Raw genomic sequence first — 72089 nt, forward strand, 5'->3', positions numbered from 1 at the left:
TAAGAGCAAATGGCAAGAATTTACCTCCAATAAGGACTCATGAGATCCTGTAATGTCAACTGGCCCTGTTTTGTCTGTGAGTTGGAAGACATCTTCTCCATTCAAAATAAATGTATACAACAACATCTAATATGTTAAGACTACAAAGTGCCATCTAGCTGGTCTGATAGAAACTGTTCCATAGAATGGCCTCCATAGCACTGGTTTAAAGTACATTCTGAAGAATATGTTTACCTAGAAATCTAGTAAAAATGAATGTTGTTGTGTCTTTATGTTTATTTTCAACCTAAGCTATGTCTATCACAGAGTGTTATTGGCAATATTTGTTCAGAAGGGGTTTGTTGTTGCCTTTCTTCTTGGTTGAGCGGGGATTTGCACTTTGGTCTCCATAGTTGATGTCCAGTGCAGAAGCCATTACATCAAGCTGGCTCTACATCCTGATTAAATGGATGGAAACTGCAAGTTCATTCTTGTTGAATTAGGGAACTCACTGGACCTGATTTGATGAAACACTTTGTCTTCCCCAAATGACTCAATGTTCTTGTACCACATCTTCTCTTCTGTCCAAAGTTTTTTTGGGCTGTATCTGCACTGTAGAATTAATGCAGTTTGCTGTCACTTGAACTGCCATGGCTCAATGCTATGGAATTCTGGAGATCGTAGTTTGATGTGGCACTCTTTGGCAGAGAAGTCTAAAGACCTTGCAAAACTAAAACTCCCATGATTCCATAGCATTTAGGCATGGGAGTTAATGTGGTGTCAAGCTACATTAATTCTACAATGTCAGGCATGGGCAAACTTCAGCTCTCCAGGTGTTTTGGACTTCAGCTCCCACAATTCCTAACAGTCTGTTCAAAACACCTGGAGGGCCGAAGTTTGCCCATGCCTGGTAGATGCACCCCTGGAAGTGGTAGCAGTGGTCATAGGTGAGAGGCCTGTGTATGTGTTCTCCATTCCCAAATAATTGGAATGCTGGAGGAACACTAGTCTTTTAGGGTTATCAGGAAGCATAGGAAGCAATCTGCACTAGCTTTTTAAGCAGAATTGAGCAACTGCATAGGGCTTATTGGTGGCCTGCTGGCAGCAATATAACTTGTGGCTGATTTTCAGTTGAAAATCAAAGGCTATCTGGTGTTTATTGTGGGGACGGGAGAAATCAAACTAGATGAATTCTGACATGTGAGAAGTTAACTTCATATTAATTCACAGACTGTATTCTGAATGTTTGTTTTCTAGCACACCAGAATTTTCTAGTGCTGGATAGAAAGTCTTCAAAAAGAGTAGCGGACTTATTCATAGGCCTGCCATCAATTTCAGAGGTTCTTCATATCAGCCTCTCTTAATTTGTTCTTGGAATTCTGAACCATAGCCCATTAGTTAAAATAATAATAATAATTGTGACATCTCAGGGTTTGAAAACCACAAGGATGCCATGGGTTTTGGCTTGCAGTGATTAGAAATGAGTCACATTCTGACTGAACAGCAGATGCAGCTTAGCTTTTTTATAAAGTCATTTGCTCATGAATCACCTGGGTGTCTTTTTTGCACAATGCATTCTTTGCTTTACTAAGCACACCTGGCTCACTCCTCCTGCTTTCTTTATTAATGATCCACAATTATGAACTAATTTGACGGAGAAGTTAGCTCTATGCACAATTTTCTACTGCATGATTCTCATATATATTTCAGCCCACTCATTTATGTTCTATGATTCTTTGGTAGATTTGTTAGGCATGCGGGTCTTCAGATGAGATGGGACTACAAATGGTAAGAGCTCTACCCAGCATAATCCCTTGATGGATTGTCACCTTGTCGTGGTGAGGGGGCTTGTATGTTCCAATGAGCTTGTGAGTGAAACTGTCACAATCATGTACTCCCAGAAGGATCTCCCAAAGTGGCAAGGTAACAGGGGAGGAACTAAACCAAACACAATCCAAAGACTTCAGTGACAGAGCAGGTGGATGATAACATGGTACATGTTATAACAGCTGTGAAAGCGGAAGAAAGCTGCAACAGATAAGAGGTCACCAGTTGTTGGGTTAACCATGCCATTGGATCAAAACCCTTTTCTGTGAAGACTGGGTGTTGGTCGCTGTGCACCACCTCCACACATAAAATAAATCCATGCACAGGCATTTTCCAAGAAAATGAAAACCAAAAAAGTCCTGTGTAGATTGTCGAGTGGTGATGGGGGCAGGACTGTGAAATCTGGAAGCTCCTAGCTATATACCGGCACATGGGTGGTGGATATGGATTCGGTTAACCTAACTCAAGGACCGAGGCAGTTGAATAATTCAGCAGCTGTATCCATAACTGAGCGGCCCTATTTAGAATCCATCCCATATGGGGAGAGGGCTAGAAAGGTGCCCTATACATAGTCTGCCTCTCTTATATGTATGTCATCACTGCAAAAGACTGTGGATCCAGAATGGAACTCTGCATAGTCATTTATGGACCCACCACCAAGACTCTATACTTGGAAGACAATCTTGCTCGGCCATGAGTGATAACCTGTGATGGTGATGATTCAGCATAACTAATAAAGAGGAATCATAGAATCATAGAATAGTAGAGTTGGAAGAGACCTCATGGGCCATCCAGTCCAATCCAGTTTCCCAAGGAAAGCTGGGAAATGAAATCCAACAACATTTGGAGTGTTCTCCAACACTGGCCCAACTACATGTGATGGAGTCCAGAGTGCTGAAAAAAATCTATTTGGGGCTGCAGCTTCCAGAAACAGGTAAGTGGAATTGTAGCAGTGCTATCCATTTGCAATAAGTGTCAAAATTACAAAATTTCACATACAGTATAAGAAAAACAAATTTAAAAATGACTATCACAGGGCAGACATGCATGGGTAGTAGCACCATAAAGCTATTGGAGATAAGCTGTGAAAGTAATTGCTTCAATACTGTTTTGCTTCCATTTGCTTAAAAAGTGTGGTTGCTGCAAAACAATAGGCTAGTGTGAAAAAGCCTTACAATGGGATATTCATTAACAATTTGGTTTAGTCCATGAATACCTAGACATGTAATGTCTTTCAGTGATTTCCCTGTGGCTATTGCTATATTTTAATAGTTCTTGGGCCACTGCTTATCACAATGTGCCAATTAGTGTGTTTTATTGGAGCAGCAAGCTGAACATGACCAAGGTGTTTCAGAATGTCCCACGTCAAATCTGCTGAAAAACAAAGCAACTTCAATATATTTTCACCCCTAGTCTTCTATGATCATTTCTGTTCTGTTTATAGATTCCATTCCATGCAGTGAGGACTTCAGCAACTGAGCTCATTGGCTTCGATTCTGACAGACAGTTCCTCTCAGAGCCCCAGGCATTCAGCCCATCAGGGTTTGTTAGTCTTTATAGGTCATTATTACAGTTTCCCATATAGCTGTTCAAGAATACGTTAATAGAACCTTTCTCTTCTCTCACACATTCACCTCTTCGCCCTAAATGTAATGCTTTTGTCATTTGAGCATGATCACAACTTGACCTATGTTATGTCCAAGCAATCTGCTTTTCAGTGCAAATACCTCTTTCAGTTCACCAACAAAAACCCTTAGTCTCAGAGAAGAGGTTCACAGAAATCCTTCTTGCGATATATCCTCTTCTGTCATTGTGTTAAGATTTCAACTGTACCAAAGAACTGACAGAGATTTTGAAATCTCTTCTTTTTCTTCGTTCCTTCAACAAGATTGTAAAAAATGAAGATAATATTTCTATTGGAACCCCGGTGGCGAAGTGCGTTAAAGCACTGAGCTGCAGACCAAAAGGTCCCAGGTTCAAGCCCCGGGAGCGGCGTGAGCAGCCACTGTTAGCTCCAGCTCCTGCCAACCTAGCAGTTTGAAAACATGCCAATGTAAGTAGATCAATAGGTACCGCTCCAGCGGGAAGGTAACGGCACTCCATGCAGTCATGCCGGCCACATGACCTTGGAGGTGTTTACGGACAACGCCGGCTCTTCGGCTTAGAAATGGAGATGAGCACCACACCCCAGAGTCAGACATGACTGGACTTAACGTCAGGGGAAATCTTTACCTTTACCTAATATTTCTATTAGCTATTTAGGATGTTAGCGCTCCATGCATATTTAAATGTAAAAGCTTTAGAAAACATTTTAGCTTAGTATTTTTTTTCTAAGTTTGTAACCTGAAACTGCCTGCTTTGATTGTTTTTGAGGCAATTTTAGTTCAGGGTCTTCAGTGGTGCATCAGATTAAACCACTGAGCTGCTGAATTTGCTGACCAAAAGGTTGGTGGTTCAAATTCGGAGTGCGGGATGAGCTCCTGCTGTTAGCCCCAGCTTCTGCCAACCTAGCAGTTTTAAAACCACTCTGGTGGGAAGGTAATGGCGCTCCATGCAGTCATGCTGTCCACATGACCTTGGAAGTGTCTACAGACAACGCCAGCTCTTCGGCTTAGAAATGGAGATGAGCACCATCCCCCAGAGTCAGACATGACTAGACTTAATGTCAGGGGAGAACCTTTACCTTAGTTCAGGAAATCCATGTAAGATTGAGACACATTTGTCTGCTAAATGAAAACTAATTTCTAAAAGTTTTAGCTTTCATATTTTTTCCCAAGAAAGCTAACACCTTGGAAAACTCTAATTCCTAACATTCATTACCTGCATCTGATTTATTTTTTTATCTAGAAAAAACTGCGTTGTTAAGAAAAGAAGTTGTTTCCCCATAGATCGTAATGGAAACTTACAAAATGGTAGAAATATTGGTTCTTTTCTCTATGAGTGATTTAAACTGATCTCTTCAATATCTGTATGGTAGTTCAAGATGTGTTTTTAAAAAAACAACAATGCCTTGCTTTTCTAAATTAACCAATAGATATCAGCTACTAGGTTAAACGTTCAGGATAAAAGGCATTGGGGTGACTTTAATTCATGTGCTATATATGTAGTTTCCCTGCTAAACTACAAACAGCATCTATAGTACAAAATGTAGTCCCTCCTGTGTGCATGAAGCTTCTCTCAATTCATGGCCAGTAATTGAGCAATTCACACAATCTATTTAAAGCTGAGCATTTTACAGTGTTATTGATGTCAGTGGAAAAGAGGTAAAGCATATGCTTAACTTCCCCATTAAAATCAACATGATGTTAGCTATTGTATATTTCTTTATCCCAGCAATCCTTGAGGTAGCATGGTAATTGCATAAAATCTAGTATAGCTGAATGCGATCAAATTGGCTGTCTTCTATCAGAGCCAGAAAAGGCTAATTTATGGCTCACAAATCTTAGATTACCCATGTAACAGCTAAGGTGTCACTTGGATTGGCAAAAGAGGCAATGATGAGAAGAAAGGAACTAGATAAAGCAAAGCCAGGACAGTTGTGAATAAAATGTTCCAGGGGAGCAGGTGGAAAAGGGACAGAATGACCTGGGGTACATCTGCACTGTAGAATTAATACAGTTTGACTGCCGGGAGCCCCCAGTGGCGCAATGGGTTAAACCCTTGTGCTGGAAAGGACTGCTGAGAGAAAGGTTGACAGTTAAAATCCGGGGAGCGAGTGAGCTCCCGTCTGTCAGCTCCAACTTCCCATGTGGGGACATGAGAGAATCCTCCCACAGTATGGTAACATAGCTGGGCGTCCCTTGGGCAACGTCCTTAGAGACAGCCAATTCTCTCACACCAGAAGCGACTTGCAGTTTCTCAAGTCGCTCCTGACATGAAAAAAAAGTTTGACTTCCATGGCTCAATGCTTTGGAATCCTGGGAGTTGTAGTTTTAAATGACTTTAGCCTTCTCTGCCAAACTAAAAAACCCAGGATTCCATAGCATTGAATCATGTCAGTTAAAGTGCTGTAAAACTGTATAATTCTTCAATGCAGATGCATCTCTGGTGTGGTGGGAATTCTATATTTGTACTCCCTTCATGAGGTGGGAATCATTATTTGTGGATATCATAGGTTTTTTAGGTTAGGCAATGCTGGGGGTGGGGGTGGGGTGGGCAGAACAACATAATGAAGGGATTAAGTGAAAACAAGAGGGCACGGAGTTTGGAAAAAGAGCATAAAATGACCAAGGAAATATGGGATGACAGGGAAAGTATGTTGGTGCAGGGGAAAAAAGGGCATCCAGGTCTGCAGAGGTGAGAGAGTGACATGGTTGGAATGAATTGTGGTGGTGGAGAATATCTTTTCCATGATTTCTTCAGGTGTTGCAGAATCATTCACAGAAGTATTGTACGAAATCTCTCCATGAAATGTGTGGGATTTAAAACTGCTGAAAGTTGCCAGGATGCAGAGCCTGTCTCTATTTCACAGAACATGACCAAAAAGCAGCTCTTTCATGGTTCAACAAAACGTTTGCAACCTTGCAAAGCAATCAAACCCATTGATTTCCATGTGATGGATGAGGAAGTGACTGTGTAGCACTGCATTAATAATACCAAAGTGTTGATTAAGCAAATGCCATGGAAATCTGTGCTAATGTTTGGAAACCCATGCCTAAGATCTTCCAGTCTATGTATCTAAAAGTGAATGAGACAATGCAGCAGTGGCATAACCTTTTTTGCTACCTGCAGTTTGAAGTGCAACAATTATGGACAAATGGAGTGGTTTAAGACAGGAGCTGGTATATCTATAAGGGAATCTATTCACATGCTGCGTCCCAGCCTGCTTACTGAAATGACAAAGTGGTTCACCTCAAAGTATAGGAAACAACATCCTTAACAGTATCTGGGCATTGTGAACAACACTGCAGGGATGCTGGCTCTTCTTTAATGAAATTCTAGCTGCGTAGAACTATAAATCCATATGAATCTGAGATACATTCAGAGCTTGCAAACATGGATTGTTGCGCTACAACTCCAAAAATTATAGTCATGCTGGCTAAGGAATTCCAGGAGTCCAAAATTTAATATCACCAAAATCTAAAAAGCAGCTGACACATGTATATAGAAGTTATTATCATCACTAGTAATTTTGACATTCATCAACCTAATGTCTTTCTGTGGACTACAATTTATTTCATCCACTAGCTGACATGTTGAATAATCAATGGTCTGTGTCAGTAGTTATACTCCAGCACATCTGTAGGGCACTTGGTTGAGGAAGACTGTATTTTATGGCAAATGCTAAAAGACACATACCATTGTTAAAGAGACAGCCATAGGAATCAGGCTCACTGCCACACAATGTTTCTGTTCATTTTATTACATTTATATCTCATCACCCTTCTGTCAACAAAATCAAGAAAGCATCCCCAGGAGCTTTCATTTCCCAACAGTGATGCCGAGGTAGAGAACGGGCAGCTAATCACCTCCCAACAAAGGATTCCCCCAGGCAGGAAGCAGCCAAGCTTTGAAGCTGCAAGGCTATTCAATGCTAATCAAGGTGATCAGTTGCAACATTCACACTTGCCTCAGGCAGACAAGAGTTCTTTCTCACACCATGGCCATTCCAAAGATATATAAACCCAACTTGCCTAGTTTCCAACAAACCTTACAACTTCTGAGGATGCCAGCCATAGATATGGGTGAAACATCAGAAAAGAATGTTTCTGGAACATGGCTATACAGCCTGAAAAACTCACAGCAACCCAATGATTCCAGCCATGAAAGCTTTCCACAGCACATCCCTAGGATGTTTAATTCCTCATCAAGGCACTGACCATCCTGATTAGCTTCAGACCTATCCTTGAAGCTTATGTTCTTGTTTCTAGGCAATGCAGAGGTAGCCAAAACAACCACTGGTATGATGGGTTAGGAAGGGGAGAAAGATATTGTAGTCCAAAGCACAGGAAGACATTAGGCTGAGGAATGCCAAAACCACAAGTGATGATAATAGCTTCTATATACATACCATACATACAGGTGCTTTTTAGATTTTGGTGATATTAATTTTTGGACTCCTGGAATTTTTTAGCCAGCATGACTATGGTTTTCAGAGTTGTGGCCTAGTGTATCCCAGATTCCTATGGATTTACAGTTCTTGGCAGTTAGAATGATAAAAGTGCTGCCACATAGACAAAACTTTATCCTTTAATGTGCCTGATAAAAATTGTCAATTTACCCTTTTTTTAAAAGCTAGTGCTCCCTACTACTTTGAGTTATTATTTCAGGAAAGCTTCCCAACAGTGATGCCAAACTAGAGAATGGGATTAGCTCACTTAACCATGTGGCTTGCAAGTGTTGCTCGTGGCTATACCTGATACCTTCAGATCATTCCTCTTGGAAGCCTCTCAAGGACAGCTAAACCTTCCTTTCCACTGCCTCCTCTCTCTTTTTTTATATACTAGCTTGGGTACCCAGCTTTGTCTGGGTTATTTGAAAAAGTCATTTTTAAAAATTGTACAAAATGTAGAAGGTTGTGGATTAACTACAACTGACATCATGCCAAGTTAACTCTGAGAAACTCCATCAGTACTTAAAGTTTGTTATGTTAGGCTAGTTTTCTCTGGATGCATCATAGGTGGGTTCAGCATACTCTCTGACTAAAGAAAACTACCACTCCCACTATGGTGAGTCAGTGCCCTCAAACCCCTCCAGTAGGTTGAGTCCATGGGGGTCCTGTGTGCCAAGTTTGGACCAAGTCCATCATCAGTGGAGGTCACAGTTTCCCTGGTTGTGGGTGAACTACAACTCCCAGAAAAGAGGGTCAGTTCCCCTCCAAACCCCTTCAGTAATGTCAGCATATCAGGTATGTTTGCCAAGTTTAGTCTACATTCATTGGTGTTTGGGTTCACAGTACTCTCTAGATGTAGGTGAACTACAACTCCCCCAAATCAAGGTAAATTTTCCCCAAAGACCTCCAATATTTTTTGCTGGTCATGTGGGCTCTGTGTACCAAGATTGGTCCAATTCCATTTTTGGTGGAGTTCAGAGTGCTTATTGATTGCAGGTGAACTATAAATCCCAGTACCTATAATTCCAAAATATCCAGATCAATTCCACTCAAAACTCACAGGTATTCAAATTTAGGCATATTGCATATGCATGTCAAGTCAGGTCCAGATCCATCATTTTTTGGTTTCATAGTGCACTCTGGCTGTAGGTGAACTACATAAATCCCTCCAAAGATCTCCAGCATTTCTTGTTGGTCATGCGGGTTCTGTGTTAATTCCAGGTCCATTGTGGGTGGAATTCAAAGTGCTCTTAGATTGCAGGTGAACTATACATCCCAGTACCTACAACTCCTATTAATAATGGTGAATTCTCCCCAACCTCTCTAGTGTGTTCAGTTGCTGATCAATTCCTCTGTTGGCTGTGTGCCATAGAGAAGAATAGGAAAGGGTTAAGGGAGAGGCAGTGGGCGGGGTTATGCAAATCCTACACCAATGGAGAGAGTAAGAAACACTGGGATGTCTGTGGTGGAGGAAAAACAGAAAATCTAGGATGAAATTATCCCTGTATGAAAGCCTTCACTTGAATGGTGGGCAGTATGGTGTTTGTGGAGGACATTGGCAAGGCTCTTGGACATGTTTAAGGTGCTCTCTATAACCTGCAATGTCATTGAAGGGAGGGCCATTGGTGTCTCTGAGTGCTGGGAATTATAGCTGTTTGTGGAGGTGGGACCCTGTTTGTATAAGTGGACACCCCAGCCACATAAACATACATTTTCACTACTATTTTGTGTATAGATGTGTATGGATAAGAATATTTTTTTCCCTTTTTGTTTCATAGATGTATAAATACAGGGGGTCAGAACCCCCAGGTGCCATCTCAATCCCTAAAGGGGGAGGGAAGGGGAATCTCATCCTTTCCAACGTGCATGTTGGTTTGTTATGGTAAACACGTAAACCGGAAGAGGAGTATTTATATAACTTGCTTCCAGTATTTTGTAAAAACAGACAGAGAGAGCGGTCGGTGCTGGAATTCTTGCACCCCGCTGGCTTCCTGCTGCTTTCCATCTTCCATCACAGAGGGGATCTGGGGCCATAAACAGACGGAGGCGCTTTGAGGCATTGTATAGAAGGACTTATACAATATATTCAACGTGGGCTGTGCGTGGTGAACTTTGTGGGGTCCAGATCCTTGCTTGCCTCTCACTGGGCTCCCCCTCCCTCCAGCCAACTCTTGGCGAGGTCATTCCAATGAGAAGGAAGGAGGCCAGAAGGCAAGGTCGACCTCTCTCTCTCTCTCTTTCTTTATCTCTCTGTGTTTCAAGCCTTGTCTTTCTCGCTAGAGAAGGCTCCGAAGGAGTCTGTGGGGCTGATTTGAACCCGCCTTCGCCAGCGTCGAGAAAAAAAAGGAAGGGAGGAAAAAAAGACTTGCTGTGGGCAGCAAAGAAGATGCACGCAAGCGCATCCCAAATGCGCTCGGCTGGGTTTATTGGGCGGCTGAGAGCGATGCCACCTCCGGAGAGAACGGCGTGATTTGGGAAGTGTCTGGAGAGAAGGAGGAAGGAGGCGAGAGAGACACACACAGAGAGAGAAAAGGGAAGCGGCAAGGAGGAGGATTCAGCACCTTGGAGAGCGACGTGTCTCACACACAGACGGAGACAGAAGAGAAGCGGCAAATAGGAGGATTCAGCACCTTGGAGAGCGGCGTCTCTCTCATACAGAGAGACGGGGACAGAAGGGAAGCGGGGAGGATTCAGTACCTTGGAGAGCGGCGTCTGGTTTCGCCAAGCAAAGAGAAGACCCAAAGTGCTTCCTTGTTCCCCAGAGAAGCCAAGCTGGGTCTGGAAGCCACGGAGCTCAAGTGAAGAAGAAGGAGGGACGAAATTTTGCCGCCTCTGAAGAGGAAGGAGTCGTATCCCCCCCACCCCCCAAATCCTTCCTCCGGCGAAGGCGTCGCTTGCCTCCCTGACCTGGTGTCAGGAACGATGACCGAGCGAGGATGTGCACCAGCAGCCAGATCATCGGGAGCCTCCTGGTGCTCTCCGTGCTGGAGATAGGGCTGGGGGTCTCCAGCGTGGCCGTGGGCGCCGTCAGTTTCAGCCTGGTGCTGGCCAACGCCGAGCGGGCCACGCAGCTGGGAGACTCTTCTCCGGTATGGAGCGGGGTGTGTGTACGTTAAGCCATTTCACTCTCTCTCTCTCTCTCTCTCAATCGCTCTCTTGACGATAAAGCGCTGTTTGACGGTGACCGCCTGTGTGTAGCCCAGGCATAGGCAAACTTGGGCCCTGCAGATGTTTTGGACTTCAACTCCCACAATTCCTAACAGCCTACCGGCTGTTAGGAATTGTGGGAGTCGAAGTCCAAAACACCTGCAGGGCCCAAGTTTGCCCATGCCTGGTGTAGCCCCTTCCTTGGCTTCGTCCCCCTTGGGTCACTCTCTCCTGCAAGATTGCATGCTTCCTGCTTTGCTGGTCTGCATGATCCAGTGGTGCTAGACCCCTCCCTCGCCACCCCTGGAGAAACCACAGGGCCAGAGGACCTGAACTTTGTGTTGTCCAAGGCTTTCATGACCAGAACCACTGGGTTGCTGTGAGTTTTCCAAAAGAAGCATTTTCTCCAGACGTTTCGCCTGCATTTCTGTTGGAAGCTAGGCAAGTGGGGTTTATATATCTGTGGAATGTTCAAAGTGGGAGAAAGAACTCTTGTCTGAGACAGGTGTGAGTGTTGCAGTTGATTAGCATTGAACAAGCATGTGGACAATTTCAACAGAAAGGAGGAAACCATGAAAATGAACACAATCTGGCTCTCAGTGTTTAAAAAAAACCCTCTAAAATCAGGACAGTAAATAAAGAACAACACTCAGAAGACAGGGGGAATTCCAGACAAGAAACAATCTGGGCCAGTTAACACATTCCAATGAAGGATTCCCCCAAGCAGGAAGCAGCCAGGCTTTGAAGCTGCAAGGCTATTCAATGCTAATCAAGCTGGCAAATTGCAAGATTCACACTTTCCTCAAACAGATAGGGGTTATTTCTCCCATCCTAAACATTACACAGATATATAAATCCCACTTGCCTAGTTTCCAACAGACCTCACAACCTTTGAGCATGACTGCCACAGATGCAGATGAAATGTCAGGAGAAAGTGCTTCTGGAACATGGCCATACATCCCGGAAAACTCACAGCAACCCAGATCTGAACTTTATCTGAACTCCCAGAGGTGAAAATGATCCTCTCCCTCCCTTTCTTTGAGGATTTATCCCTCTGAGTATTGGGCCCTGAATTTAGCAATAGTCAGTTCTCTTGGAAGGTGGAGGAATGTGGGTTTCCAACTCAGTCCAAACCAGATTGTGGTCCAAAGGGTTAGCTTTAAACCATTTCAAAGACAGGTTTCAAATGTTGGAGGGTATTGGACCTAGGAAAGAGTAGCTTGGAGCTCTTGAAGCATGACATCATTTTTTGTTGAGAAGGACTCAGCATCAAGGCAGGGGGACATTTTTGATCCAACTTCTTAGGATGCTGGATGTGTTTTATTAGAGGCTCACAATTCATATTTGCTCACTTTGTGGGCTGGCATATCTCAGCCCATTTGGATCAATTATTTTCACTGTGGAGTTGGACCCACACTCCACAGTTTCGAGATCAAGACAGAGGGAGATTTTTAGATCCCATCATACCCTGAATGATTGCTGTGTTTGTCTATAATATCAGTATGCAAAGGGATACCTCTGAGACTAATAAGTCTGTAGCAAAACTTTCATGCCAATTCACCTGATGAAGTAGACCCAGTCTTCAAAAGTTTGTGCTACAAAAAAAATCTTTCTTTGTCTGAAACATGACACAAATTCCCTTTGTATATATTTAAATCAAGTATAATTATTTCTTTATTGAAGGTGACTGTCTACTGTGTGTGGATGGAATACATAAATGTTACAAGCAGTGTGCGTTGAGCAAAGTTAGGCATTCTAGTCCAAAGCACCTTCTTTGGGACAAAGTCATCTTAATGGAACTTCTTTCCATGGAAAAAGTGTGGAAAGATAAAGCTAACCATGTTTAATTCTTACTCAATGAAAATTTAACAGCACCCTTACATCTCATTGAATGGGATAGGAATTAATTATGCTTAACATTGTGTCCAGTTTGATTAAAATGATAATATTAATTAATATACCAGTTTGATATATAAGTCTTCAGATCACTTATTTGGGACATCCAGATGAACTTGCAATTATAATGAGTGGGATAAGCTGTTGGCTGTATTCCAATTTGCATCTACCATATATAACATATTTTCTTTGCTAGCTTTTAATTATATATTTTAAAATTACACTAATTTTAATTTTAAATGAAAGAAAATCAAAATTGTCCTGTCCTAGGACTCATAATCTGAACAGAAGGAACACTTCATAACAGCTGAAAGAGAAGTACATTCATCGATCAAACATGATGCTTTTCGACAGCTGGGATGGAATGGAAAGAAATTATAAAATGTTTCTGCATGCATAATTTCCTCATGTTTTAGACTGAATAGCACAAGAATCTTTCTTTATCTTGATTCAATGTCTACTTGGCATAATTGCCATATATTTAATCTTACTCATGAACATGGAAAACAACAGTGCACAGATTAATGTTGCTTAAGCAAAAGAAGCTTCCATAGAAGGAGGCAAAAATCATACTGGAACTCTCTTAGGTGCCCCAAGGATTTGTGGAACAGGGGCCTGTGTGAACAGCATGACTTCTGTCAAAGGATTTTGGATAGATAGCAGAGAAAGGTGTGGGTAAAAGTCTTGATTTTTTGTGTAGTATCAGTAGACAGGATCTTTTAATACTGTTCAGTTGGTTTTGCAGCCCTTATTAGCTCTCGTGTTGTTATGTCAAAGTAAGATTCTTGCTCTTTGATTTAACCCCAAGTCTCCCTAATGGTATTTTATGTACCTGCCCTTATAAGGGCCAAATTGTGTCTATTGTATATGGGCAATCTGAACTAGATGATTAAAGACAATGGATTTATGACATTTTATTAATGTTCACTGCAAAGGGCCTTTATAAAGTCACCTTGAATAGTACTTCCAAGCAGATTCTGTACAGTTAACAAAATTAAAAATAACAAGATTGACAGATGGCATGCACATGATAGGGATTTGAAAACCTGAGCACTAACTGACTCCTCAGCAAAATGTGACTTGCACCATATTGTGGAAGGAAGTCTCGTGGTTCAAACCCAAGGCAGAGTGAGGCATGTTTAAGCTTCCTGAAACCAATGGTCCTAAATGAGCCTAACTCTGCATTGGATTTAGGCTTATGGGAATCACCTCTAGAATATTTGGTTTCAAACTTATTTTGGTTTCTTTTTATGATTTAAAACATTTCTAGATAATTTTTCACTTTTAAAAGTTTCAAGGTGGGACTTTTATAAAGCTATAAAATACAAACAGGTCAGGTAGCAAAACTATAAAACTGTTAAAACAGTGGAATGTTTCAGGAAAATAGCTGAAATTACTAGCACTCAGGACAACAATCTGCTAGTAACATATGCAACAATATCCTGATAGCAACATACATAAGTCCAAAATATATCTACATTAGGGGTGGGCAATTTTTTCATTAGTCCCTGTAAGTGGGATCAAATTTGTTAACTTTATACTTATCAGGCAATATCTGACACATGGGCATGCCAAATACTTAAAAATCAAAACTTACCCAGTACTTTTTTTGTTTTGTTTAAATTTTGAAAATCTCGGAAGCCTCTCAAAGGCAGTTTCATTTTCAGCACAAGGAAGAAAAGAAAAGCCAAAAAGGCTGCCTTTCTTCTTTTAATCAATGATCTCTTGCTATTAGGAGAGGGAAAGGAGCCTCCGGTGGCCTAGGGGATAAAAGCCTTGTGACTTGAAGGTTGGGTTGCTGACCTGAAGGCTACCAGGTTCGAATCCCACCCGGGGAGAGCACAGATGAGCTCCCTCTATCAGCTCCAGCTCCATGCGGGGACATGAGAGAAGCCTCCCACAAGGATGGTAAAACAAAAAAACATCCAGGCGTCCCCTGGGCAACATCCTTGCAGACGGCCAATTCTCTCCAGAAGCAACTCCGGTTGCTCCTGACATGAAAAAAAAGGAGAGGGAAAATAAAGAGCAGAGTTCACTGGGAAAGAGACTGAGAAAGCACAGAACTCTGGGAAATGTAATTTGGGAAGGCGAGGAGCCCTATGCCAGAGAATTCAAAAGGCCCTACATTTCCCACAGCCAGACACATTACCAACTGAGACCTCCAGAAGTCCCTGACAGATTTTGAAAAGTGATAGCTTTGTTCTGTGCCTAGCTATGGAGACATAGACTTCTCCAGTTTTTCTTGCTCTCCACCAGTCACTGAATGATTATGGTGGGAAGTGTTGTCAAAGTGAAGTAATGTGTAGAAGGACCCATAGGGTTCTCCTATTTGCAGAAGTTCAATGGTGATAGAGGATCTTGGCCTCAGTTAACAAACAGGAAAATGTTGAAGCAAACAGATAAGTTTTCAGTCAGGAATAGGAATATCCTCAATTGGTCACTCAACAACTGCTAAACTGTCATTGTCTCCCCTCAAAGAATTCTAGAGACTGTAGATCTGTGCAACTGGATTAAGTTTCTGTAGTCCTGACTCTCCTACTAGGCAGAGTGACACAACCACCTTAAATGATACATAATGTGAGGAGCCATGGCAGTTTCGTAGCTGTTTTTCATGGGTCTTTTAGTTTGTTTGAAGCATAGAGCTAGGTGTGTGACACATAGCTTGTTTTGCACCCCCTTAATTTATCTTGCTGTCCTCTGGTATCTCAGGAGACCTTTCTAGTCCAGTTGGCATGTAATGGGGTGTGCATTTTTTGCCTCAGGTTGAATTGCAGAGATAATGTAGCAGTACAGTTCTCACTGCTACTCAAGAAAAGGAAATGTGAGTTTCCTCATAGTTAAAAGTCCCTAATCATTGGCTTTTGGGAGAGCCATAAGCAGTAGCACTTCCATGCAATAATGATCCAGGCCATCATCCACCATGTTCCTAGTGAACAATGCACAGAGACTATTGTGATTATAGATTTGCTCTTAATTCCCTTACATATTTTCAGGCTAACAGCCCAGTCTAAATTATATATAGTCACTGAAGAAGCACTAGATAGTCCAATGAGATTTATGCAGGAATAAGTGGAATTAGGGTATATTAGGCTGGAAAACCAATTGCTTTGGTATCATCTCTAGTGATTTCAAAAACCATAGTTAGCATGAATCAGAAAAGGGGAAAGATGAATTACTTTGAACTTCTGAAGAGTAGAACCATTAGCAAAAAACCAGATTTATATGCACGCTTCCTAAAAATAACATAACACAGAAATGTAATTAACACCCTTTGACCCACTTCTCTCTTCAAATAGCTGCAACTACATAGAAGCCCGGTTTCACACATAAGCAGCTGAAGGCAAGGTTACTATGGAAACCTTAACTCTAAATATCCCATTTTGCTTGGACTGAAATCACATACATCTCTATTACACATTTCGAGTCACTAATACACCCAATTAGGCTGCCAAATGAAATATTTTCTTATTAATTTATATCTAGGTAGGTACCTTTGCCCTCCATTTCTTTTTTAAGGCAAAGTGCTCTAAGTAACTAATACTATCTACCCTGTAATATAACGCAGCCACCAACAAAATATACTAAACGTATAAAGTAAAGAAAAACTATTTAGCATAATATGTGATCACAGCAATACAATGGTTAAAAGATTGCTGCAGCTCAGTTCACATAAATCCAAAATAATCAAAAGGTGTATCAGAAGCCAAATGGAATCAATTTGTTTTTACACATATTGGTAAAAGGTGAGTATTACTGTGAACAGAATAGGAGTGGGTTGTTAAGTGAATGGTATGAGTGCGAGTGAGTGAGCCAGGGTGAATGTGATGCCCTTCTGCAAAAAACCTGGACAAAATTGATCCTCCAAGGTTTCCATATAGTTGAGTTCCTTCAGGATTTATCCTTCAGAGGTTTATCAAAGGAACACTCATAATATTAAGAAAGTTACTGTACCTGGGACAGAACATGTTGCCAAGCCCTCCTAAGTGTGCAATAAGATTTTATCATTCCTCCAGGCTTGGTCAGATTTATTTATTTGTTTACACTCAGGTTTGTAACATTTTATTTGTTATTTTGTCATTGTTTTCATGGTAGTCAATTCTGATCTGTTGCAGTTGTTGGTGGTTATTTTTAATGTAATGCATTCTATATATAGCTTTATGGTTTTGCTAAAAGAAAACCTATAAGTAGGCAAAATTAATTAATGGCCTGACTGTCAATATTGTCATGCCCCCTTTCCAATGTTAAAAACAAGTCAAGAGTACTAGATGGTGTCAGGCAGAGTTGCTTAGGAAAGAAAGGTGTTCTGTAACATTGGAGTACCTCAAACTTGTTTCTGTACTTACAGTGGCCGTTGTCTGCCTTCAAGTCATTTCCAACTTATCACCACCCAAATGTTAACCTATTATGTTTTATTTTGTGGCAAGATTTATTTAGCGGGCGTTTGCCATTGTCCTCCTCTAAAGCTGGGAGAATGTGATGTAGCCAAGCTCATCCATTGGGTTTTCACGGTCATATGGGGATTTAAACCCTGGTGTCCCCAAGTTCCAATCTAACATTCAAAATACTATACCACACTGGCTCTCAGGTTCCTATATTACCATGTTTGTATGTATGGATCTTCAAGCCAACTGTTGACTTGTGATGATGCCATGAATTTCATAGGATTTTCTTTGGCAAGGGTTACACAGAAGTTGTTTTCCCCATCCCTTCCTCTAAAATAGTGGTTCTTAACCTTCCAAATGCTACGACTCCTTAATACAGTTTCCCATGTTGTAGTGACCCCCAACCATAAAATTATTTTTGTTGCTACTTCATAACTGTCATTTTGCTATGGTTATGAATTATAATGTAAATATCTGATATGCAGGATGTATTTTAATTCACTGGACCAAATTTGGCATGAAAACATGATACAACCAAATTTGAATACTCGTGGGGTTGGGGGAGGGGATAATTTCATCATTTGGGAGTTGTAATTGCTGGGATTTATAGTTCATCTACAATAAAAGAGCATCCAGAACTTCACTAATGATGGAATTGAACCAAATTTTAAGCAGAGGCTGGATGGCCATCTGTCGGGGGTGCTTTGAATGCGATTTTCTGCTTCTTGGCAGGGGGTTGGACTGGATGGCCCATGAGGTCACTTCTAACTCTACTATTCTATGATTCTATGATTCATGATCAACAGGAAATGCTGGAAGGGTTTGGTGGTCATTGACCTTGAGCTTGGGAGTTGTCGTTTGCCTACACCTAGAGAGCTCTGTGGACTTAAACAATGATGGATTTGGACCAAACGTGGCACAAATATTCAATATGCTCAAATATTAACACTGGTGGAGTTTGGGGAAAATAGACTTTGACATTTGGGAGCTGTTGCTGGGATTTATAGTTCACTTACAATCAAAGAGCCCCTTGAACCACGCCAATGATCAAATTGGGCCAAACTTCCCACACAGAACCCCCATGACCAACAGAAAATACTGGTCTTTGGCGACCCTTCTGAACCCGCCTCGCGACCCCCCCCCCCCCCCGGGGTCCCGACTCTCAGTTTGAGAAACGCTGGTCTAAAATATAGCCTGCAACACCTGGTGATCTCCACCCAAGTACTAATCAGAGCTGACCCTGCTTAGCTTTGAAGGTCAGAAGAGATTTGCTATTTTTAGGATATTTAGGTTTAAAATAGCATTTGTTTCTTTCAGTGCCATACAGAATTAATATTGACAGTAATAGTATAGCATAACCATAGTATAGACTAACTACAATATAAAGTAATTTAATTCCTTGTGTTATTTTTGTTCATGCAAAAGCCATATCCAAGATAAAAGCCATTTGAGACAACTTCCATGTAACACAATGAGACTTATTTCTGAGTATGGCTTGTTAATGCAGAATTGCAATTCATTTAGGTTTCTCAGAGTATGCTGCTTATACTCATTACAAATGCAAATGCATAGGAATTTTTCAGGTCTAGACTAGAGAGCTTAATGTATTGGAGAAGAGCGAATGAGATAACAGGGTCCATATTAAAAAGCTGGGGAGAGAGATAGCTTTTCTTCTTCTACAGTCTAAATTCTGGTGGTTCCCACTGTATTTGTGCAAAGATAAAACATTGAAACATGAGTCTTACCATACAGGATCTGAGATCAATCAGTTTTAATGTATTTAATTTAAGGTATATGAACAGCTTTTTCCTCTTATTTTTATACAGATGTAAATATGTGGAGTTTGGATGAGATAAGAAAAGGTCAATGAATTCAGTTGTTGAATTCTGCGTGCTTTCATACTTGTGTTGCTTTTCATAGTCATACAGCTTTAATTGTAATTAGTCCCTTGAGGTGAATAGCAATATTTTTTTTGAAATCCACCACTCAGAAGAAATGAGCTGGTTCTCCATAGAAACAGCACAACCAATCGGAAGAGTATGCCGAGCTCACAGGCAGACACTGTTCAGAAGATGAACGGCATACATACAAATACACACACAGACACTATAGAGACTCACACACAGACAGAGAGGGAAAGAGAGAGGGAGAAATGAAAAATGATCTTTTAAAATACATGCCTGAATTCGGTACATGGCACTCGCAGTTCACGTATATTACGTTGCTAGTTTTAAGATTTTAAAGTTGATCTCTCTGTAGTATAATTTCAGAAATAAGTGGCATGAAAGTTAAAGGCTGTCTTCCATACAGACAGCCTAATTTCAAAATCCTACAGGAGATTTGTGTTTGTGATCATTCAGTGCCGTTTAGTAGTCATTTTATATTTTCTATATACGTAGTTGCCTTTCAAGATGAGGATGGATCACTATTTCCAATATGATCATTTTCATGCAATGTAGCTATTAATCTAATGGTTATGGTGGCGATAGATGATGGAAGTAGTGTGCTGTTAAATGACATAAGATGACATAAAATCAAAGAATTATAAAGTCAGAAGAGACCACAATGGACATCCAGTCCAATGCCCTACAATGCAGGAACACAATCAAAGCACTCCCAAGAGATGGCCACACAGCCTCTGCTTAAAAGCCTCCAGAGAAGGAGACTCCATCACTTTCTGAGTCAGCATATTCCACTGTCAAATAGTTCTTACCATCAGGAAGTTCTTGCAAAAGTTTAGGTGGAATCTCTTTTCATGCAATTTGAACCCATTGCTTCATGTCCTAGTCTTTAGAGCAGTAGAAAACAAGCTGACCCCCTCCTCAATGTGACATCCTTTCAAATATTTAAACATGGCTAGCATGCCTTTTTTTTCCCTTCAAGCTAAACATACCCAGTTCCCTAAGCTGTTCCTCACAGGACTTGGCTTCCAAACCTTTGATCATTTTGATCTCCTTTTTCTGGACACATTCCAGGTTGTCAATATATTTCCTGAATTGTAGTGCTTTGAACTGGACACAGTATTCCACGTTATTTATTTATCATGTCAGAAGCAAACTGAGAATACAGTTATAACATATAAAAAACCACAAAGTTAAAAACTTGGCATTATGCTAATTTTTTTCAAAGGAGTATTACACGTGAGAACTGATCAAAGCAGCATAGAATGGGACAATGACTTAATCTAGACGCTATAGTCCTATTGATTCAGCCCTGAATTGCATTGGCTTTTAAAATAACAACAACAACAACAACAAAAACAATAATACACAATAAGAGGATTTAAAGATTGAACTGCAAAGACACTGGCACAAGTCAGTAAAGGTGGTCCCAGTGGTGATTGGCACACTGGGTGCAGTGCCAAAAGACCTTGGCTAGCACTTAAAAACAATTAGCACTAACAAAATCTCCATCTGTCAGCTGCAAAAGGCCAACCTACTCAGATCTTCATGCATTATTTGCCGATACATCACATAGTCCTAGACGCTTAGGAAGTGTCCAACGTGTGATTCAATACAAAAGCCAGCATAGTGATCTTGTTTGCTGTGTACTAATCTTGTTGTGTATCTAATAATGATAATAATAATAATAATAATAATAATAAGAAGAAGAAGAAGAAGAAGAAGAAGAAGATGATGATGATGATGATGTTATTTCGTACCCACTTCTCCCCGTGGCTTGAGGCAGGTTACAGAATAACATTGTAAAAATACCACAAATACATTTTAGTGATTGCATTACATGGTTGACTCATTTTCATCTTACAATCTGCTGAGGTTCCTAGATCCGTATCACATGTACTCTTTTCAAACCAGGTGTCATCTATCGTATAGCTGTGCATTTCATTCTCATTGCCTCAGTAGAGAACCATACATTTCTCCCTGTTGAAATTCATTTTGTTCATTCTGGCCCATGTCTCTAATCTGTTAAGGTCATTTTGGATTCTGATCCTTCCTCTGGGACGTTAGCTATCCCACCCAATTTGGCGTCATTTGCAATTCCATTATCTAAGTCATTGATATAATAATATAATGACATACAATATAAGATGAATGTGTCTTATTGCAAAATATATTTATATGCCAGCATGGTGAAGTGCTTTGGGGCTATAGAAACTATGATTATGGAAACGAGAATTCGATTCCCCGTCTATCCATGGAAACCCACTGGAGGGACCTTGGGAAAGTCACAAATAAACCAATATAGGTTTGTTTTAGGATCACCATAAGTTGCAGAGTGTGCAAATGGGTGGAAATGAGCAGAGAGAATGAGACAGGAAAATATGGTTTGGAATGTGTCGGAATGAATAAAGATGAAAGAGGGAGCTAGGAGTAGAAATCTTAAAAAATACCATTTAGAAAAAGATGGCTGAGAGGCACTGTATTAAGAGTTAAAAGGAAAACATCTAAGTGTTCTGGATTCAAGAATGAAGGGCCAGATACTTGATATGTTAAATACCATCAGTTAGCATATAGATTTCAAGTCAAATATTGTTGATCTTGGAATCTAAGTAGGGTCAACCTTGGTTACTATTTGGATGGAAGACTACCAATGAATAACAGGTGCTGTGGGCTATATCTCAGAGAAATGAACTAACAAAACCATCTTTGAGGATTTACCTAAGGAAACTTCATGAAATTCATTGGGTTGCCATAGGCTGACAAGCAAGTTGAAGGCACATATACACAGAGAGAATATTGTTGCACTAGTAGTATTTATCTACTGGAGAAAGTGGTGGGGAATCAGATATATTTTTGCTGTTGTTGTTGTCATCATTGTCATCATCATCATCATCATCATCATCATCATCATCATCATTATCATCACAACTAGCTTCTTCTCTCCGAAAGGAGGTTCAAATTGGTTAACACTACAAAATGGTAAACAAATAGTAAAGTAACATTTTTTTCTTTTGCACCATCCCTTCATAAACCACATCCACTGTTTTGTCAGTATTGTTGGGAACATGTAGATTCATAGACATTATACCACAACACATGTGTTGATACTGAATTATAATACTGAAGTTAAGGACTGGATCTCTATAAAGATCCTAGTAGCAACATAAAATTAGAAGAGAATGAGAAAGCATTTGTTCAAGGTAGCCGACTGAAATCTAGAAGCCAATTCTGAAAAAAAAGGTGAATGACACATGATCTACCCCATCTGGAAGGCACCAGATTGTAGAAGACCACTCTTTATATTTAGAGATACCTTTCTTCATGTCCTCTAAATCAGGACAGAAACTTTGTATTCAAAAGGCACTCTGGACCTAGCTCCTAAAATGGGTCTGACTCGCATGAACATTTGCTTCTTCCTTTGTAGTCCAATTCATTTCCTTCCCTTGGCTCCCAGTTCAGCATGCTGCATGCTTATTTATGTATGCACTTATTGCCAATCTATTTTATGTAATTCATTCAAATTATAACCCCCCCCCCCTTCTGAAGCATCTGCATTACTCAGAGCACCTAATGGCAGCTAAAACAGCACAATCCATAATAATGGTATAAAAGTCAAACAGCAGAAGACGAGCTCAACAGGATCCACTATATAAAATCACATCCTATCCAGCATACCAAAAGCTTGGCAGAACATTCTCACCCACTGAAAATGGAAAGCACAAAGAATAGTCACAAACATACATCATAGGGCAAGAATTTGACCATAAATAACCCCAAATCCCTTTTTGTGACCTTGAGATATGCTGTCTTGGCCAACATATGTCCTTGCTTGCTTGTTCCTTTCCTTCTTTGCAAAGAATACCTTAAACTGACCTCCAAATGCTATGAAAACATTGCTTGCCTTTTAATCTTCTCCCTGATCATCCCCTGTTTAACAGGAAAACTTGGTCATATCCCTGGGAGTGCAAGAGTGCATCTGCACTGTAGAATTGATGCAGTTTGTGACTACTTTACCTGCCATGGCTAAAAGCTATGAGATCCTGGTTTTTGTAGTTTGGTAGACAAGGCTAAAGACCTTGTTACATCACAAGAGGTCAGACCGAGGTTTCAGGTTCTGGCCCTAAAATCTCAGAACCTTCCATAGTCTTAACCTCACAACCCTGCAGCATCAAAGTTTGGAAATCTAGGCAGAATGGGGACTGGTGAGCCAGACAGAGATATCTTAGAGGTGCTACCTGGCTCGTGGGTTGGAGATTTCTCATTACAGCTTTATTTAATTGCAAGGACAAAAGCATGCTGTAATTTTTTAATTTTTTAATTATTGCCACATTAGCATTAATATCACTCCTACAGAAAATCCTAATGACTCATTGCTAACGTGAATAAAAAGAATGGACTAATTTCACTTTGAACTACTTGCCGCCTGGTTGACTCACTTGCAGTCTGCCTGTGATACAAATATGGTAGATGAATCAAATCCCATTGAAATCTACTGTTAGGCATTTTTCCATGACATGATCCCATGTGATTAGCCTAACAGTTGCATTTATGTCATTCACCCTCAGGGCTATTCCATGAATTGCCTCATGGAAAAGCAGCTTGGACATGCCTGAGGCAGTTCTATCTTTGAGTTTCTTTAGTTGCAAGTGTGATGTAATTCCTATTGATTTCAGGAGGACTTAGAAACAACTTCCTCTAGAATGAAGCCATAATATTTAAGTGGAGTATTATGTGGGTTAATGGAGTTAGAACATCTACACCAGGTGTGTCTTTAACATCTATGACTTGTATCCTGATGTTTGATCCCAGTAAGTTTGTGTGAGATTCCAGTCTCGGAACACGATTCTATAAAGTTGCTCAAAGGTGATTCCAGTTCTGAATTTATGTTCATAAAATTTCAGTATATTCTATTTGAGACTTTTTTTAACCTTTTATTTATGGGTTTTTGAGATACATAAAAAAGGAAAGAAAAGAGAGGAAAGAAAACACACAACAACAACAACGATAAAACAATTATAAACTACACAAATATACATATCATACTCCCTCGACACCCTAATTTCCCTTCCAGAACTTTTGCATGACAATATATTTTTCCTTTAATTTAAAGTTCCTTTCTGCGGCACCCCTGGGTACGTTTGAGTCCCAGGGTAATTTCTTACCATGTTTTATTTTTATTTCATAATTTCTTTGTTCATATACTCCTTCAGTTTAGACCAATTTGTTTCTTGTCTTGGAGCATTGTCCTGTTTTAAAATTTGAGTCAATAAATCCATATTTTTAATATCCAAAAGTCTCAGAAGCCAGTTTTCTCTCGAGGGAATCTCTTGTGTCTTCCACAGTTTTGCCAGATATATCCTAGCTGCCGTCACCATGTATGTAAAAAGTTTTTCCGTGTTGTGATCCATCTGGAAGTCTGTCATTCCTAATAGGAAATATTCCGGTTTTGTTTCAAATTTCTTTTGAATTATTTTTTCAATTTCTTTATGGATTATCTGCCAGAAATTTTTAACCTTCCTGCATCTCCACCACATAGGCATAAAGTCACCTATATGCTTCCCACATTTCCAGCATTTCCCATCACCTTTACTTTTGCTAAATTTTGTGAGTTTTTCCGGGGTGAGGTACCACCTGTAGAAGATCTTATACCAATTCTCTTTTAGTTCTACCGCATACGTAAATTTAAGATTCTTCCTCCAAATCTTTTACCACTCTGACATGTTTATCGTATGGCCTACCTCCCTTGCCCATTTTGTCATCACTTCTTTAACTTGGACTTTTTCTGTATCCCAGACCAATAGTTGCTGATATAGTATTTTTATTACTTATAGACAATTGTTGAAGGCAGGATATCAAGGAATTAGTCTTAAAAATATGAAAAAATAAAACAATTAGAACCAACAATGACATGGTTAAACTATTGGCAAATAAAAGAAAGTTTTAAAGAAGACCAAAAGATTGGATTTGAAAACAAAGATACATGCTGGGACAGAATATTAAAATCAGACAAGAAAGTATTCTATTTGAGACTTTGATCTATTAATGGATTCATTGGGAAGTTAAATATCATTACTTTTTTTTTGCTTCTGTTCAGATTTCCCTGATAGTCTCTAGATGTTTTGGAAAGAACTATAACTCCTATAATCAATTGTCCATTATGGCTAGAGATAGAAAGTATCGTACCACACATGTGGAAACAGCCAAGTTAGAAAAGACTGCTCTCTGTGAAAAACTAGAGAGGAAGGTCAGTAGGCAAGAGAAAGAGACCTGGAATATGTATGCATTATGCACCTGGCACATGGTGTTTAGCATGAGATAAGTGATTAATGAAAACTGTTGTATACATATGAGAAATACCACTCATACCCATTCTTGATTTCATTTATAGTCTCAACAGCTTGCACAATTTCTGTGTTTAATTATCTCTTCCCTCTTGAACAGAGCTTGGAGGATGCAACTAAATTAGTTTGCCTGTTTTATTGGGACTTGACAAATTAAACTTAGAAGAACTAAGAAATGCCATCCTTTGTTAGCATCAGAAAACATAAGACGCATATCTGTTTGAAACTCATTCTGTTGAATGGCTTAAACTCTTGAATCATATCAAGAATTTGCATATTTATGCCAGGGGTGAATAACCCTGGGCTCTCCAGATGTCACAGGACTGCAAATCTCATTAATGCTTACTATTAATTGTGGTGGAAATTCATGATAGTGGTCTGCCATGTGTTCCATTGGCCAATTGTGCTTTATATAAGTATTTTGCTTACAAGCCACAATGTCAAATACATTTGCACAAAAGCCGATCTTACCACCTTCCTGTCCACTTCCCCTCAGTCCCTTTACATAGGAAAATGGTGTATGAATGTGTTCTTAACTGAGAAACTTTCATGATTGTGATGTCAAAATTATCCCTTATCATGTACTATATATACTCATGTATACGTTTAGAAATTTTAATCAAAAATCAACGACCAAAACCTGGGCTGATTTATCCATGTGTCAATGTATGTACTGTACCTTACCTCTTATAAAGAAAGGTACCACATCTGAGTGGTGGAAGGCAAGACCTTGGTCTGTCCCAGCAGAACCCAAAAGAAGCACTATCCAGTATACTTTCTCCATTATGGTGCCAATTCTGACCTATTTTGAGCAGTTGCATGGGGAAATTGCAGCAGTTGTGGCTAGAGGCAACTGGTAACCTAAAGCAGTGCTGGCACTTTCTGTGGAATGACCATCAACTTATACATAAATCATATCAAAATTCATTTGGCCTCAAATTATACTTGACCTCAATTTATACATGAGGTAGACTTATCTACAAGTGTATGGAGTAGATAAGAGAAGCACTACATTGCCTGCCATTAATACATACTTTTATCTTATGTCCCAATGCTCCATTACAGAGTTATCTACCACATTACACTCATCAGGGTTGCTGTAATTGAGAGGTTGTTCGTATTCGAGGACTATGGCCATTGTCCATGCATGCAGTGGAGCCTACTGGTTTTGATAATTGGAGTGGTGAATCTGTTCTGAGGTTTAGTCTGATGTATAAGATGCCATCTAACAGTGCAGCTACATTGTACAATGAATGCAGCTTGAAACCGAGTTAACTGCAGTGACTCAATTCAATAGCTTTGGGCTGTGACAGTTGATGTGGTGTCAAACTGCATTAATTCTACAGTCAAATGCACTTTGAGAATCTGAGTTATTTGGAGATAAGGTTCAGCTTTAAAGTTTTGACTAAAATCCATAGTCAATTAACCATTGACACTGATATCATGACACTCTGAATAAAGTGAAAGTATGCAATATTGATCAAGATAAATAACCTCATCTGATACAGTTTTATGATTAAGGTAGACAAACACAACAAACTGCAATGCACTGGTCTTAATTTTTCAGTAATGATTGTTTATGAGGAAGACCAGTGACAGTATTGTAGTTTATTGAAAAATTGTACCATTCGGATTGAAGATGATGAATTTTGCCAGTTTGAAATAATATTTTTTAATTTGAATCTGAATCTCCTTCAGTAAACAGGCTATCTAATGATAAACTGAGATGAGGGGGTAAGGTAAATTTGGATTTGTTTGACTTATCTTGTCAAAAATGAGACCATACCTGCAATGCAATGTATGTATACTTACTTGCAGTGGGTTATTTCATGGTTCTTATATCCAGGGAAATGTATCAAAAATTGCAGTTTTCATGTTGAAAACTTTTCAGTTTTAGCTTTAGTTTTTTTAATGGAGTGCTTTGGCTTTTGAAAATGTTCCCCTATAGTTGATGTTTGGCATTTTATTCATTTTATTGCAATTATTATGTTTATACTCATGGTTATTATTGCCACTGGGTGCCTTTTCCAAATCTGAATTTAGAAGGAAAAATAGCAAGAACATAAAAAGATTGTGACATGTTGTGCGCATGAAAAATATTTAACAGTAATAAAACATTTGTTAATAAAATTCTAATTCTTGCTTCTGGTCAAGGGTAAATATGACCTGATTAAAGAACAAGATGAAATTGCAACTTGGAAATGAGATTAGAAATACATTTTCATGTATTTATAGCTACACAGATATTTGGCTGAGCTGATTCTTCAAATATTAATTATGTAATTCAAACACAGGCGCAAGTGTAACAATAACTATTCTATGACTTGCTTACACTACTTACATCACAGCAGGATTTAAACTACTGTTATAGACCATCAACTACGTTCTTCTCATTACAGTTTCTGCTTTGTGGAGCATGTGGAATACTGTGTGCCAAAAAGAAATCAGGACTTATTGTAAGTTGTTGCATGATTTAATCATACATACCAATAGATGAATTTTAAGCTACTAGATCATCATTTTCTATCTACAAAAGTGAGGAAGCATCTTTGGAAAAGATAGGCAAGAACAAAAATTACTAGGAAAATAATACAGCTGCAGTGACCCCATACAAACTGGTAGGGAAAGAAAATAAATATATTATGGTTTGTGAGATTCAGAAAATGCTAGAACCAGACTAGTGCTTCATATCTAATTCTGATGGAGCCATCGATTTGGGCCAGAATGAAAATCATTGTTGAGAGAAAATGAATTTACAGGAAGCAAGCATTCCCAAGTGAGTCAATAAAATTCTTATGCTACATCATCAGGTCCTACATAGATTAGCTGAAATATAAAGCAACATAGACGAATGAGGGAAAAAACAATTATATATTAATGGAGGAAAAAGCAAACCAGAAACAAGGAGGAGAATTCTCCTTCCCCATCTAAGCCCTATTTTTTATTATTATTATTATTATTATTATTATTATTATTATTATTATTATTATTATTATTATTGATAATAATAATTGTATTTCTTGCCTGTTTTCCTTCACGGCTTGAGGCAGGTTACAGTATTACTAAAATATAAACACATAATCATTTCAAAAACTCCATAAAATTCATATATTAAAACATATTTCCACAAGGCAAGAATTAGGCATAGTGTTAAAATTCATCATTAAACTGTTTGGGTAGGCCTGAGAAGTGAAGATACAAGGTCTTCACTTGTGTCTTAAATTGAGGCAGCTGTCGGAGCAATACAGTTCCACAGTCATGGAGCAGCAGATGAAAAGGTCCTCTGGGTGGTGGCTACCATTAGAGTTTTGGCTATTTTGCAGTAATCATTCTGCAAGTCTTCACAGATAGGTCCACAAGGAGTAGGTCCTTTAATAAGAAATGTGTTAGTTATTTCAGTGATTATTATGACCAATGTTTAAAGGATCACATTCAAGATGTTTTGGCAAGTCTCACTCTGAACTTTATGTTAGCAAGTTCAGTGAGGACTGACAAGGAATAAAAACATGAAAAATTGCAGTGGGTGGAAGAGAAAGAAACATATAGTTATAACCTTCCCCCATCCTTGCTCCTACTCTGCTCGTTCTTTTCCTCCAACTATGAAAGTTGTGAGTGAAAGATGTATCCCAAATGGTTGCCTGTAATCTCGGAAGCTAAGTAGGATCAACTTTCATTAGTTACTTGGAGGGAGAGCTCCAGTAAATACATGGTGCTATAGGCTATATTTCAGAGGAAGGAAGTGGCCAAACTACTTGAATATTCCTTGTCTAAGAAAACCGTGTGAAATTCATGGGGTCACCATAAGTGAATTGGTGACCTGAAGGTGAACACACACACATACACGTTTTCTAGTTGACTGTTCTAGTGTTAGCATAACTAGAGGAAATTGGTTGGAAGACAGGCAATCCTATCTAACATTTGTCCAAGACTTAATAGATCATTCAACTGTACAGTTCCCGAAGTGTGAGGTATGTTAGACTGAAAGTTCCATCATATCAATATCATGAGCCTGTAGCCAAAATTTCAAAAAATACAAATTATAAATGCTGGAAATGTGAGAAGAATGGTGGAACTGTGAGAAAGTCAGAACATTTTGGAAAAAAATACACGAATCAATTCAGAAAATTCTAAAGTACAAAATACCCTTAAATCCGGAACACTTCCTGCTTGGAATGACTAATTTTGAATGGTCATTAAACACAGATAAACTTTTTATATACCTTACTAGTGCGGCAAGAATTGTTTATGCTAAATCATGGAGGACGAATTATATTCCGGAAAAAGAAGAATGGATAGGCAAAGTAGTAGATATTATGAATATGGATAAATTGACAGGGATACTCTCAAGATCTCAAGGAAGGGTTATAAAGGAGACAGACTGGTCCCCCTTCATCGAATGGCTAAAAATCAATAAAGTAAAATGGACAAGATTGAAACAGGAGAAGACTAAATAATTAAAATGGACAATGTAAATAGACTATCACCACTCCGAGATATAAAAATTTAGAAGATTAAGGAATAAACAGAAGAAGAAAGAAAGGAAAAGGGACCCCCCCTTTTCTTTATGTACACAACAAAGAACAATGGAAGATCTTACTACCCCTCTGTATTTTTTATTATTATTTTATTTTATATATATACACTTCCTCTCTCTCTCTCTCTCTCTCTCTCTCTCTCTCTCTCTCTCTCTCTCTCTCTCTCTCTCTCTCTCTCTTTTTCTTTTTTTTCTTCTCTTAAAGAAGTTTCTATATTTCCCACTTTTCTGTTTATTTAGACTGTTCCCCCACTTTTTATGTAAAAGAAATCTATCTTTATTTTAATAAAAATTATTTTTTAAAAATCATGAGCCTGTGAAAAACTTGCACTTTTGTTGTATGTGAAGCTGCTCTCAAAGAAACAATCTCTTTGAGTACATGAGAATTCAGAAAGAATAAGGGATCAATGGAGAAGACTATACCATAGCCCAGACTGCACAGGTTAGTTGTATAGGTTTGTGTATGGGGAAAAAGTGCAGGTGTTGGTTAAAGTTCTTAGACTGTTCATAAGATTTTCATTGACATGCTAAATATAGATGGGATACAAAGCTACATTTGCTATTTATTTGAATGAGTTTGCATTGCAATTGACTTCTGCACCAGATAATGTTTTTTTTTAATCTTGCCTCTTATCAGATGATACTTTTCTCGGCCTGCTGTATCTGTGGACTGATTGGAGGAATATTAAATTTTCAGTTCCTTCGAGCACTGACAAAGAAAACCTCTTATCTCTACCCATTACATCTGACCTCCATGTCCCTTGCATGCATTGGAATTGGTGGTTGCACTCTTTCTTCATGGCTCACTTGCCGGCTAGCCAGCTACGAGCAAAGAAGAATGTTTTCGGAAAGAGAGCATTCATTGCATCATTCCCACGAAATGGCTGAGAAAGTAAGTTGAGTATATGTCATGATTTGTTGTGTTTCTTCCAGAATCACTCTGTCTTCAGAAAATATTCATTTTCCAGTAGGGGAGAATTCAATTTTCAGCTGTATAAGTCACTAGGAAATGATTTGATGTAAACTTCATTCTATCATAGCAGGTTATTTTTAGAAACTCTACCCTTTGCAGTGCACCCGTTTCAAGCAAATGCATCCATTGTCTACATTGCTCCATCGTATAATTTCTCGAAATGCTTTGGCACTAAATTGAGCACTAACTAAATAATTGAATAGCTGCTTAATCAATAAGTCTGTGCACCTCATTGCATGAAAAGATTCAATTATTTCCTGTTCCTTGTTAAGTACTTTGTAAAACAGGGACATCATCTTTTACATTGCAGAATGCTATGTAAGAGATTAAGCTACATAATCGTCAGCTCCATGTAATGAACTGATTGTTGGATTGTATCACTTCGGCCAGCAGCAAAGAGCAATGAGTCCACTTTGGTTTTTAGCCAACCCCATTGTCAGATATATTAGTTTATAATGTGCAAGGTGTCCTTCTCAAATGAAAACTTTCAATAATTTGGCCTTTCCCCTGACTCTGATGTGGTACGATCCACCAACAGAGACTTAGTTCTTTGTCTTTAAGCATTGAGTGAAGAATCTACATTTGTACAGCAAGTGCTGTTTTGTATATTTGACACTGATGTACAGTATTCTATGTGTGTTATATGTGTGCTTTATTTATAATTATTATATTTACATTAGAGATTGAGGGGTATTGAAATAACCGACCTGCCCAGCTGCCCGGTGGTTCCCCCGACACCAGAGTTACCTCCAAGGTATGCTGTATTCTAGGGAGCAACAATATTTTTGTTCATTGTAGGACATTTCTATGAGAAATTCACAAGACATCTTGTTGGATGGTTTGGGATCACTACCCAATGTCAATAATTATGAGTAGATAAAATCTACACTGTATGGTGTTACAGTTGAAAGTATATCCTTCACGTAAGATATCAAACTTTGTTATCGGCATCCAAATAATCCATGTTAGAATAACTCAACATCCATCTTTTCTTATACAGTAGAGTCTCACTTATCCAACACTCGCTTATCCAACATTTTGGATTATCCAACGCTTTTTTGTAGTCAATGTTTTCAATACATCGTGATATTTTGGTGACAAGTTCGTAAATACAGTAATTTCTACATAGCATTACTGTGTATTGAACTACTTTTTCTGTCAAATTTGTGGTATAACAAATTCAACACTTCAACAGTTTTGGTGCTTAATTTGTAAAAGCATAACCTAATTTGATGTTTAATAGGCTTTTCCTTAATCCCTCCTTATTATCCAACATATTTGCTTATCCAACATTCTGTTGGCCTATTTATGTTGGATAAGTGAGACTCTACTGTACTTACTTTCTTGCTTCAGATTCACAATATTCCCAAACTCAGATATGAGTACAGAGTCATAATCTGTTGAAGGACAGGATGTCAGTATCAATAATAATAATAATAATAATTATCACATAGTCCTAGACACTTGGGAAATAATAATAATAATAATAATAATAATAATAATAATAATAATAATAATAATAATAATAATATTGCCTGCCTCTCCCTGCAGTGTGAGGCAGGATAAAACAAAATTAAAACAAAAGATGACACACTCTTCAAAGACACACAACAAAATAGAGTCTAAATACAAGTTAAAATCTGCTGATAAAATGCAGCTTAAAATTCACAACTTAAAATTGAATGGATAGGCCTACCAGAAGAGATGGGTTTTCAATTGTATCTTAAACTCCAGTGTTATTCAAATAAATTTATCTCAGTTGTTAATATGAAAGAATTGAGAAATGACTCATTGACTCCCTCACCGAAAGTTTAGAAATCACTGCTAAAGTTTAGATTGTACCTCATATGCCAATATGGCCTTAAAATGCTTAATTCATCCAGTCCCATAACTCCCTTTTGATATGTGTTATGAGGAGCTTGCTTAATCTTTTGTCATAAGAACAGAAAAAGGAACAATTCTGGACCAGACCATCTAGTCCAGTATTCTATGGCTAACCATTTGGCTACAGCCAGCCTGCCAGGACAGAAATGCATTAGTGGTATCCTGCTTCAGTTATCTCATTTCAAGTTTTTTCTTGATTATAAAATGAAAAGCTGTACCTGAAACATAGAGTATGGGGAAATGCCTACATGAATAACCAGGAAACGTCTTCTCTTCATGGATCATTTTTAGCATGTCTTTCTTCACAGTTCAAAGCAAGAACACTATTCTCAGAAGTGACCCAAAAGGGAGCCTTAGGGCGATAAACTGAAATTCCCTTGTGCCTAGTCTTAGCAATGGAAATTAATTCAAGGAGAAAGCATTGTTCCTTTTACAACAGCCTCACTTTATTAGTCATGGATATACTCTCCATTTTATTTGCTCAAGTAAATAAGCTCTGTGATTTCATTTAACAACTATGGACACTTAAGCTGAGATAGTAATTTAAGTATCTCTTGAGCTTTTGATTTAATTTACTGGATGATACTGTCTTTCATTAACAACATCCATTGGCTGTTCAATGGCTAATGGGATGTGAGTTTACTCATCTCTCTGTTTCCCAGCAGACAGGTGTCTACATCACCACACCCCCCCTTCAACCGACATTATTTGGCACCCTTTCTGGAAATCCCAGCAGAGACCAAGGTATAAGTGATTGTGGTGGACATTCAACTGCCATCTTTTCATAAATAAAACGTGTGCCATATCTATCTTAGGCTGTGTCTCTACAGGCCAAATAAAGCAGACGTTCCTTTCAATTGCTGTGGAAAGTCCACATGGTGAATGGCTAGATTTGCCACAGAAGCATTGCATCCAACTCTTAATCTGGCACAGGGCAAAACAGGATTTACTCCAGAGCTTCCCAGAAAATCCAGAGTGATCCTGTATTTTGTTGTGGCTGGTTGGAACAGGCTGGACCTGCTCAATCCAATGCCCACATGCCCATTGCTTCCGCTGAGATCAGCAAAAGCAATGTCACCAGCAAGCCTCTATGCAAGAGCTACGTGAGAGCCAGTAACACAATGAGGGAACTGTGAGGGAACAGATGACATAGAGGTGGTGATGGCAGCCCTAATACATCCTTAGATTGGCCAGCCATCTGTATGGCAAACGGACTGCAGGGTTACTGCAGGATTGAATTGGGACAGCCCTAGAGCAGTTTACCCTGGACTGTATGAGTACCTTAGGCCACCATAATAGCAGGAACGTGTTTACAGCAGGGTAGGAAAACATTGGCTTTTGAGATGTTTTGAACTACAACTCCCAGAACTCTTCTCATTGGTCATGGTAACTGAGCTTTCTGGGGGTTTATGTCATAAATGTACCCCATCATGATGCAATCCTGTTTAGTTCTTCTTCTGACATCCAACATGTTTTAATTCCCCACATCAGTGGTTCTCATCCTCTGGGTCTCCAGATGTTTTGGCTTTCAACTCCCAGAAATCCTAACAGCTGGTAATCTGGCTGGGATTTCTGGGAGTTGTAGGCCAAAATACCGGGGGACCCACAGGTTGAGAACAACTACCCTAGATTGTCTCTATTATCCACTATATAGAAACATCAATGGGGGGAGAAAGGAAAGGGGTGCCACTACTATAATGAATGATGCATGATGCAGCAGGGGAAAAGATCTCAACTGAAAATGAGGGACCAAGGAATCATTAGACTCAAAGCTAGGCATTTAATAGAAGGGCGGAAACAATAATCCATGAGAAGCCCAGGATCCCAAAGGGTTTCCATGAAGAAAAAATGGAAATAAAAGCTCCAAGAAAAGGTAGCCATTTGACACAGGTTCATAGGGGAAAGACCTAAAGACAAAAAATCTTATAGGAATGGCTTACAAAGTACAGCTATGACATTTAGTTTCATAATACGTTGTAGGGCTATAAAGGATGACTTTGTTTTAATAATTGGCCTATATGCTGGAATGGCTAAGGTCTGTGTTGCTGGACCAGCTTCTGCTGCTTTTGTGCATAACATACTTTTGTTTATGTGGGTCATGAATGTCTGTCTCCTAAACTCTTGTGCAGTCACATCTCATTGCATCACATCATCTTATGGGTGTATATGCAGATTTTCCTTTAAAGATCAGGCGAGTTAAGCCATCCAATGCCCACGGCCTGAGAAGTTCCAAGGCTTTCCACCTCAGATGACTGAGCCCCATACACTAATGTGTAGCATCTCAAACATGGGCCAATGATTTTGAAGGAAAACCATTAATTAAGAGGAAAACTAATATGGACCAGATGTGAACTACAGATGTTATATTGCTTAAGTCTATAGCAGATACGTGTAAAGCTGAAAATAATCACGTTTTAATTGTATCAATTGTATTTTGATTCTTACAGGAAATGACAGACAACATGTGTAATGGAGGACCACATCTAATTTATAATGGAAGAGCATACTGAAATATTTACAGATGCTTAAGGAACAAATGTTTTCAGGGTTTTCTTTATGGGGAAATGATAGGTGCCGATAACTTGGACTGAAGGCACTGAAAATATTATGGCTTTTATTTGCAATAATTTCATAACTAAAAAAGCGAGCAGCACAGTTGCATCTTTTTTCAGAGATTTGCTTTGATTTTCCTTCCTGTTATTTGAAGATATTTTACTGTATATTTTGAAAAGACACGGTAATGATCATGTCTCTAATATCTCCTTCTTCTTTTTTGTCTGAATTTTTTTCCTGCTAATATTTGAAACTGACTTTTTAGACTGCTGAAATTCTACTTCAGAGGACTTTTTGAAATTAAAAACAAAGCAGAACACAACAACCCACAGACATGAAAGTATAAAACAAAGGATTTTGCAATGGTAGTAATGGAAATTAGACTTGAAAGGTTTGCCTTTCCTATATGCAGTCTAATGAATGAATTATGAGCATGCTGAAACAACAACAATGTCTTTGTTTTGAAAGACAGAATGCTTTAGAGGATGCCATAAGTCAAAACCTGAACAATGCCTTGCTGTAAAGAAACTGTAAATATTTCCAATTTGTGAAGTATATTTCATAATTTGTTCATAAAAAGATGTCAAATAAAAGAAATCTAAAATGTAATTATTTCTGTTATTTTTTGAGAACACCTTGTGACGTGCTTTTAAGATCAAACACAAGAACAAATACAATAATTTTGCCTGACTTGTACCCTGTGAACAGTTTTAAGTCTAGGAGCTGTGGTGGTGCAATTGGTTAAACCCTTGTGCTGGCTAAACTACTACCTTTTCTTACAGAGGAAATGGCTTAGGTCTCAAATCGTAACAGCCAGACTGAAGGTTGGCCATCTATCACACAGATCTAGGATGTCTTCTGCATCTCTGTGATTTAGGCCCTGGATTTATCCATATCCACATGTACTGTGTGATCCATATATTGCTGAAAAGACTCCCTGTTCTAATACTGCTGCCATAGTGAGGTGCGATTTGTCCCTGTACCACTGATTACAAATTGTTTTAAAACTTGCATATGGGGAAATTTTAGCTCCAGACTGGGGATTGTAATAGCACAGATGTTGCTACTTTTCAGGAGAAATCTATGATATGCGTATTTGTGGAAGCAGGACTTGGGCCAAGGACAACGTGTCCAATTAAATTGCTTTTTTGGATATTGTTGCTAAGTTCATCGAATAAAGGCAAATTGCGAAAGGACTTTGTATGGCAGTTAGGTTAAACATGAAAGCTCTTGCAAATGCAAAATGAGAAGCTGCCAAGAATAATGTTCAGATGACCCCATTTCATTAAACACAGAAGCTTTGGTATATGGCAGATTGAATATATTGAGTTAGAAAATTATTGATCTTACCTTTACCAAATTAAACAGCTTATTTTCCCCTCTGTCAGATACTGTGCTGTCAGATACTGTGTTGTCTTGGTACAAAATGTATTCTAGTTGCCCTCCAGGTTTGCTGGGCCATAGTTCCCATAAACCCTAGTGCACACAAGCTAATGCTGAAAGAACACGGGAGTTGTAGTGCATTTCCTAGCAATATTGGGAGGGGAAGGAGAAGTTCATTCAGACGTTTTCACTGAACCAGCCAAATCACCATGCTTAATGAGAAGGAAAGGCATTGAATGGAAAGTAAGGAATCAGATCATACTTCCAAAAGATGTATGTAGTTTTCATTAAAGAGGAAGACTTGTAAAAACAGAGCCAGCATGGTGTGGTAGTGGCTTGAGCATTGGACTAAATATCTTGAGACCAGGGCTTAAATACCTGTTCAGCCATGGAAACCCACTCAGTGTCCTTGGGCAAGTCATTCTCAGGAGAAAGGATTTGGGTTTAGAGGCAACTCATTTTAGGGTTGCCCTAGAGAAGGCATGAGCAAACTTTCTAGCTTGAGGGCCGCATGGTGGGCCGGATCCCCAGTAACCAAGTAGTCTGTCTATTCACGATAAGCATGGAAATGATTGAAGGTACGTAGAAAAGTATCATAATTATTATTACTGTAACGTTTTGAAAAACTTTGCTGCAGGCAAGTCACAGATCATTTACTATGTTGCCCTTAGAAGCCATCTGAGACAATCACTGCTGATGGAGGAGCCCACTTTATTTATTTATTTATTTATTTATTTATTTATTTATTTATTTATTTCTGGTATTTCTACCCTGCCCTTCTCCCCTGGGGGACTCAGGGCGGCTTACAAATTGGCCCACTGAGTTGAGTATGGTGTTGGTTTTATGATGATGGTGATATTATGATGTGTACGTATGTAATAGTTTTTCATATGCCAGAACATAAGAAGTGGATTACACTAAGGCCTGTATTAGGACCGGTGCTTTTATGTTATAATTATAGAGCTAAAATACCTAAGGCTCATCTAATTCAACTCCCAGAATATAGGGGGGGGGGGGGACAGATACAGTATTCTTGACATTCATCCAACCTCATTCAACTTTAGCAGGCTTTCTTGATGTTCAACTAAAATCTCATTTCTTGCAGTTTGCATCAATCTGTTCTTAGTCTTGTCTCTGGAGCAGCAGAAAACAAGCCTGTGCCATCTTTTACCTAATATTCCTTCAACTGTTTAAGATGGCTATCACCTCTCAGTCTTCTCCTTTTAAAGCTAAATATATCCAGCTCCCCAATCTGCTTCACATAAGGCCTGGTTTCAGATCTTTTATAAACCTCGTCACCTTCCTCTGAACACATTCCAAGTTGTCAATATCCTTTTTGAACAGTGGTGCCCAGAACTGTTCAAAGTATTTCTGGTGAGATTTGATTAAAGCCAAGGGAATATGATGTACTGTTCTTGGAGTTCTGTTCATGTTCTCTTTAGATATTTGGTTGGCCACTGTGAAAACTATGCTGACCTAGATGGATTTTGCTCTTATTTAGGAAGGCTTTTCTTATGTTCTTATGATAATTTTAGTAGTATTTATCACATTAGTATTTTTATCACATTAGGATGAATTACCAACTGCTTGAACAGTGGCAGAGCCGGGTTCTGTACAAGGCTTACGCAAAGCAATTCATTATCTCATGCAGACCAATGTTCATAGCAAAAGCTTTTCTTTGAGATTTTCGCCTTGTCACGTTATCGCAAAGCTCTCAGGCTGTCAGGAGCTGAGATATAATTGGATTCTGAGTAATATAGCTTTTAAAATCTCAGCCAGCAAGTCGTCTATTTTTAGAGTATGAGATAGGAGTTTAACAATAGTTTCTCTAATAGCCTTATCACTCCCATGACACAGAGAGCATTGTAGTTATGCCACACCTATATCACAACGAAATGCTTCTAGGTGGGAAAGATGGTAAATATGAAAATCTGCAGTCCGCACTAACTTGCCAAGATATTTCCCTTTGTTCCTAAATAAATATGCTGTGCACGATATCCAAGTCTATGATTTGAGGGACAATCCAAGAAAAAAAAATCTATTATTTTCCTATTGTTCAAGTTACACTGCACAAAAAAATATACTGAGGCATGATCCTATTTTCCTTTTTAGCTCCTATCTTTCTCCTGATCAACAGGGGTGCAGTCCTCAGTCAATTACAGATGAAATGTCAAAAACAACAACCTTAGCTGTTCTAAATCTAATTGTATCAAAGCTTTATATTATTGTACATGGAAATAATTACAAAAATACAACTAAAGAAAATTGATTAACATTAAAATTCACAATGACTGGGTGCTTACATATCCAAAGTTGTTTCTATAAATGTGGTCTAACCTTCTCATGGGCATGTTTGTGTGTGTGGAATTCCACTACTGCATTTTTGTTGGAATTTTCCTACGTATAAAAAGTGATTTTCATACAATTACTTAATTGTATAGAATGAATGCAATTTGAATCCATCGGGACAAAAATAAGCTGTAATTGTGTGTGAGCTGTATATATAGAGACTATCCTTAAGGAATTTTTTTATTAATGCGCACATTATCAGTGCCTGTAGTTTCCTGTCTCTAAAATCTAACTAAAGAAAGGAAACTGAATGCTAATGGATTGTCATGTCTTAAATATTTACAAGGATTCCTATAAAATAATATTGCTGCAAAGTTTATATGCATTTTTCATCAAAATGTATTATATAAATCACATTGTGCCACAGATTTCTTTGTGACACAGATTTATTGTACAAAATGAAAAGTGAGTCAAATGGACATACTACATTTGAGCTCCATCAGTTCAGAGCAGCAAAACAGCTCCACTCCAGAAGCTTCCAGAAAATGTTCTGCCCAACTTACTGGGCAGAGAGGTTGCGATAATGGAGCATCCTCCCGGCCGCCATGGTGGCAGGGGGGCTTCTTCTTCCCAGAAGCCCCCTCAGAAGCAGGAGAGGTTACCGCCGGCGGGGCGGTTGGTCAATGAGGGCTTGCCCTGGCTTGCCCACTGATTGGCTGGGCTGGCTGCCCTCTCGACAGACCAGGGATGAAAAGAGGCTCCCTTTACCATCCACGGGTTGAAGTCATGGCAGCTGTATCTAGTTAGGGCTCTGGCCAGGTTTTTACACTCATGAGGCCCAGTGCCAGGCCTCCTGTTTGTGCACCAAGACAGGAGCCCTCTCACCAGGTACCAGTTCATGGATATCTTCTGCAGATCCCTTTTGGACCTGGGCCTCCCGTATGCCGAGTTTGGGGGGCATTCCTTTAGAATCCAGGCAGCAGCCACGGAGGCTGCAGGTGGTCCCGGTAGGTGTTATTAAGTCCATGGGGCACTAGTAGTCCTCAGCCTATACCTCGTACATTCGTCCAGACCTTCTCATCAAAGGAATGGGGACTGCTGGATGTTCTCTGCTTACTCCCACATGGCTGTGGCACCAGGTAAGAAGGCGGAGTAGTTGCAGAAGTCACGGGTCTCCCACAGTCATGGAAAAGGGATCGCTGGATGGCATATGCAGAGGCACACTACGGATGGCGGAACTATGGGACTGAAGTGTTGGATCACTTTGTGGACTGAGAGGCTGCGGAATGCATTTCAGACACCATGTAGACCACCCACGGTGGTACTAAACTCCCCAGGGATGGTTGGGGTCTTTGTTGTTAGAGCCACTTTAAGGACTATCAGGTACAATGAGATCGGAGCAGCAGGGTTGGCGACAGGGAGAGTGGGGGATCCCACCTCTGGTTCTGACTTGCTTATTCCCTCCACATTGGAGGGGAGAAGGCCTGGTGGTTCTCCAGGGATTCAATCGTGACAGGAACCCCGTATTGTGCTGGTCAGTAATAGCAGCACCCCCTGGAGTGGTTAAGCGATATCAGACAGCAGCGGGCTGTCCGATCCTCAGATCCAGGACCCATGTATGGCTGCCAACCCAGTGTCTCTTCTGTGTCTCTTCTGTAAGTTATAAACAAGTTGTGGCCATTTGTTATCCCAACACGGTGTGTGTCTTATACCTCGGTTTCCTGGTGGGAGGCCCTAGTTGCACATGCCCACACAATTGCACATCACTTTTATAACATATTGATTTCAATGGTGGAAATTTTGGTTGCAATTCTACCTTATATTTTCTGAAGATGAAGACCCATTGAACAACGTGGTGCTTACTTTGTGGAAAATATGTTTAAGTCTGCAGTCTTAAATATTTGTTCAGCTTTTACACTGAAGCTCAAAGATGGCTCATATGGATTGCCTCCACAGTTTACTGACATATAATGGAAAATGGAGTTGTAGCCTGCCCAACATAAATTTCTCATTAATAGATGAGGCCAAGACAAAGTAAGTTGCTGTCATAAAGGCTAACTGAATATTGACTATTTCATGTCTACTGTTTGAAATGAATACAATTAGAAGAGATAAGACACTTTAAATTTCTATGGATAGTATCACAATGCCCTAATTTCATCGCTAGAAATGAAGTTACATTCATCTGCCATTTCAACCTACTTCTGCCCATGCAATGTTCTAGGAAAGAAGCAGTCATCTTGGCATCAAAACATCTTGGCTCAGTCTTGATGCATTGCACATACTGAAAAATGATGGTAAAAATTAAGAGCTGTCTTGGCAAAATAATATTGGAAGAGAAGGAAGAAGAAGAGAAAAGGAAGGAGTGGAGAAAGCTGTTCAAATTTCTTTCTTATATCAATCAATTTTTTTCAGAAATTCTATGAAGGCAAAAACAGGTGGTAGCGTTGAGAGACAAAAGCTGCCCTTTGCAAAACTTTGCTACTCATGAAATTCCTTAATCAACAAGTAATCCTTTATTTGTTGGTTAATAATGACATCAGAAGTTCATGTTCAATTTTTCTATTAATGATCACTGCATACCATGAGTAACTGCAGCCTTGAGGGAAATCCATTTTTGTAGGTTTCACATAAAGAACATTTTGGTGCTTCAACTCAACTGTGTGTTTTGGCAACACACTACAGGAAATATAATAATAATACATCTGGGCCCTTTCTTTCTCACATAAACTCTACCAATAACAGAAATGGAGGAAAGACAGAGTTTTTAAAAAGATACAGAAAGGTTAAAACAACTGTTTTGTTAAATCTGACTATCAGCATCTGATGTAGTCTAGAGAGACCAGGATCCCATTCCATCATTATGCTCACAGAAATAACTTTCACAAGGACAAACAGGAGAAACACAAATGGCTCCTACTTCTTGCAGCTCTCCACATTTCCTAATTTTAAAGTATTTGGCTGAAGTCAATAAGCTTCGAATGATTTCATGATGTATTTTGTGCAGTTTAGTTGGCGCAATAAATGTATTACTGTTTTGTGATGTCAGATCTTGCATTTTGCTATATGGCCAACATAGCTATCCCCGTTCATAGATAATGTTGCAGTTTGCAAATGTAATGAGAAATGTCCAAAAACAGGTTGTGTAGCTATGCAAATTTATGAAATTCCAGTCAACACTGCCTCCATTTCATTGGGATCAATCTGCAACTTTTTAAATCTAATCAGCACCAGTATAGTCACCTAACACCAATTCATGATTTCTCCCACCATCCAAAGCTTAACGAATGGAAAGGAGCGGTAGAACTATCATAGAATTGTAATACTTCCGTATAATCCACTGTATAACCCCCATACCAGAGGTTCGATATTGATATTAAAGAGAATAAGGAACAAAATGGAATTGTGAAGCATACTGTAAGTTCAAAGATTGTGGTGCATCTACACTGTAGAATTATTGAATTTTTGATACCACTTTAATCTGATGCTATGGAGACCCCGATAGCACAGTGGGTTAAACCACTGAGCTGCTGAACTTGTGAACTGAAAGGCCGATGGTTTGAATCCGGGGAGTGGTGTGAGCTCCTGCAGTTAGTCCCAGCTTCTACCAACCTAGCAGTTCAAAAACATGCAAAAGTGAGTAGATCAATAAGTACTGCTCCAGTGGGAAGGTAACGGCGCACCATGCAGTCATGTTGGCCACATGACTCTAGAGATGTCTATGGACAATGCTGGCTCTTCTGCTTAGAAATGGAGATAAGACCAACCCCTAGAGTCCGACATGACTAGGCTTAATGTCAGGGGAAAACCTTTACCTTTACTATGGTACCATGGAAATAGAAGTTTTACAAGTTGTAGCATTCTCTGTCAAAGAGTGCTGGTATCTCATCAAAGTACAAACCCTATGATTCCACAGTACTGAGCCATAGCAGTTAGTGGTATCAAAGTGCATTAATTCTACAATGTGGATGCACCTCATGTCAAAACCTGGGGGATGAAATCAGAAGGGATTCAGACTGTTTTATTCATCTCACTTACTGAAATGAATGGAACTGAAAATGATTAATTTTGGATGAATCATGCTGTTATTTTTGCAACTATTAATTAATATGATTCACATGTCATTTGGTGGAACATGAAGGATACCTACAACTGACTGCATTTAAAATAGATCATAACAACAAGCAAAAAAAAAAAAAAAACACTCTCAAACAAATCACTGTAGTCCTGGCAAAAGGATCTGGCTTTCCGGTCATCTACCAATCCGTGGGTTCAGGCAATATTTCTGCCACAGTTCTCACATATTCCATGTTTCTCATGTTTTGTTTTTCAAAAATGAAGGGAAAAAAAACATAACATTGACTTCTGACATTATGGGATTTTGCTTCATTTTTCACACGTGGGTGGATGAATGGGAGGGTAAACAGTTGAATCAGTTACACTGAGAACCCAGAGAGCTGCCAAGTTAAATCAGAGGCTGAGTGGGAAGCAAAGGAAGAGCAGAAGTTCTCCAAACAACACTGAGGTTAACGCAACACTGAAGCTCACACCAGTGAAGTCACAGCAGGACCTTTCATTCCTTCAGGAGCAGGGAGGCTTCAGTTTCCCACATCAGTAAAGAACACCAGAAGAAATGGAAGATGAACACTCCAGACTGCGTTTACAGAATCTTGGCTTTGGCACTTCAAAATGTTTTATATTCAGAACAATTAAGAAAACCCTTGAAACATAAGAATATACAAAATTGGGTCTAGCTAAGAACTAAATAATTCTTAGGAGAAGAGTTTAGTCAGCACTTTTATTGGTGCTGGAAAAACAGAAATAAACAGTGTTTGACCCAGGAAACAAGGCCATTTTTCTCTCAGCATTTCAACTTGCACAATTATACATTATTCCAAAAGAAATATTTTTCATATAGTGCTAGGATGAATGGCATAATTCATAAGATGCTAAAGAATTGCAATTAAGCTGGCTGAATTGTAACTTGTGGAAGAGAAGTATGTTCTCAATTCACTTCTGACATGATAAAAAAATCTGCTGGAGTTTGGTTCCAGGATCCCCATAGATGATGATGATGATGATGATGATGATGATGATGATGATTTGTTACCTGCCTCTTACTACAGCTTGTGGTGGTTTCCCTGTGGAGCTGTGCATAAGAATGCTAAAGTTACTCAGCATACACTGCAACAGAGACCTGTGGTTAATATTTACAAATTAAAACAATTTAAAAGAATAAAAGCAATTTAAATAAACCAGATAAAAAAGATTAAGAAGGGTGAAGCAAATTCACAAGGAGGGGGGAAAATGACAAAAATACAAAATCATCAGATCACGTCTGCAGTAAACAAATAAATGTGCTATCATTAGACAGCCTTGTTTCTCTTTTGTGCTACCGGATTTCTCCCTCAATCCAATAGGTTATAGAAGAGAACAAACTTTTGTTAATAATAGCCATATATTTAAAGCAAGAATGATTCATATAGTGATGCAATCTGTGACTCTTTCTTGGAACACAAAATTGTTTTTCATACTATTAAGGTTACTTCCAGGGGTTTTTTTGTGTGGGGGGGGGAGTTCTCTCTTGGATATTAACCCTCTTGAGGTGTGTGTGTGTGTGTGTGTGTGTGTGTGAAAAAATGCCCCCTTAACCAGTAGAAGGCGTAAAACCATATTTCCTGTAAACAATGTATAAAATGGTGTATCAGCAGGTTATTCTTCATCTGGAGGTGAGCCATCCTTAGCAAGGCAACATTGCCTCTATCTACATTCTGAAAGGAACACATATCTTTGTTGTAGCTTGACAAGGTATATTCTTCATATGTAGCTGGTGGTAGCAACCATCCCACAAAATAACCAGGGCAAAACCTTCAGGACAGTTACAATTCAGTAGGATTGGGCATGGATTCGTTTTGGCTGTTTGCCTTCGGACTCTCTGGCTTCTTGGGACACCCGTAACGGCGAGGGTTCCACCGACATATTTTTTTCGACAGAGCTGGACCATGTGGCTGCCGGTTGCAGTCCCTTCTGCTCTATTCAGGATCATGCAGCATGCGAGAGGCTGCCGCGTGCTCGCAAGGGGTTTCCCTTAGAGCCCTTTCTGTTGGGCGAATCAGAATAGTAGTGTCTTACGCAAGTTGTGTTTATTTAATGGAGTGAGGGCCTCCATTGTTCAGTTGCATCCAGGCTCTAGAGAGAGGTGCTTCAGTCCGATTGCCTTTCAGCTTTACCTTTTGGCTTGACTTGGCCTCTCTCTAGCATTGAATCTTTTTGATTTTCCTTGATTTTTCTTTATTTTCTGGATTCTTTATGGGTAGGTGGGTGGGTGCGTTTGTGGTGTGCTTTTCCTTTAGGGTGGCTCTCAGCTTTGAGTCACCCTTTAGCCTCTAATAAAGCCTTTAGCTTCTTCTCTTATCTCTCCTCTGAGAGGAAGGCAAACAAACAACAGCCATCAATGTGTTGTCGAAGGCTTTCATGGCTGGGATCACAGGGTTGTTGTATGTCTTTCGGGCTGTGTGGCCATGTTCCAGAAGTATTCTCTCCTGACGTTTCGCCCACATCTATGGCAGGCATCCTCAGAGGTTGTGAGGTATGGATAAACTAAGTAAGGAAAGGAAAGAATATATATCTATGTAGAGTCCAGGGTGTGGCAAGAGTCCTTTGTCACTTGATGAACCAGCCTGGACACAGTATATTATTTGAGAACACAGAAATGCTGGATCATTCCAACAACTATCATGTCAGACTACACAGAGAAGCCATTGAAATCCACAAGCATGTGGACAACTTCAACAGAAAGGAAGAAACCATGAAAATGAACAAAATCTGGCTACCAGTATTAAAAAAACTCTAAAATCAAAACAGCAGATGGGAACCAACACTCTGAGGGCAGAGGGCAGCTAATGACTGAACAAAGGATGCCCCCAGGCAAGAGACAAAACCTTTCCAATGCTAATTAGGGTGATTAACTGAAACATTAATGCTGGCTTCCCAGTGACAAAGGACTCTTGCCACACCCTGGACTCTACACAGATATATATTCTTTCCTTTCCTTAGTTAGTTTATCCATACCTCACAACCTCTGAGGATGCCTGCCATAGATGTGGGCGAAACGTCAGGAGAGAATACTTCTGGAACATGGCCACACAGCCCGAAAGACATACAACAACCCAACAGCCATCAACTTTGGCCAAAGGATCTACCAAGCCCCTAGCACTGTTTCATTCCAAGAGATTCACAGCCGAAATAATGTTTCCTTCAAGTACCTGTGTTTTATAGAACTTCTGAGTTACAAAGGCAAAGAGTGCATAAGTGATTTCTAATGCGTACGTGGTAATCCTTATCTGAGGTGTATGTGACCAGGACAGAATGTTTTTAGGATTTCTTGTTGGAGGACGTCTCTGGATCTGGCACTATATGTAACCACAACATCTGGCCACATAATATTGCGGTTACAGAATTTCTTGCATAACAGAAATGACAGTGATTAGTAAATAATGCAGGTGATGGGAAGAGTCAACTATTGTCAAAATGGAGGTGGCTAGCTTCTCTATAACATATCAACATATCACTGAATCTTTAATCTCTATTTTACACCAATTCCATCAGCCTCAATCAAGACAACAGATTGTGAGAGATTTCGGGAGGTGTATTCCCAAAGAACTGAAAGGCAAAAGTTTCCCCTTGCTCTAAAGTTAAACCATTTAGGGACACCATGAAGGCTTAAGGAAAAACTCCTGGAAATGCCCAACACTAGAGTCTCAAAAGGCAATATGAAGAATAAACAAAAACAAATGGAAGGGAATGTAAGTTTCTCACAAAACTGTTTAGATTTCAACAGCAAACACTGTGAAGATTAATAGGAGCAGTTTAGACCAAACTTTGAGCAGACATTTTGAATAATGATGTGTTTGTTTTCATATTAAACTTTGGGGAATGATTCCCTTTACAGAATTTTATTTGGGTTAAGCATTGCTTAATATATACGTATTCAAAGCTCAATTGTGCCACCTGGTGACTACTTCCTAAACTTACATTGATTATTCATCTGTACATAAAACGAAATGTTTCTGACAGTGATACTTCCTTTTTAAAAGTCTTTTTAAACCTCCTCCTTGTCCTCTGTCCAGCTGGATACCTTTTAGGAGCACCAACATTGGGAAGATGGTGAACCATTTCCAGTGTTGAGTTGCAACAGCATGTCTGTAGTAAACATTAATGCAATGAAGCTTGAGCTGGAAAGTATAGAATAGTCCTCCAGTTTCATGTATTGGAATTGTATGAGCTTGCCTATGACTGGCAAGGTAAACACTAGCTGTTTCCAGAAGTCTTCACTTAATATCAATGAACAGCAAAAGAAAGAGGAAATATAACCCTGACCCCATTTACACTGCCATATAGTGCAGTTTAACTATGTAGACTTATATAATGTAGTTTAACTGCACTGGATTGTATTATATGAGTCTACACTGACCATTCTGTGTTGGGAATTCCTTCTTTGGAGGCTTTTAAACAAAGGTTGGATGGCCATCTGTCAGGGGTGCTTCGATTGGGCTTTTCCTGTATGGCAGAGTGGGAATGGACTAAACAACCCATGAGGTCTCTTCCAACTCTATGCTTCTATGACAATGTAGATCCAGCCTCACCAGCTCCCAAAGTGTGCTAAAGAAAACATATATCTATAAAGATGACCATCAAAATAAAAAACATAAGCTTTTTACCATCTGTTTCTGGGCACAATTCCAAGTGCTGGTTATGAGTTTTAAAGCCCTAGACCAGAGGTCCTCAAACTTTTTAAGTGGAGGGCCAGTTCACGGTCCCGCAAACTGTTGAGGGGCCGGACTATGATGATATAGTTCAAAATTAGGATTGTTGTTGTGTGCCTTCAAGTCGTTTCAGACTTAGGTCAACCCCAAGTCTAAAGTTTAGGATAGGGGCCAGGTAAATGACCTTGGAAGGCCACATTCGGCCCACAGCCCTTAGTTTGTGGACCCCTGCCCTAGAAGGTTCAGGTCCAGGTTATTTGGCTGACCACATCTCCTTGGACAAACCTGCCCGGACCCTGAGATCTTCAGGAGAGGCCCTTCTCTTGGTCCCACCTCTATCTCAAGCACGGCTGATGGAACAAGACAGCGGGCCTTCCTTCTCGATGGCTGCCCCACGACTCTGGAACTCCTTGTCCAGGGAAGCCAGAATGGCCTCCTCCCTGCTGTCCTTTCAGCGGCAGGTTAAAAGCTTTTTATTCAGGAAGGTTTTTTAAATTGTATGGGGCTGCTGTGATTTTATATGCTTTTAATGATGTTTAATACTGTTTTAATACTTTGATATTTGTGTATGCTTTTAGTTGTGAGCTGCTTTGAGTCTCCATATGGAGAGAAAAAGTGGGCTGTAAATAAACAGAAGAAGGGGAAGAAGGGGAAGAAGAAGGGGAAGAAGGGGAAGAAGAAGGAGAAGAAGGGAAAGAAGAGGAAGAAGAAGGGGAAGAAGAAGGAGGAGGAGGAGAAGAAGAAGAAGAAGAAGAAGAAGAAGAAGAAGAAGAAGAGGAGGAAGAGGAGGAGGAGGAGGAGGAGGAAGAGGAGGAAGAAGAGGGAGGAGGAGGGAGGAGGAGGGAGGAGGAGTGAAGTTGTATGAAACTGCCTGTTTATACAAATACAGTAGAGTCTCACTTATCCAACATAAACAGGCCGGCAAAACGTTGGATAAGCGAAAATGTTGGATAATAAGGAGGGATGAAGGAAAAGACTATTAAATGTCAAATTACATTATGATTTTACAAATTAAGCACCAAAAACATCATGTTTTACAACAAATTGACAGAAAAAGCAGTCCTAAGCACAGTATGGTTATGTAGTAATTACTGTATTTATGAATTTAGCACTAAAGCATCGTAATATATTGAGAACATTGACTACAAAAACATTGGCTACTAACAAACTGACTACAAATAAAGATAGAATTGCATAAAATGAACATATAGTAGCAAGGTTGTTGTACCTTGTTTCCCCGAAAATAAGACAGTGTCTTATATTAATTTTAGCTCCTAAAGATGCTCTAGGTCTTATTATCAGGTGATGTCTTATTTTTCCATGAAAAAGAATTCACATTTATTGTTAAACATTTATTATATGCTGTACAGTTGTTGTCATCACAAACCAGCATAACCTGACAAACTGAATCCTATCAAGAATTTCTTGTTACTACCATTATTTCCATGTACAACACTCTATGGTAGGTACATTTACCGATCCTGCGTGCTCTGGTGTTCTGTTCGGTGGGCATGCTTCCAAACAAAAACTTTGCTAGGTCATACTTTCGGGGGAGGCCTTATATTCAGCAGTTCAGCAAAACCTCTACTAGACTTTGCTAGGTCTTATTTTCTGGGGATGTCTTATTTTAGGAGAAACAGGGTATGTCTTTCGGGCTGTGTGGCCATGTTCCAGAAGAATTCTCTCCTGACGTTTCACCAACATCTATGGCAGGCATCCTCAGAGGCTGTGTTCCATGCCACACAGCCTCTGAGGATGCCTGCCATAGATGTTGGTGAAACGTCAGGAGAGAATTCTTCTGGAACATGGCCACACAGCCCGAAAGACATACAACAACCCTGTGATCCCCGTCATGAAAGCCTTCGTCAACACATACAGTAGCAACATTGTTGGAAATTAAATCCATAAAAAGTTCAATCCTTGCTGCCTAGAGAAACAGCTGTATATCGGGATGGGAGGCAAATTGAGTTGGATAATCCAGAACGTTGGATAACCGAATGTTGGATAAGTGAAACTCTACTGTACATACAAGTATTCCAAAATGTGAAAAAAAAGTCAAACACGCCTAGTCTCAAGTGTTTCGGATCAGGGATGCTCAAGGTGTACTTGGGATCTTTGCAGCCTAATTGTGATCCTTCCACACAGACATATAATCCAGAATATCAAGGCAAAAAATCCCACAATATCTGCTTTGAACTGCGTTCTCTGACTCCACACGGCCATATAAAACAGTTCAGAGTAGGTGCGTGGTAGGAGCCTGGGCCATAAAACTCTATGGCACTTCCCGCCTTCAGGGGGTTAAGGATTCAACTGAGCGATATTTTTCCCTCAGAAGTGGGCGGAGCGAAAAGCGCCAAGCCACACCCACGATGGCCGCAGCGTCACCCTTACCGGAAAAGAGGCAGAACCACTTCCGCTCAGGCTGGAGGGAGGCCTGACGTGTGCGTCGGCTGCGTTGGCGTCATCACGGGGCGACAGGAGGGAGCGTGAGAGGCGCCTCGTGCGGGAAGGGGTTCTGTGCCCTGAAGGCCGTCGTCGCAGAAGGCGTTATGGCGGCGGAGGGGGAGGAGGACGAGGGCGCAGTCCCAGTCCCGGCGAATCTTCCTCCCTTCGGCGCCCAGCTGCCGTCCTTCGAGGCGGCGCGGGCGCTGACGGAGAGCCGCTACTCCTGCCTGGTGGTCATGCTGCACCGGAGGCACGTCGCCCTCCCGCCGCGCTTCCTCCACCGGAAGCGGACCGGGATCTGCCTCCAGCTGGACGCCGAGCTGCGTCGCTTCTCCGAGAGGTCGGTCGCCTGTTTGGGGGCAGGGCCCGGAGGCCTCTCTTCACTCCCAGACAGAGGCCTCAAAGCACTAACCCCCTCTGCTCTTGGAAATTTTATACACTTCAAAGCAGGCACGGGCAAACTTCGGCCCTCCGGGCGTTTTGGATTTCAGCGCCTTCCATTTCTAACAGCCTCACGTCCCTTCCTTGAGCGGCTGAGGGAACAAGGAAGGAGCTTGGGGCTATTAGGAATGGTGGACGTTGTAGTCCAAAACACCAGGAGGGCCGAAGTTTGCCAATATCTTGCCTAAGTCCAATTTTTTAGACTTGCATCATTTCGCAACATTGATTCAGTTTTAGTTACAAACCACAGGATGAAGCCAACCCATTAGCCCAGATAAGGACCCATACATAAACTGTTGTAGTGTAATGTATGGGGACACAATAATAATAATAATAATAAAGGCCACCCTGCTGGGATCTGCCCGCATCATCCGAAAATACATCACACAAACCTAGACACTTGGGAAGTGTTCGACTTGTAATTTTGTGATACGAAATCCAGCATATCTATCTTGTTTGCTGTGTCATATAATAATAATAATAATAACTTTATTTTTGTAGCCGTCTTCATCTCCCCAACGGGGACTCGGAGCGGCTCACACGGGGACGAGCCCAATACAAATCACATAACATCATAAAATCAAACAGTTAAAACAACAAGCGTCACATTTAAAAACAAATTAAACAAATCATAGTTTAAAAAACTTAATTAATTACATAAAAACATAATTAATCACAACATCCCCCTTGATAACATATATTTAAAATTACGTTGGAGACAAGCCGTTCCCACATTACAGACAATATAGGTTGGGGTTAAGTTGAAATTGTTTGCAAGTCGGAACAGGTACATTTTTAAAGTGTAACTCCAAACCAGAAATATATATATTCTTTAGCTTTCCACGGTATAGGAGTTGACACCCCTGTAATGTATCTTTTGCTGTCTGTGCCCCTGTTCAGAAGATTTCAGCTCACTTTCTGTCCCTGTGATCATTGGATTTCGAAAACATTGGCTTGTGGAAACAAGAATCGGTGAGAAAGCTTCAGTGGAAACACCTTTCTCCCATGATAATTTATTATTATTTATTTATTTGCCACACTTATATCCCATCTTTCTCAACCCCGAAAAGGACTCACGGCGGCCTTACAAAGGCAACTATTTGATGCCGCATAGAAATGTACATTGGTAAATAAATAGAAGCATTAACGCCAACAGTTCAAACATAATATTAAAATATTGATTAAAATCACATAATCCAGATCATATTTCAAGTCGGCATTATGGAATTGTAGTCTCTTATTGCACTATTCCAATTATTGACCAAATGCCTGATCCCAGAGTCAGGTTTTTAGTTTTTTTCCTGAAGGTCAGGAAGGAGACGGCCGATCTGATTTCACTGGGGAGGGAGTTCCATAGATGAGTGAATTTCAGGAGTGAATTTCCCTTCCTGGGGGTACTTTTCTCTCACTTCCTGTCGTCTCACCCCCGTTCTTAACTTGAGTTGTTTGTAAATTGGATGTTTGTATCTTGGGGACTTCATGTATATGATTTAGTGCTTATTTCACATAGACATGTTTATAACAGGCCTCATAGACTGGATTTAAATGCAGACAGTTCTACTTGGTATGGGAAGTTTACGTCATGAGTAGAATATTACCTTGAAGGCAACAGATCTTGTCTGATCTTGGAAGCAAAGCATTGTCAGACCTATTTAGTACTTGGATATACATTAATAGAAGATTTGAAGACATGCACACACACAGAGACCACTGTGGAAGGTGATGATAGGTCAGTGGTTCTCAAACTGTGGGTCCCTAGATGTTTTGGCCTACAATTCCCATAAATCTCAGCCAGTTTGCCAGCTGTTAGAATTTTTGGGAGTTGAAGGCCAAAACATTTGGGGACCCACAGGTTGAGAACCACTGTGATAAATGACCCAACTAGCAGAGATACATGGTATTGTGTCACTTAAAAATAATTCTGACATGCCCTTTAGGAAAGAAACCCAGTGAGAGGACCCTCCAGCTCAGTGGTCCTCAGCCTTTAGGTTCCCAGGTGCTTCAGTCTACAACTCCCAGAAATTCAGCCAGTTTACCAGCTATTAGGATTTCTGGGTGTTGGAAGGCCAAAACATCTATGGACTCACAGGTTGAGAACCACTGCTTTAGCTCATGACTGAAATCTTCTCTATACAATTTAAGTAATTATGGTAAACTTGTCTGAACTTTCTTCCCCTTATAAACTCCATATCTAGGTCTATATATATTTATATGTAAATTCTTTAAACAAAATTACCAGTTCTTGTTTCTACATGACACTTGGAGGGGGTTTGGAGGTCTTATGTATGCAACCATTCTTTTAATAGGGTTTGGTCTCTTTTACTCTTGAAATCATTCATTGTTTTTCAATGTATGTGTTGATAGTTCCACCAAGTAGCTTCCTTTATTTCTTTCAGTTTCCAAGGTGTTCCTATGGCGTATGATGATATCAAAATAACCAAAGAATTGGGAGATATAATTGATGACATTGGTGCTATCCATCTGGATATTGAAGCAAGTTTTGTAGTCTTTCAGCCTCAAGCTGGAAAAAAACTTGTGGTACGTAGACAAAGAAAAACTGCTTCTAGTGGGTATAACATAGCATCCAGAAGAGATAAATCGTCACTTGTGGCTTAAATTGTGACAGCTGATCTAGCTGTTGGAGCACTTCCACAGCAGGTTGTTCCACAGTCTTGGGACACCTGATAAAAAGGTCCTCTGGGTGACGGTTGGCAGTCAGATTCTAATAGGCAGGGGCAGACATCTCCTAGAGGACCTCCGTTTTCTGGGCAGGTTGTACAGGAAAAAGCGATCCTGTAGGTAGTCTGGACCTAAGCCAAGGTCAAAACCAACCCTTTGTACTTTGTCCAGAAACTAATTGGCAGTCATTAGTTTGAGTGTAATGTAATCACTCTGGATGTTCCTGTAACCAATCTGACTGCCGTATTTTGAGCCAACGTGAGTTTTTGAACTTGGTACAAAGGTAGCCCAATGTAAAGCACGTTGCAGAAGTCCAACCTTGAGGCTATCAGCACATGCACTACCATATTAAGGTTCTCCAAATCTAGGAAGGATCGCAGCTGGTGGATCAGCCGAAGCTGATAGTAATCACTCCTGACCATTGCATCTACATGGGAGGACATTTGGAGAGACCGATCCAGGAGCACTTCCAAGCTGCGAACACAGTCTTTCCGAGGGGATGGAGAATTGGTTGACACATTTCCATCCCAAGATGAGGACCCTTGGTGGCAAACACCTCTGTTTTGTCTGGGTTCAGTTTCAATTTGTTTTTCCCCATCCAGCCCACAGAAGCACTGATTATGTCATTTTTATGCCTAACTGGAAATACTGTTATTCCGAGCAGTAATATGCTGGTAGAGGAACTGTACCAGAAAATGTCAACTGTTCTGTATAAGTAAGATATAAGCCATTTGTTTCAAAGTGTTTCATAAGAAGTAACGGGCCATTACTTCATAAGAAGTAATGTTATGAGTAGTAACATTACAGACTTTAGAGTTCCGTAGAAACAATTGTTTCCTCTGCTTCAAGAACAATATTTTGGGGATATTTAGTGTGTAATCTTTAGTGAACACAGTCTAGGATTCTGCATAAGTTGTGTTTTAAAACTATTGGATCACTTGTTGTGATCACTGAAGCATGTGTGTATTAAGGTTCCATACTCTTTTTATATAGTTGAAAATGTAAAATGTTTTTCTTCAAATAATTGCTGTGTGGCTACAGATGGGCCCACTTCCTGTGACAAACATTTTATTTAAGAAACAAGCAAACAAACCTTCCTTATAGACTAAAATCTTTTTGTAATTGCTTGAAAAACTAGTCTTATGTTGTGAATGCTTTTTAAAAGCTTTCTTCATTTTGTATTTTCCATACCAAATGAAAGAAAGCATTATACCTCAGCTGGGTTTGCATATAATCTACAATATAACTTTACAAAATACAGTTTCTTTGTCATACTCCTAATAAATTATCTCTTTCCAGGGTATAATCAATAAAGTGGCACCTAGCCACATAGGTTGCCTGGTACATGGATGCTTTAATGCGTCTATCCCCAAGCCAGATCATCTGTCGATTGATGAATGGAAAAACTTTGGCTTTCAGATTGGCAACACACTGATGTTTAAAGTGTCACATTTTGATTCAGATGCTGCTGGAGTGTTCTGTATCAGAGGAAAATTGCATAGAAACAGGTACAAAAATGCTATGCTATTTTTATAAAGTACTTAAATGAGATGAATTTACTTTCAGTTTTACAGAGCATGAGTGGATATGTTGGATTGAAACTTCCATGATTTGCTGCAGTACCGCAGGCTAAGCTGGTTGTGGCTGATGGGAGCAGCAGTTCAACATCATCTGAAGTTAATATCCCTCTAGGAAATTTCTAGGTCTCCTAGCATGACTTTGTAGTAATTTCCAGTGGAAGCTGTTTATTCCAATATGGTCACTATTGTCCATGGGTTACTGTTTTCATGCTCAGTTTGGGAAATATTACTTGCATCTATAGGAGTTGTACTGTACTTCTCAGATTGGTCAGAAGTTGATTTTTAAAGACTAGAGCAATGGGTTTGTGACATCTATTAAAATTTGAAAGGCATGGAAACATGAAGGGGACTAATATCTCAAAGGGCTATTTAGTATTTGGGCAAGTGATTTGTGCTCTAAGGATCTTCATGTTATTCAGCGACATTCTAGCTGTTGGCTATCTGTGTTACGCTTAAACTGAAAGTTGGAAAAACATAAAAAGGTAGACTCAGATTATGTGTGTGTAATAAATCTCTATTACAAATACTTAAATCTGGATCTCCAGTAATTTCCAACACCACAGCAGCCTTTAAAATGGAGGCCAGTAGATCTCTGATGTGGAGTCAGAATGGGATCTCCAAATATCAGATGATAGCATCCTCCACAGGCAGGAATCAGTCCAGGATCCATATGCACAAAAAGCAGAACAGACAGTATAGACAGTTGAAACGAAATCAGTAAATGGATATAATTGTGATGGATTAATGGTGATAGAATCTTTTCTATTCATATAATGTTGTGTTTTGGTTTATTTAGCAAGATGATAATTATTTTTTATATTATATCACAATTGCATTATCTCTCCAAAATAGCACTGGAGAAAAGATCCCAAAGGAAAGGCACAAGAAAAAACATGAGAAGCATCTTGATGGGCAGAATGGTATTGAGGAGATGGAGATTGACTTAGCGACTACTGACAGAGAAATGGATCCCAAGGACACTGATAATGGAATATGTGATATGGCAGATACAGAGGGTGTTCAAGATATAGCAGATTCAGGAACACATGCCAGTGACTCAAGCGGCTACCACAGTGATCGAGCCACATCTAAGAAAAAGAAGAGAAAACATTGTGAGGAAGACAGTGGACTCCCTGCATTGTCACCTTCAAAAGCTAAAAAGAAGAGAAAAGAATGAGAAATAGAGTAATGCTAAAGTGCCTTCAACTGAATGTGGAACTCTGATCTCAGGCTGGATCTATACTGCCCTGTATTCTAGGATCTGATTCCAGATTATCTGCTTTGAACTGGATTATATGAGTTTGCACTGCAGATAATCTGAGATGATCAGATAATCTGGGATCAGATCCTGGGATATAGGACAGTGTAGATCCAGCCTCAGATGTATTATGCTTCATGTTAGTGTTAATGATTTGCAGTTGCTTTATTGGAAATGTTGCATATAAAATCACTCAAAGGTTTTATAAAGGCAGTTAGCCAAATATGAAAAAGGGAATTGTGTTTTTGTACATTGTCAGATTTTTCCTTGAAATATGCAGATGTTTTTTATCAAAAGTGAAAAGAGCAGGATACACTTTGGTGCAATGCTTATAACTGAGGTATATTACAAAATGATATTAGAAGTCTGTTCCCAACTTAATCAGGACATATCCTTTTAAAAAAACCAAAAACACCACAGACCTCCAGATATCTAGTGGAAGGAGCAAACAAGAAGGAATAGGTTTGTATACAATTTTAGGTATGTATACATACATGTCTTCAAACAAGAGAAATCCGACTCATTATTTTGGACATTTTCTCTTTATAAACCTATCTCTAAAATGTCAAATTGCAATTGCAGTAATCACTGTAGTAATAGTAGTAATGTCTTCAGAGTTACAGGTAATAGATGTATTTGGAAGAGCTGTAACCTGTTAATTTTGCCATAAAAACTGGGTAGCTTCCTTGAAGATAAATTTCTCTGCTTTCTGAGGATTAAAACATGGTTTTGTCTTGCTTTGGTGGCTAGATAGTATAATTGCAAAAATATCTGGCTTTTAATGTGGAATCATCAGAGACTATCACTTTGGCCACCAAGGTAATTCCTTAAGGTTGGAAAATATGAGGTACTGCAAATAACTAACTGTTGATTTTGTTATCTGAGATGGACGGGAAATGGAATCAAGTATGTGATGAGGGATAGCTTTATTTCAAAATATGGAAACCAGCAATTGTGTATGGGAGGAGGCTGCCTTCTCATTTTGGTAGTGGAGCCTCAGCCCTCTGCCCCAAATACCTGTCCTCATAGCATCTCCTGCTTCTACTCAGATCTGTCTCTCAGTATGAATTGAGATGAAGATCGTATCTAGTGCCAAACATTATAAAGGACTTCTCACTTGTGACAATAGCTAGATTAAGCCAAGGTCCTCTTTCTAACTCGATGCTTCTAGTATACACTTCCTTCTGTGCCACTAATTCTGATGTAATGTTTAATTACATGTGTCTTTATTGTCCTGAAAAGAAGAAAAAAAAGATCCCCGCCCTCAAATGTCCCTGAATGCTCTTGTCGTGGTGGGGTCCCTTGTTTTTGCATTAATGTGGGAATTTTTATAAAAGAGGTTTTTTAAAAAAACAAACCAAGTTATCTGACTTCCATGTAACAAGGATTCTCCTGGTCTTGAAATGACCTGTGATCAGAGAAGGCATTTCAGACAAAAATGGGGAAACTGACACACTGGAAGCCACCTAAATAGGCCTTGGGGCTGCTTGCTGGCTGCTTTAAGCCTTTTAGCATAGATTCTGAAGTTTTTAGATTCTAATAAGAGTTATAATAACTTTTAAATGTATTCAGGTTTTATAGGATTTTTGCTTTTTAAATCCAAAAATGATCTCTGATTTGCTCCCACATAGGTTTTTTCTGTTACTTTGTTGTTTGTGTGTAGTAGGATATCACTGAATGAAAATAGTATGAAAATTAGTAATGACACTTGTGAAAAAACAATGTGTGATAAAACATGTTAATTGTGGTTTGTTTGTTTGTTTCGGATTCCACCCCCCCCCCCCCCAAAATCATTTAAAACAGCTTAAATATTGAAAAGTAATTTCATTGCAGGCTGTGGATTGATAATTTTGATAATTCCTCTCAAAGTGTTTAAAGGTGTAAGGCTGCAAATCGCATGCCTACTTACTTGTGGACTAAGTTCTGCAGATACAATGGGTTTCCCGTCTTAAAAGACATATATGTAACTTTTAATGTTTTCTTTCAGTTTTCTTTCACTGGACTTAAAACATAACATAATCATATGTTTAGAATCATATGTACCCCACCATTCACAGCAATGAAAATTACAGAGTTGAAATGTTTTAGATTGCCTTTGAATCCTATGACTGGAAGGTTATTGCATTTTCATGACTATTGCTTTATTTGCAATAGCGATGGGCAAGGGAACTCCATTTGATCCACATGCTACAAAAATGAATACACCCGCCATTAACATTTTGCCATCCCTGCTGTAAACATTTTCATAGCCTTTCCTTCCAGAAGAGAGGGAAGTTCAGCTCTAATAGTTTGCAAGGAATTATGCTAGTAGTATTGGAGGGGTACTCAGGGCCTTTTGACAGGCACCATAGTGATCATCAAATTTTAACACTGATTGCAGTTCTGATAGGAAGGAATTGAAAATCTCATGTGAACACATTAAAAGTATGGTTCCAGTACAGCCTTCCTGCTTTTTCCATATGCTTGTAAGTCGGATATAGATGTCTCATAGTTCCCTACTCCCGCATCATATCTCTAGAGAGACAAACCAATAGAGCATGAAGCTTAAGCTCCGTTTTCTGGTGCTGTCTGAGCTTCACCTCTTAATAGCTTATTTACAGATGCATGGTTTAGAATCGTAGAGTTGGAAGTGACCACACAGGCCATCCAGTCTAACCCTCTGCAGAAAAAGTAAGCACTCCCAACAGATGGCCATCCAGTCTCTACTTAAAAGCCTCAAAGGAGCCTCCACCACACTTAGGCTGTGGGTTCCACTGTTAAACAGCTCTCACAGTCAGGAAGTGTTTCCTAATGTTCCGGTGGAATCTCCTTTCCTGTAATTTGAAACCATTGCTTTGAGTCCTAGTCTCCCAAGGCAGCCGAAAACAAGCCTGCTCCCTCTTTCTTATGACAGCCTTTCAGATACTTAAACATGGTGATCATTTCTCCTCTCAACCATCTCTTCTGCAGGCTAAACATGCCCAGCTTTTTAAGCCACTCCTTCTATGGCATGATTTCCAGACGTTTGATTATCTGGAAATCCAGATTGTTCCTCTGGATAAGTTCCAGCTTGTCAACATTCCTCTTGAATTGTGCCCAGAATTGGACACAGATTATTCCTAACAGTTCTGCGTGTTCTGTAAAGCCCTCTTCAACAAAATCCCATCAGCAACTTAGTGAAATTGTATCAGAGGAAGAGAACTGTTAAATCCTTTATAATATTTTGACATGTTGGGTGATTCTTTTTCTCAGTAGTCCTATTATATCTGAAGTCCTACTGATTTCATTCAATTCTCTGGACCCAATCACAAATCCTATCGAGTGGTTGAAGGACCTGGGTAGGTTCATGGAGAAGAGGCAGTTAAGAGGTAAGATGATCACCATATTCAAATGAGTGTCCTAGATCATTGAGCAACTTTACTTTCTGTTCTAATAGGGCAGAAATCAATGGGATCATATAGTAAGAGAAAGGACCTTAGGAAGAACCTCTTGGTTGTAGAACAGATTTCCTTAGAAGGTGGTAGTTTTTAAGCAAAGGCTGAATGGGCACTTAACCAAGGTTGCCTTAGCATTACCAAAGGTTTGGGGCTGGTGATCTTTGAGATCTTTTCCCATTGGGATTCTAAGACATGTCTATCATGTGAATGATGAATAAAATATGAGAACATTGCATTCATGAGACCAGTTATGATGCTTTATGAATCATTTTATTAAAGATTTATAATGTGCTAAAATGAAACTTCAGAGTTTCCGAGTTAACTTCAGAAAGTGTTTTCCATACAGTCTCATACTGTCATGATTTGTGACTTTTATATTAAAATATTAATATATGCAGGCCTTTCCCTGCCAAAAGACACTGTTAGGTGATGTCTAGAAAGACCTTTAAAGTAAGCCTATTGTGTTTTCATTGTGGAATTACCGAGCAAAAATATAACTATTCCATGCAGGTGTTTGAGGCCTTATGTAAAGCCCCTTGGAGTCCATGGAAATGCTTCTCTGAGATTTAGCAGTATTTGAATCAATAATTCCATTACGTTTGACTGCTTTTATGGTCCGTTTTTGAAAAAAAGTATGTGTTATTTCTCAATGGTAAGGTGAGCTGCATTGCAGAATAAAACGGGAAATTAATGTTGCTTTGTTTTCTAAATCATGTTATCCTGTAACATGTTCCCATTTAAGAAAAAAAATTCCAGTGTGTTTAGGCCATAATCCAAATAATAATTTGATTTCCCCTACCTTTTCTTAGATTGATTAAGTCACACCATGTAGCTTTGACAGTAATGTGGAGCAAAAAAGGAAATCACCATAAATCAAAGCAAAACAATGATTTTGTTTAAGGTTGGTATCCTTTTGGAACATTTCATGCTTGTAAGTGGACTTGCCTCTTCAGAAAACAAAATTACAAATATGTGTCCATATCCAATAAAAAGCTGCTGTTATGTAACTTTTTTGAACTACGGCTTCTAGGGTCCAGGAGCCATAGGTTGGGAGATTCTGGGAAATTCAATCCAAAATGAATTTTAGCCTGTATTCCATGAACTTACAGGGTTCTCTTTAAAAATGTATATAATATTTATAGTATCTATTTATAGTACTCCTAATGCCTACCAGTCATCCCAATCTATACCCTGATTATTTTTATCTTGAAGAAATGACATCAAACTGGAAATGGGAAACAACATATGCTTTCAAACTGGCATGTGGCTGAGTAAGCTTATTCATTTTTATAAATAGTACCCAGACTACATGCACCAATTTGAAAAAGCAGCTATAATACATTTTTTAAAAGATTTTTTCCCCACTAGCCTAGATCACTGTATGAAAGAAACACAATAGAGGAGTCGCTGTCTCATGTGAGTATCATGCTAGGGAACAACCCAACCGTATGAATACAACATATCTGCATATAAAGTATCTGCTTTCCCAATGTGCTCTGGTCCCACCCCATGAGACAGGCTGGTGTGCTAAGTGAAGGTTGGTTGGATTTTTTAAATCATTTTAGAAGCGAATTGAGAACATACTGCAAGTTGCTTCTTGTATGAGAGAATCGGCCATCTACAAAGACGTTGCCCAGGGGATGCCTGGATGTGTTACTATCTTATGGGAGGCTTCTCTCATGTCTCTGCATGGGAAGCTGGGGCTGACAGACAGGAGCTCACCCCGTCTTGCGGATTCGAACCACCAACCTTCAGGTCAGCAATTCAGCTGGCACAAGGGTTTAACCCATTGCGCCACTGCAATGCAATTAATATTATGCATATTGAGTATATTTTGAAAAAATATATGAGAAAACATTATTTCTTGGATAGTTTTCATAAGAAGAAAATTAAGCATCTTGTACGTATAAAGTGCAAAACGTATAGGGAACTGGCAATTTGTCTTCTATTGTAGATTTCAGAAAGACAATATTACTTTCACATAATTCCACATGGTGGAGTATTGCTTTATTTATAGGCCTCCGTTTCTGCGCTAAGTAATCCAAGACTAGGGAGCAAAAGCCACTGGGAATTTCTCCTTTAAAAGCCTCATTGAAATGAGTAGGTTGTGTCTATGCCGAAGATTGTGGCATTTTGATATTTATTTATGGTAAACAAACATGGAAAGGTTATACCATCATTTTCTAAAACTAGCATCATACTGTTTCTTTTATTTGTTGCTGCTGTGTGCTTACAAGTCATTTCAAACTAAATGTGGCCTGAGGGGTTTCCTTCGCAAGATGTTGTTCAGAGGAGATTTGCCTTTGCCTTCCTCTAATAGTGTCACTTGCCCAAGGTTTCCAAGGCCAGGTACATAATTAAACTCTAGATTCTAGTCCTAGTTTGATGTTCAAATTGTTGCATTAAGCTCACACTCATTTCTATAGCAACCAGAACATTTTTCACCCTAGGGACATTTTGGTATTTATTTATTTATTTATTTATTTGCGACATTTATATCCCGCCCTTCTCACCGCAAAGGGGACTCAGGGCAAGTATACATACAATATATTATATTATATTACAAGTATATATACATACAATATATTATATTATATTAGGTAAAGGGTAAAGGTCAAGGTTTTCCCCTGACGTTAAGTCCAGTCGTGACCAAACCTGGGGGTTGGTGCTCATCTCCATTTCTAAGCCAAAGAGCCGGCATTGTCCGTAGACACCTCCAAGGTCATGGATCCAGCATGACTGCATGGAGCGCCATTACCTTCCAGCCGGAAGTCGTATAATATAATATAATATACGACTATATTGCAATATTATTAGTAATATTGCATGTAAGATAAATATACAATTATAATAGTGTATTATAATTATTATTACATTGTATTACATGTAATAATGTATTATAATGTATTATCATTATTATTACATTGTATTAATGTAATAATAATGCCGGCCACATGACCTTGGAAGTGTCTACGGATAACGCTGTCTCTTCAGCTTAGAAATGGAGATGAGCACCAACCCCCAGAGTCAGACATGACTGGACTTAACGTCAGGGGAAAACCTTTACTTTATTGTAATGTTAATGTTATACCATCTTACACATTGGTATTCTAATTGCTAAAGTTTTAAAGGGTTGTAGTAAATCTGACTGTTGCTACTTGTTCTTAATGCTGTCAAGTGGGCTGACTTATGACAACTCTAGGAATGAGAGACCTCCAAGTTATCTTTCCTCACGTCTTTTAGACTCAGGGCCTTGGCTTCCTTGACTGAGTCTTTCCATCTGCGATATGTTTTTCACCTTTTCCTTCTGTCTTCTCCCTCACCTAGTATTATTATCTTTTCTAATGATTATGTCTTCTCATGATGTGGCCAAAGTACAATTTTCTCAATTTAGTCATTTGAGTTTCCAATGACAGTTTAAGTTTGCTTTAGTCTAGAACCCATATATTTGTCTTTTCAGAAGTTCGTAGTATCCATTTCCAGCACCATGTTTCAAATGAGATTATTTCCCTCTATATTAGCTTTCTTCACTGTTCAGCTTTTACAACTATACAAAGAAATGGCAAATACAATGGAATAGACAATCCTAACTTTAGTATTCAGTGATGTATGTTTACATTTCAGGATCTTGTCTACTTCATAGCTGTCTTTCAAGTTCTGATTTCGGAGTCTCTATTCTGAAAAATGGGAGCCTCCGGTGGCTCAGTGTGTTAAAGCGCTGAGCTGCTGAACTTGTAGACCAAAAAGTCCCAGGTTCAAATCCAGGGAGCGGAGTGAGCGTCCGCTGTTAACTCCAGCTTCTGCCAACCTAGCAGTTCGAAGGTAACGGCGTTCCATGCAATCATGCCAGCCACATGACCTTGGAGGTGTCTACGGACAACCCCGGCTCTTCGGTTTAAGAAATGGAGATGAGCACCAACCTCCAGAGTCAGACATGACTAGACTTAACGTCAGGGGAAATCTTTACTTTTACTCTTATTCTGAAAAATGGTTAAGTATAAGTGGAGAAGCAAAAAGCTCTCCAGGAAGAACTAAGGCAACCATTTATGCATCAGCAAGCTTAACAGAAAGTTGTATCTAAAACGTGAATCTTCTTTATTTATATCTGTCTCCCCATATGTCTATCTAGAACTAGACAGATTAATAGTCATTCTATGAAATGTAGTCAGCCCTCCACGTTTGCAGATTTAAATTTGCAGATTTGATTATTAGTGGATTTGATTAATATGATCTCTCTAGGAATTTCTAGATCCTTCTGTGCAACTGCATAATCAACTTTCATAAGAAGCTGACCATAAAGCCACACTGAAGGAGCTATAGATTCCTAGAGAAGTCTTTTCACAGTTAAAAAAGTTTTTTTTTTACTTCCAGAGTTCCTGCATCTCTAACCATAGTGAATGTGGGAGACAGACTGCATATAAATTCCAACCTTTTTTGTGAGTGCATGCTGCTCAACACAACTAAAATCAGTACAATCATATAACCTACTGCTATTAACAATTTTGCATGTATTCCACAAAAGGTTAGGTCAAGTAAAACTCGGGACCCTTCCACACAGCCCTATATCCCAGAATATCAAGGCAGAAAATCCCACATTATCTAAGTGTGGACTCAGATAACCCAGTTCTAAACAGATATTGTTGGATTTTCTGCATTGATATTCTGGGATATAGGGTTGTGTGGAATGGCCTTGGATAGTCCTTCCCTGCTGGAAGTGTTTGTGAGCATTTCTGTGTCTTCCAATGTGATTCTATGGTATGCTTCTGGAAAAGTTATAGTCAAATTATAGGATTTTTCAGAAGATCTGCTCCTATGTTGATGTGGATTTGAGGTTGGGATGACAGGAGCTGCCCTCATGAACAGTTTAGAATTTCCAGATACATGGCTAATGCCTAAGAGCAATTCACTTTCTTCACTATGTATCTCTGCAAGTTGACTATCTCGCATCTTTTTCTTAGCTGCCTGTATTACAGCTCATGAATGTGACAGCTTTTCTTTGATCAAATGCTCTCTTCTGCTCTGGTTCTTTTCATGACCTTTTCTAAATGATGAGTTCTTCCTTTCCTTTCTCCCCCTCTAGCAGTTGCACATCTTTTGGAATCTCCTTTGGGAAAAAATCAATCACCATGTCTCTCCTATTTTAAAAATAATAGATAGCTCTTCAAGCGTGCTTTCTATCCCCCTTGCCAAGATTTATAATTTTGCATGCCATTCAGGTCTCTACACTTCCCCACTGTCTGCTATTTCTTATGAACAACTAAGGACAAATTCTGTGTTAAATTAATTCACACTTTCAGTAGCCTTTCCTGCAGTTGTATGGGGTTATAGTCTGCCAATTCCCTCGATACCCTCCTTTAAAAAGTTCCATATGATTCCCTTAGCTTAACACATTTTTTTCAAGTATTCCTGCCTCCTTCAGTTGACTTTTACAAGTTTTCAGATTGATGGCAGCTAGTCTTGATTAATGACTTCCCCAAACATTTAAGCAAATATTAAGAGGTTTAAAAAAATCAATCACAACCATTCCTGGAAAGCTATGTATATAATTGACTCAAGGTTGTTGTTCTTTCCCCCCAGAATGCCACCTAACAAACTAGGGTAGAGGATGTTTCAAACATATGGGGCCAGGATCTTATACATCACCAGCAATACTCTCATTAATTTATTGGTCCCAGTTTCTGGTTGTGTGAGCTGGTTGAAGTAGTTAAAAAAATACTATGGTAAATAAAGGCTGGGTTCCACTTTGCAACAGGTGGAAAATAAAATCTTTGGCTGGTTTTCCATCCAGGAAAAGAAGAGTTACAGACCAGGCTGAGATACTGAAAACTGGAGAGGGCTCCTGCACTTTCAATGCTTTGTGTAGACCAGAGAATTTCAGCATTTGTTGCTTATTACCTGCATACACAACAAGCAACACCTGTTAAAACAACACATACAAAAATGCAGGAACCAAATCTAGATGTCACTAGGACAACCCTGGTTCCACATCATCTCATGTGAAAGTGAATGTCAAGAATTGGGTTTTGGAGCTATCGGGACAACTGATTTGGCAGCTTGTTGTTCCTCTATTCCAGTGCTTCTCAAACTAGTCTTCCAAGTGTTTGGGACTTCAGCTCCCAGAATCCCTGATCATTGGCTAATTCAGCAGAGGCTTCTGGGAGGAGAAGTCCAAGATGCCTGGAGGACTAGAGTTTGGGAATCACTGCTCTGTTGCAACATTTAACCATGGAAACCCACTGAGAAGCCCTTAGCAAGTTACACTCTCTTGGTCTTAGAGCTGTGGTTCTCAACCTGTTGGGTCCCCAGGTGTTTTGGCCTACAACTCCCAAAAATCTCAACCAGTTTACCAGCTGTTAGGATTTCTGGTAGTTGAAGGCCAAACATTTGGAGACCCACAGGTTGAGAACCACTGTCTTAGAGTAGTGATTCCCAACCTTTGGGCCTCCAGCTGAAGTCCACAACTTTGGACTTCAGCTCCCACAGTTCCTAACAGCTGGTAAGCCGACTGGAATTTCTGGGAGTTGAAGTCCAAAACACCTGGATGCCCCAATGTTGGGAACCACTGGTCTTAAGAGGAATGCAACAGCAAATCTCCTTAAATGAATCTTGCCAGGAAGACCCTATAATAGAATCATCATAAGTTGGAGGTAACTTAAATACACATAACAACAGTACATATCCAACACGACATTTGCCAGTGTACAAGTTCATTTAAAATCATGACTGCCCCTCTTTAAAAGTGTTAGAATCTGTAGTTTTGTTCAGGTGAAATTGTGTAGCAAAGTATTTTCTTGAGCTCAGCATGGGAGTTTAAGTAAGATCTAATTCTAGGAGAATTTGGGCTGTACTCCAATTTGGCACCCTAACATTTTGAGTGGTCTATCATATCCCCAAAAGGAATATCTCTGAAAAGCGTTGTAAAATTTCTCTTTCAGTCATTTTTGTAGGTAATGAGGAAATGCTCTTTTGTGTGTGTGTGTTAGAGTTCCCAGATAAATAACAAAACAGAGATCCTTGACCTTTAATGACTGTGTAGTAGAAAAAAATATCAGCAGGTGTAACTTGTTTCAACCTGTTGAAAATTGTTCTTAAAGGTACAGGAGTCCTTCATTGTGTTTTTAAAACATGGCAACCAGTGTATGTTTGCACAGTGTGCTTCACTTGCTCTTTTCTGATTTTGTTTTAGCTTTCTTATTGTTTATACATGATAATTCAGTTATCTCACTGCAAACCTTTAGGAAGAAGAATGTGTCTCTGAGAAGGGTAGGGAACATGTGGCTATCCAGATGTTGTCAGATTGCAACTCTCAGCAGCCCTCACCACCAACATAGCTATCTGGAGAGGCCCATGTCCATCATCTATGTTTTAAAACCAAGCCTTTGCTTGTTTGTTTAAGCCACTTGTATTTTCACCAGTTTGTCATCTCTCTCCTTCTCCCTCCCTCCCTCCCTCCCTCTCTTTCTCTTTGTCAGTCTTATCAAAATATTCCTAACAACTTCCTGACTGTTCCTCTTGATGCTAAGACTGAAAGCTAGAGCCAAGTCTGCAGGATATTAATATTAGAAATTAATCATATTTCAAAATTACTAGTGACAGGTCCAGTATTATGAGTCATCATTCTTGTGCCAATGCTAGAACTCATCCCAGTGGATTCACTACTGTGGACTGAACTCATCATTTTCTAATTTTAGAAAAGCAAAGATAATTGGTTACACTCAATAGAAGGGATGTCGAGAAGATGAAAAGTTTCAGGGTGTTGAAAAGATCATTTTATCCTTGCCATTAGGATGGCCTTGCTACACACACCAAAAAAATAAAACTGTATAATGCTCTGTTATCTATTTCTCAAAATTTTTGGTTGCTAAGCATATGCTTTGGAAGTACTCTTTTTGGAATCTCTGCAGGCATTTTAATAAGCTACCGGTCCCAATTCAAGGTGCAGGTGACGACCTATAAACTCCTAAATGGTTCGGGTCCAGCCTATCTGTGATTGCATCTCCCCCTATGAACCAGCCCGGCTCTAAGATCTGCTGGGGAGGCCCTCCTCTTACTCTTACCACCATCACAAGCGTGGTTGGTGGGGATGAGGGAGAGGGCCTTCTTAGTGATGGCTCCCTGGCTTTGGAATATAGGGACCTGAAAACCTGGTGGTTTCAGCAGGTTTTGGAGAATGATTAGTCCCTAGGTCCTTTCCTTTGTTGTCAACTAGGACCCTGTTCTGTACTTTATCCACTTCCCCAGCCCTTTGTTACTCTGCACATTAGTCCTTGCCTAACCCTTATAGTTGGCCATGTCTATTCTGAAATTCTGAACATTGGCATTTTGAACCCATCTGATGGAGTAAATTGAAACTAGATTTTAAATCTTTGTGGTTGTTTAGTAGGATTGTATGTTTTGTTTTATTATAAATAAAGTATTATTATTATTATTATTATTATTATTATTATTATTATTATTATGTTTAATTTTGTTGTATGGTTTTATTTTGGCAATTGAATGTTTTGCCTTATGTTGGAAACCGCCTTGAGTCCTCTTGGGGAGATATGGCAGTATATAAATAAATTATTATTATTATTATTATTATTATTATTATTATTATTATTTGAAAGTTACACCGTAACCAATATTTTGTGTTCATACATTTATTTTTAAAATTGAGACATTTTTCATGCATCTTGAGGCAAGAAATATATGTGTACACAAAACTGATATTGCAAGTTGTAACTTGCTTCCAGTTTTATTTTTGTTGTTTATGTATTGTCTTTTAATCTTTTCTCTTTTAATCGTCCCCAAAGAAGGACATTACTAGTCCGAAACATGTCAATCTAATTGCAGGAATAAAATCATATTTTCAGCGTGCTAAGATTCTGTATCTTCTCTACATTCTTGTTTTCTCCACTTTTGAAATTTTCCATAATGTCTCTAGGATCCCCCCCCCTTGCCACAATTTGATTGTGTGCTGTGCATTTGAAGACCTTCAGGTGCCATAGCTAGGAAGCAAATTGCAAGGCACATTTGGTACTCTTGATCAGTGTTCCCAAACGTGAGTTCCCAGATGGTGTTAGACAATAAGTCTCAGAAATCCCCAACCATTAGTGCTCATCTGCCACTCCTATTTCTATATTACATTTTTCTTCACAAATGTAGCATCATTTCTACCTGTTAAAGTCAATCTTGTTAGTTTTAGACATGTTACTGTCATTTTGAATCCTGATTCTGTCCTCTGGGTGTAGCAACTCCTTCTATGTTCTCAACTGCAGGACTGTTGACCGACAGGTCGGTGGTTTGAATCAGAGAAGAGTGGGTAAGCTACCTCTGTCAGCTTCAGCTTTCCATGCAGGGACATGAGAGAAGCCTCCCACAGGATGGTAAAACATCAAACATCTGGGCATCCCCTGGGCAACATCCTTGCAGACAGCCAATTCTCTCATACCAGAAGCAACTTGCAGTTTCTCAAGTTGCTCCTGACATGAACAAATCTGCATATTCAATAAGCATGTCCCCTGTTCCATCCTCCAAGTTATGTTGATCAACACCAGGACCAGAACCAAACCCCGAGGCAGCTCCACCAGGATGAATTCTTGGGCACCATCTAGGTAAAGGTAAAGGTTTTCCCCTGACGTTAAGTCCAGTCGTGACCGACTCTGGGGGTTGGTGCTCATCTCCATTTCTAAGCCGAAGAGTCGGCGTTGTCCATAAACATCTCCAGGTCATGTGGCCGGCATGACTGCATGGAGCGCCGTTACCTTCCCGCCGGAGCGGTACCTATTGATCTACTCACATTTGCATGTTTTTGAACTGCTAGGTTGGCAGGAGCTGGGGCTAACAGTGGGCACTCATTCCGCTCCTGGGATTTGAACCTGGGACTTTTTGGTCCGCAAGTTCAGCAGCTGAACACTTTAACACACTGTGCCACCAGGGGCCCCAGGCACCATCTACACTGCTTTATAAAATCCAGATTATCTGCTTTGAACTGGATTATAAGGCAGTGTAGACTCACATAATCTAGTTCAAAGCAGATAATCTGGATTATATGGCAGTGTTGGTTAGAGTCCACTCTATCAACCAGTTACAAATTCACCCAGTAGTATTATTTTCTAACCTGCTTTTTGACATGCAAGAATATTGAGGAGGGACGGGGACCTTATTAATATATTTACTACACTCAAGATATACCACATCCTGGTTTATTTTATTATTCATATAGACAAGGGATGTAAATCTTCACAAAACATTATTTTACATAAATAATTTCCTTGCAAAATATTAGATGTACTAAAACCTGAAGAAAAAAATCTCAAAGTGCTTAACAATTTTCTCACTAGGATGTGTCTCAGTGCAAATACATAAATATTCTCATCAAGGACCTCCCGTGACAGAAGAGAGATATTCCGCCCTAGCTGTATCTCATTTATCTGGTCAAGTTTTGAAAGAGACAGAAGAGACTTTTCAATGTTGCACTTCGTAAAACTGCAGCCAAGCTGATAAATCTCTGTTTATTTGTCTCAAAATGGGCCCTGGTTTCTTTAACACAGACATCTTGCTTTTATGCTGATGGTAACCGCATTTCTCTCTCCCTCCCCTTCCTCTCTCGTCTCCCCATCACAAAACCCTTGGGATCTCTTGCCAGGATTTCTTTAACCTGATTCCCCTGCCCTTTCCTCCCCGAGCACCTGAAAAACCTGCAACTGGCTTAGTCTCTGGTCCCGTCTTGGAGATTTCAGGGCAGCACTTGCTTTGGTAGCTAAGCGTGACCTTGAAGAATGATTGATATTGTGTTGGGGTTGATGACATAAATCTGCTAAAGTGTGCCTGACGTACAGCTTCCCAGGCCTGGATGTTGGAGCCATGTTGCTGTTCTAACAGAGTGACACTGAACAGACTGAAGCAAATAAAACAGATTTAAAACACACACATACACACAAACGCACACACAACCTGACAAGTCTAAAGGAACCCTTCTCCTTGCAGAGGATATGAATAAACTTTATTGCCTTGTAACCAGCAAACCACTCAAGTAGTAGTAAACAGGACTTATGATTAAATATGGGGAGAGGAGGTAAAATATATTTTGAATTTTTATATAGTTTTCTTAGGGTTCCTATACAGATAGACATGGGACATTTATGTATTGCTTGCTACCACTGAGAAATTGTATCCTTGTTTCTTTTTCACCCTCATGCGCCAGGATATGATATTTTAGTCTTCAAATTCATGGTTTGTTTCAGAAACGACATTTCACAATGTAGACATTCTATGGCAGTGTCAGCTGCACAGTTATAAACATTTTTCTCAAATTACTGCCACTTCCCACATATAGCTTTTACAAACAAAAAAAGCCATAACAAGTCTTGATCATTCTACTCTTTTTTATGTTTGGATACTTTTTGATCCCAGGCAATGTAACACATTGGGATAAAAAAGCATCCTTGACATTTTGGGATGTAGCAAAACAGAAGTGGTGTGTTCCGATTGTTGTAGTTGTATGCCAATTTGGGAGGAGAAGACACTAGATTTGTCAATAGATGTACCAGAAACCCTAAGCACAATATTATTCAGAGTGTTAATGCCAAAGCAGAGATGGGAAAAATACAACCCATGGTGCAATCCTTCAACATTTAACAGACAAGACTGGGGAGCCCCCAATGGTGCAGTGGGTTAAATCCTTGGGCTGGCAGGACTGATGACTTGAAGGTTGGGTTACTGACTTGAAGGTTGCTGGTTGGAATCCAATCCAGGGAGAGCACGGATGAGCTCCCTCTATCAGCTCCAGCTCCATGCGGGGACATGAAAGAAGCCTCACACAAGGATGGTAAAAACATAAAAAACATCAGGGCGTCCCCTGGGCAATGTCCTTGCAAATGGCCAATTCTCTCACACCAGAAGCAACTTGCAGTTTCTCAAGTCACTCCCAATAGCCCCCCCCCAAAAAAAAACAAAACAGATAAGACTAGGGAAATGTGTGACCAAGCAACATATCACAGTGTTGGCGTTGTGAGAAAAGTTGTTAATGAGGAGGAACAGATAATCCAGGAGAGCTTGCAGCAGTTTGCTTTTGCTTGCTGAGTTAACTAATAGAAAACTACTTGTGTACTTTGAATCTGATTTACAGCAACCAAAGAGGGAGAAAGAAAGAGAAACTATGATGTTTTAAAAACATGGGACAACAGAAGATTCATCCAACTGTAGAATTTTGTTCCTGTGTTCCCAAAGAGTAAAATGTCTTGGAGTGGCCTTAAACTAACTTTCTGTGGTTTGGCGTTGTCAAAATGCACATCAGAAGTACAAGTGCACATCTGTTCTGACAGTCCCAGTTTGGCAAAAGCAATCGCTATTAAATGTGGAGGAGAAGATAACACCTTGA

General features: G+C 39.5%; 2 protein-coding genes across 9 annotated transcripts; both read left to right on the plus strand.

The window, feature by feature from the left end:
• Nucleotides 1–9790: 9790 nt before the first annotated feature.
• Nucleotides 9791–36078, plus strand: tmem196 (transmembrane protein 196). Of its 8 annotated transcripts, none has more exons than XM_062983689.1 (6): nucleotides 9792–10959; nucleotides 27925–27981; nucleotides 30697–30951; nucleotides 31713–31786; nucleotides 33579–33660; nucleotides 35364–36078. In XM_062983689.1, exons 1-6 carry the CDS (start codon nucleotides 10795–10797, stop codon nucleotides 35424–35426), a joined length of 696 nt encoding a protein of 231 aa, XP_062839759.1. In that variant the 5' UTR covers nucleotides 9792–10794; the 3' UTR covers nucleotides 35427–36078. The 8 variants fall into 8 exon arrangements, with proteins under 8 accessions (XP_062839761.1, XP_062839763.1, XP_062839759.1 ...); XM_062983687.1 differs by having other exon boundaries at nucleotides 9793–10965; XM_062983688.1 differs by having other exon boundaries at nucleotides 9794–10965; nucleotides 33582–33660.
• A 14220-nt stretch (nucleotides 36079–50298) lies between these two features.
• polr1f (RNA polymerase I subunit F) lies at nucleotides 50299–60416 on the plus strand. Its single transcript, XM_003222141.4, has 4 exons — nucleotides 50299–50691; nucleotides 53189–53330; nucleotides 54771–54979; nucleotides 55904–60416. Exons 1-4 carry the CDS (start codon nucleotides 50456–50458, stop codon nucleotides 56226–56228), a joined length of 912 nt encoding a protein of 303 aa, XP_003222189.3. The 5' UTR covers nucleotides 50299–50455; the 3' UTR covers nucleotides 56229–60416.
• The last annotated feature ends 11673 nt before the right edge of the window (nucleotides 60417–72089 follow it).

This window comes from Anolis carolinensis, chromosome 6, assembly GCF_035594765.1.
Source record: "Anolis carolinensis isolate JA03-04 chromosome 6, rAnoCar3.1.pri, whole genome shotgun sequence".
Taxonomy (NCBI): domain Eukaryota; kingdom Metazoa; phylum Chordata; class Lepidosauria; order Squamata; family Dactyloidae; genus Anolis; species Anolis carolinensis.

What these genes read in the sequence shown, in the direction of transcription:
- tmem196 (XM_062983687.1), top strand. Translation starts at nt 10,795, where the DNA reads ATGTGCACCAGCAGCCAGATCATCGGGAGCCTCCTGGTGCTCTCCGTG. An exon ending in AAAAGAAATCAGGACTTATT is followed by an intron (nt 27,982 to 30,696) that starts GTAAGTTGTTGC and finishes GCCTCTTATCAG; the next exon opens with ATGATACTTTTCTCGGCCTG. An exon ending in CCCACGAAATGGCTGAGAAA is followed by an intron (nt 30,952 to 31,712) that starts GTAAGTTGAGTA and finishes TATTTACATTAG; the next exon opens with AGATTGAGGGGTATTGAAAT.
- polr1f (XM_003222141.4), top strand. Translation starts at nt 50,456, where the DNA reads ATGGCGGCGGAGGGGGAGGAGGACGAGGGCGCAGTCCCAGTCCCGGCG. An exon ending in CTGCGTCGCTTCTCCGAGAG is followed by an intron (nt 50,692 to 53,188) that starts GTCGGTCGCCTG and finishes TATTTCTTTCAG; the next exon opens with TTTCCAAGGTGTTCCTATGG. An exon ending in GGAAAATTGCATAGAAACAG is followed by an intron (nt 54,980 to 55,903) that starts GTACAAAAATGC and finishes TCTCCAAAATAG; the next exon opens with CACTGGAGAAAAGATCCCAA.